Below are 60,948 nucleotides of genomic sequence, written 5' to 3' on the forward strand. Positions count from 1 at the left end.
TTTCCAAATATTTTCTCCCATTGAGTTGGCTGCCTCTTCACCTTTTTGACAAAGTCTTTTGAGGCACAAAATCATTTGATTTTGAGGCATTTCCATTCATCAATCTCTTCTTTCATTGCTTGTGCTTTCGGTGAAAGTTGTGGATGCTACTTCCTATTACTGGGTCTTGAAGATACTCCCTTTATTTTCTTCTAGCTGTTTTATGGCGCTTATATTTAGGTCTCTCATCCACTTTGAGCTAATTTTTGTATAGGGTATAAGGTTAGGGTCCTCTTTCATTCTTTTTTTTAAACAGATTTTATTATTATTGTTATTATTATTATTATTTTTTACATGGGCAGGCACCAGGAATCGAACCTGGGTCCTTGGGCATGGCAGGCAAGCACTCTTACCTGCTGAGCCACTGTAACCCACCTCCTCTTTCATTCTTTTGATGATTAATAATCAGTTCTTCTATGCCCATTTATTAAAAGGACTATTTTGTCCCAGTTCAGTGGTTTTGGGGGCTATGTTGAAGATCAGTTGACTATAGATTTGGTGGTCTATTTCCACACTCTCAATTTGATTCCATTGTCAATACTTCTATCTTTATGCCAGGACAATGTTGTTTTGACTACTGTGGCTTTATAATAAGCTTTAAAATCAGGAAATGTTAATCCTACCACTTCGTTCTTTTTTTAAAGGATATTTTTAGCTATTTGATATCTCCTTCCCTTCCAAATGAATCTGATCACTAGATTTCCCAAATCTTCAAAGTAGAATGCTGGAATTTTTATTGGTATTGCATTGAACCTATAGATCAATTTGGGTAGAAATGAAATCTTAACTACATTTAACCTTCCTATACCTGAACAGGAAATGTCATTCTACCTATTTAGATCTTCTTTGATTTCTTTTAGCAATGTCAAGTAGTTTTCTGTGTTCAGGTCCTTTACATTTCTAGTTAAATTTATTCCTTGATACTTGAATATTTTAGTTGCTATCTGAATGGAAATTTTTCTTTAACTGTCTCCTCAGGTAGGTCATTGCTTATGTATAGAAACATTACTGATTTTTGCACATTCATCTTACAGCCCAGCACTTGTTGAATTTATTACCTCAAGAAGCCGTGTCATAGATTTCCCAGGATTTTCCAAGTATAGTAGTAGTTATACTGCAAATAATGAAAGTTATTTCTTAATAACTTTCTTCTTTTCCAATCTGGATGCCTTTTATTGTTTTTTCCTCTCTGATTGCTCTATCTACAACCTCTAGTACAATGCTGAATAACAGTGGTGACAGAGGGCATCTTTGTCTCATTCCTAATCTTAGGGGGAAGGCTTACAGTCTCTCACCAGGGAGTACAATGCTGGCTATGGGATTCTCATATATACCCTTTAGCATATTGAGGAAGTTTCTTTTGATTCCTACCTTTGGAAATGCTTTTATCAGAAAAGGATGTTGATTTTTTTCAAGTTCTTTTTCAGCATTAATTGATATGATCATGAGATTTTTCCCTTCCAATTTGATAACGTGCTTTATTTTATTGATGGTTGGTCTTGTGTTGAACCACCCTTGCATTCCTGGTATAATGCTCATGTCAAGCATATAATTCTTTTAATGTGTTATTAGATTAAGTTTGCTAATATTTTGTGGAGAATTTCTGCATTTATATTCATTAGGGAGATTGGCCTGTAGTATCCCTTTTATAGCATGTTTTCCTGGTTTTGGTATTAGAGTGATATAGCTTTATAAAATGAGTCAGGTAGTATTCTTTATTCTCAAATTTTTGGAAGAATTTGAGAAGGATTTCTATTACTTCTTTTTGGAACATTTGGTAAAATTCCCTGTGAAGCCATCTGGTCCTAGGCTTTTCTCTCTAGGAAGATTTTTGAGGACTGATTGAATCTCTTTACTTGTGATTGGTTTGTTGAGATCTTCTATTTCTTCTCAAGTCAGTGTAGCTTATTCACGTGTTTCTAGGAATTTGTCCATTTCATTTCAGTTGTCTAGTTTGTAGATGCATGGTAGTTCATAGTTTCCACTTAGGATTTTTGTTATTTCTTCAGGGTCCATGGTAACAACCCCCCTCTCATTTCTGATTTTGTTTGTTTGCATCTCCTCTCTTTTCTGTTTGTTACCCTAGCTAGGAGTCTATCGAATTTATTGATTTTCTCAAAGAACCAACTGTTGCTTTTTTCGATTCTTTCTATTGTTCTTTTGCTCGCTGATGGATTTAATTCTACTTTAATTTTTGTTATTTCTCTTTTTCTATTTGCTTTTGGGTTACTTTGCTGTTCTTTTTCTAGTTCCTCTAAGTGAACAGTTAAATTCTTGATTTTCCTCCTTCTTGTCTTTTAATATATGCATTTAGGGCAATACATTTCCCTCTCAACACTGCTTATGCCACATCTCATATGTTCTGGTAGCTCATGTTCTCATTTTTGTTCATCTCCAGATAGTTACCAATTTCTCTAGCAATTTCTTCTGTGACGCAGTGGTTAAGAGTGTGTTATTTAATCTCCATGTATTTGTGAAAGTTCTGCTTCATTGGTGCTTATTCATTTCCAGCTTCATTCCATTGTGATCAGAGAAAGTGTTTTGAGTAATTTCAGTCTTTTAAAATTTATAAAGACCTGTTTTGTGCCCCAGGAGATGATTTATCCTGGAAAACATTCCATGAGCACTAGAGAAGAATGCATATTCTGGTGTTTTGGTGTGTAGTGATCTACGTATGTCTGTTACATCTAATTTATTTATTAAATTGTTTAAGTTCTCTGTTTCCTTGGTGATTCTCTGATGGTGGTTGTATCTATAGAAGAGATTAGTGTATAAATGTCTCCCACAATTGTTGTTGCAGTGTCTATTGCTTCCTTCAGTTTTGCCAATGTTTGCCTCATGTACTCTAGAGCTTCTTGATTGCAAGATAAACATTTATATTGTTAATTCTTCTTGGTGAATTGTCGCTTTTATTAATATGCAGCATTCTTCTTTGTCTTTTATAATTCTTTACATTTAAAGACTATCTTGTCTGATATTAGTATAGCCACTCCTGCTTTCTTTAGGTTACTAGCTCACATGGAACATATTTTCCCACCCTTTCACTTTCAATCTCTTTGCATCCTGGAGTCCAAGATGAGTCTCTTGCAACAGCTATAGATGGAGCATATTTCTTAATCCATACTTCCAATGTATATCTTTTTTCTTTTTTGCTTGGGTAAAAACAGGGAATCAAACCCAGGTCTCCAGCATGGCAGGTGAGAATTCTCCCACTGAGCCACCATCGCACTGCCCTATTGTGGTTACCTTTAAATGGTAAGATCAGAGTACCTGCAAATCTCCTATAATTGATTATATTCATGAAAAAGGATTAGTGAATTGATACTACAGAGCACTTGGCCTAGAATTAAATTCAGTCCCACAAGAAAAGATTATCAATAAAAATGTCTCTAAAACAATCTTTTCTTAAACTTGGAAGGAACTTAAAATGCTTGGTACCTGCAAGGACAAAATCCTATACAACACATGGTAAATGCAGCATCAGCATATGTGGAGATAGGCTGAGATGGTCTTAGATCACATCAAGAAGATAGCAGCATTTTAGTTGGGCTTTAAAATGGGTAGGAGGAGTGATAAGAATCTGTCATTGAAAAATAGCATTGAAAAATGAACTGAATAGTTCATGTTGCTTTGGGATATCCTTAGCTACAAAGTCAAGGAACACCACCCATTTTTCCTACTCCTTCACTTTGCCATCTTTCTTCCATCACACAGCAGCTATTCTGCGCTTCTAACCGGTCACTTCTATTTCACTTAACCTTGCCCAAATCAAGCATAGGGCCTTGAGTTATCCAAAAGCAACACCCCCAGTATACTGTTACCCTGTGTCCTCCTAGCTGCTCCCGAGGGCCTGATGGAGGAGCCTCTGCATGCTAGAGAATTAGAGGAGGCCCCAAGTATTCCCAAGGTAAGGCTGCCTTTCTTTATCTGAGATAGAACTGCTGCTTTCTTGGTTTCTTTCTTTTTCAATTCAATTCAGATATGGAAATCTGGCCACGTACACTGGAGATGATATATACAATTTCCTTGGTAGGGACAGTGTTTAACAGGACTCTATTACTAACCAATCTGAGTTTTAAGAGGGAAATTACAAATGATAGCATCAGTTATGTTGTGGGGGAGAATGTCCCTCGGCATCAATATTTTCTCATTGTGACTCTATAATTGCCAACCAAAACATACTTGAGGTACACATCATCCAGGAAAAGCTCATGTCTTTCCATAGTTGTCCCCTCCCCTGCTTCTAGGCTTCTGAGACTTGACCACTCAAACTTAAATATTTTCCTAAAATCAACTACAGGATAAAAAACCTTCTGCAAGTGCCACACAGCAAGTTTCGGTCCACACAGTGGTTTATCTATAAGTGTCCCCAAGAGTAAGCAACAATGGTATGGATTCAGGATCACAACATGCTTAGATAAAATCTGTGTGGTTAGAAAGGTGGGGCTTCCTTGCCTGCTTCAGTCTAGAAAGGTTCCTCCCCAGCCCTCAATTGCAGTTTCCAGATGGAAATGACTATTGGAATGTGGTGAAAGGCAAGAACTAGGGTTGTGCTTCTTAAGTAGTTCGGTTCTGTTTAAGTGGCATGGGCTCCTGTTCATGTGAGCATGTGTATCTATATGTGATTGCATGTGATGTGATCCTCAACGTGTATGTGCTCCAATGTTTGCAAAAACTATGATTTAAATTCTTAATCCTGAGAGCCACAGAGCCAGGGCATCTGTAGAACATTTCTAGTTGTAGCAATTTTTCAAAAACTCATTAGCCTTTTCTGCTAGTCACTTTGGTACAGACAACGTAGAGAAAACACGTTCAACCTCACAAGATGCTTTCCTGGGCATCTGCTTAGCGTCTGTCACTGGGTCTGTTCACTGAACTCACATAACACAGAGCATGTTTATACGAGTCAGAATTTCAGCATGATAAGATTGGAGGGGAGAGTTGTGATGGATCAGCCAAATGGGGAAGTGAGAACTTGAGAGGGGATTCTTTCACCTCCTCTCATTTGCAACTGTTTGCAATGTGTTATTGAAGAACCTGACTCCACAGAGACCAGGGAAAATCTGAGTTGAAAGGTAAAGCATGGTGATTTGGGGTGACCAACAAGGCCTCACCTGGAGAAGGGAGGGATGGGTGTGCCACTCTAACAATTTTTCTGTGGATGTCTGTGCTCTTGAAGTTTGGGTGGCAGATCAGCAGTGAGGAGGTGGACAATCCAGGTAGGTAACAATACCCAAGGAAGGATCCGATGGGTAAAGGTTCTCAGGAGCAGTGATATTACACCTGCTACTTTTCAGACTGAGCAAAGCAGTCAGATACTAAAAGTAAAGGAAATATTTATGAAGGTCTGACTTGTTATTTTCACATTTTGTTTACATAAGAAGTACCAGGACCATGGGCTTTGAGTGTTTTGTGTCTGCAATCATCTTTTCTTGCTGTGCTTTGTATGATTATCTTTCCCACAGGCTCTTCTCTGTTTATGCTTTAACCACTGTCCAAAGTCTTCTTGATTTGGAGGAGAGTATTCTAGCACTTATAGGGCTGCCATGTGACATTTACAGGGCCTTCTTTGTTAAAAGTATCCTTGGATTCCTTCCACATCTCAGTCCTGCAGGACTGAACCTTGCCTACCCAGCACCCTTAAAGTCAACAGGACGTTTCATTAGTTAAGCACTGAGAAGAGTGAATGGTGTGGGGTGGCCCTGACTGCCACAGATTAAGTTCTCCTGGGCAAAGAGTAAGTTAGACTATTGTAGCTTGCTAGGGCTGCTCTAACAAATACTAATGACTTTTTGGCTTAAACGACAGGAATTTGTTGTCTCTCGGCTTGGGAGGTCAAAAGTCCAAGATCAAAGTGTCAGTAGGACACACTTTCTATGGTGGCAGCTTGCTGATAGTCTGTAACTCAATCTCTGTCTCCAACTTCTTCTGATTCTACTCCTGTGTCCAAACTTCCTCTGCTTATAAGGTCTCACATCATATTGGGTTAAGGGCCACACTCAGGTTGGCCTCACCTTCACTGACAGGACCTTTCACAATCTTATTTATAAATAAGTTCCCATCCATTGGACTGGAGGTTAGGACTTGAACATGTCTTTGCAGGGGACATGATTCAATGCATAAAAGAGACAGAAGTGCTCCAGGGCACTCTCTGAGGCAAGCAGAGTTGCTCTCCTGGCCCAGCTTTCTATCTCAGTGGATCCTTAGGAGACCTGATTAGGAGTTCCCAAGCCCCAATGCCATCAGCCTCCATGAAGCCTTGGCCAGGGTCCAGGTTGCCTCATGACATCTTTCATCAAGCGGAGAATTCTATAGAATTCTATTATGTATTAAAATGTAAATACTCACAAAACATAAAGGAAATTTTAAAGCAGTGCTCACTTGAGATTAAAGGGGACTAGATTACAAATTACTTATATTCCTTCTATTTGTTTTCTAATTTCAAAATTAGTTAAAATAAATATAACTGGCTTTATAATATTTTTTAAAGGGGCATCTTCTGTAACCTTTGTATCTTAGAATATAGTGACATAAGCCAATTTGTGTTCTTTCATTATCAAGCTTAAGTTTTCTTCTAAATTTAAAGGCACAGGCAAAGTTTGGTTGTGGCTTTAGAAAGAAAAACAATTACTAGACAGGAAAAGGGAAGCACTCAAGGGTGCTGTCCTTTTTTTTTTTTTTTTAATCTTTGCCTTTATTCCTGCTGTCCATTTTTAATAAGGAGATGTCATGACTCAACTGTGTTGAAGGTAGGGGTGGAGGGGGCAGGGTCACCACGTCCACCTCTGTTCCTTCACAGTCCCTGCTCCTCACACAGTGCAAGTATGTGGTTTGCTGCCTCTCATCCCAGAATCCTAGAGCCCTCCTCTTTCCTCTGCATCAGTTTCACTCTTCAGGAGAAAGTCACCTTAAGGCAACCTAACCATGAGACACTTAAAAACCACTCTATGCCAAGAGACAACACCCTCAGCACAGGGCAGTAAAGGGGCCTCAATGCCTGTAGTTCTGAATCCTGGGGATGTCAGGAGCCCAAGTTCTGCTCTACAGGGTCCAAGGTGCCTACTAGTTCCCAATACCCACCCCAGTGACCTTCCTCCTCCAGCCATCTCCGTGCCTCCCCACTGATTCCAGAACCTGTTTTCATGTTTCAGATCCTCCCACTGAAAACTGAAAAAAGAGTGAGCTGGAGACCTCTGCCTTAGTGTCAGTGAATCTGGATATCATATGCTTGATGGAGGTCAAAATAAGACATGATTCAAAAGAAACAGAGACACCTCTGCTCATGCCTTCATATCTCACCCCTAACAACCAATTCAATAACAGTTTAGCTTTTTACTTGAATATATTTAGACTGTGTTGCAGAAATATGTTTTATATTTAATGCTGGATTTTATTACAGCAAACAATATTATGTTATACTACTACTACTTTTTCTTAATATTTCCTAAGAAAAGAAACACACATATAGAAAAGCACCCCAAAAGGAAACTCTTTTGTGATTTTCAGTCAATCCCCATTATCTCTGCCCCCAGCCATGACAACTATTTTGTCATACAGTCTAGATTTTCTTGTTTTTGATCTTTCATATAAATAGAATAATAAATATGTTGACTTTTGTATCTGACTTCTTTCACGTTTTCAGGTTCATCCATGTTGCAGGATGTATCATTATTTCATTCCCTTTTATGACCAGTCATGATTCACCGTATGGATATGCAACATTTTGTTTATCCATCCATCAGCTAAAGGATACTTGAACTGTTTCTACTTTTTGGCTATCATGAAAAATACTGTTATGAACCTTCATGTGTACATCTTGGACGAACTAAATTTTCATGCCATCCACAAACTGAGACAGTTTTACTTCTTCCCTTCAAATATGGACACTATTAATTTTTTTTTTCACCTATTAACTATAGCTAGAATCACCAGTGCAGTGCTGCACAGAATGGTGACAACAGTGTATGTCCTTGTATTTTGTCTGTTCTTAGGGATAAAGTTTTCAGTCTTTCTCCATTTTCAATGATCTTAGCTCTTGGATTTTCATTGATTCCTTTTATCAGGTTGAGAATGTGCCCTTCTATTTCTAGTTTGTTGAGTGTTTTATCATGAATGGGTTTGAATTTTCTTACTTGCTTTTTTTTAAAAGTTTATTGAGATGATCATATGCTTTTTAAACCCTATTTTATTAATAAGGTGGTTTCATTGATTGAGTTTCATGTATGCAAATGACCTTGCATTCCTGGGATTAACACAGATGAATAGGATGTATAATCCTTTTGCTTTGGCTGGATTTGGTTTGCTAATATTTTATGTTTACATCTCTAGAAATAATGGACATTGAGCTGTTATTTTCTTTGATGTTTTTGTCTGGTTTTTAGTATTAGCATGAGATGTTGGGAAATGATCTCTCCTTTTCAATGTTTTAGAAGAGTTTGTAAAAGTTTGTTTTAATTATTTTATCAATATTTGTCAATGAATAAGAATCAATCTGGTTTTCTTTGCAGAAACTATAAACTTTGATATGAACAACATATCTGTTGACATAGAATTGTTCATAATATTATCTTGTAATCCTTTTTATGGATGTAGAGTTGGTATTAGTACACTTTGGTTCACTTGAGTTTAGGAATTTGAGTTCTCATTCTTTTTGTCTACATCAGTCTAGCTCAAATTTCATCAAAACTGTTGATCTTTTCAAAGAAAGAACTTTTGGTTATTGATTCTATTGTGCTTCTATTCGTTATTTCATTTATCTTTACTCTCATCTTTAATTCTTTTCATCTGCTTTCCTGGGTTTAGTTTGCTCTCTTTAGTCAGCTTCTCAAAGTATAATTTCAATCTCTGGACTTATGCAGGGCTAGTTTCTAGTGATTGATTTTTTTTCCTTACGGATTGCTCTGTGTTAGGGGATCCTAAAACTAGTATCAATGTAATGATTCTCTGAGTACCCACTGGACTCAGTGTATAGTTCTGTTCTCGGCTATGATTTGTGACGATGAAAGGACACTAAGCAAAATCCACAAAGGTCCATTTGCATCGGTTTAGAAGAACTAGCAACACAACAGAAAAAGATATAGAATGTTAATATAGAGAAAAAAAATAAAAGTAATAATAATAGTAAAAAAAAAAATCCACAAAGGTCAAATGTGCATAGGGCAAAGTCCAGCGGGCACCAGTCCCAAACTTCCAAGAGACCTCCCACATGGAGTCCCACAAGCACACTGGATTCCTCCGGCAAACAGCTGTGACGACCTGCTTCAAATATTGTCTGCTAGGGAAACTTATTAGAGACCGATCGTCCAGTGTTTTCATAGGCAGCTGCTCAAATAGCCACCCGTGGCCTGGCATATACATAAATTCAAAACTCCAGAACAAAAGAGGTGTTCATCATAAACTTTAGTGTTCGCACCAAGACTTTAGGCATGGTGACCCACTCATTTTAGGAAATGACATTCTTATCAGGGAATGGTGGGAACCCTCAAGAAATCCAAGGTAATATGATCATGATGCATATAAGAGACGGAATACTAAGCAGACATTAATAAGAAAGAGATAGATCCTACATATATTGATAATGGAGCCCACACCACGATCTTTTGCTAACTATAAGCAAAACAGAGATTCAGAACAGTGTCTACTCTGCTTCACCTCAATGATAAAATGGATATGACATACTGATTCCAGCTCCATACTTAAGAGAACTGAAAACCTGTTTGTGAAAAAACTTGTCCATGAATGTTCAAGGAGAATTTTCCATACTAGCTAAAGAGAGGAAAAACCCAAATGTTCATCAATAGATGCATACATAAAGTATAATATATCCATATATCCATACTATAGAATGTAATTTGGCAATAAGAATGAATTAAGTACTGATCCATGCTACAACACAGATGGACCTTAAAAACATTGTGCTAAGTGAAAGAAGCCATTCACAAATGACCACATATTATATGATTCCATTTTTATGAAATGTGCAGAACAGGTAAGTTCACAGAGACAAGAAAGACAGTTTATTGCTAGTTGCTTACTGCTGAGGTTATACAGTCACTTTCAGGAGTCACGAAATTGTTAAAAAATTTACTGTGGTGATAGTTGTACAATTCTGTGACTATACTAAATACATCTCAGTAAATGTGTTATTTTAAATGGTTATGAACGTTTTCTATGCTTAGAGTATCTCTGAAAGGATTTAGTTATCATTGTCTAGGGAAGGGAAGTGAAAATATTTGTTGGAAAATAAATTTTCTTAAGTGAATAGCTGTTTTGGTTTGCTAACGTTCCCAGAATGCAATATACCAGAAATGCAATGGCTTTTAAAAAGGGAATTTATCAAGTTGCAAGTTTACAGTTCTAAGGCCATTAAAAATGTCCAAACTGAGGCATCAAGAGAAAGATACCTTGATTCAAGAAAGGCCAAAGGGTCTGGAACATTTCTGTTAGCTGTGAAGGCACATGGCGATGTTTGCTAGCTTTCTCTCCAGGCTTCTTCAAACGGCTTACCTGGGGCTATTTTCCTTCTGCATCTCCAAAGGTCTCCGCTGTGTGTGCCCTGTCAGCTCTTTCCAAAACAGTTTCCTCTTAAAGGATTCCACTAAGTGACCCACAATGAATGGGTGGAGAGACCCTCCAGGAAAACTACCTAATCAAAAGGTCCCACTCACAACTGTGTGGGTTACATCTCCATGGGAACCACTTAAAAAGATCTTTCCTAGTAATATTGCATGAGGATGAAAGAACATGTTTTTTTCTTGAGTATACAGCAGTTTCAAACCAGCACAACAGCCTTTATCAAAGGGTGACTTTGGTAGGTTTTTCCTGGTGTCTTCTGGTGCTTATGGTCTCAGGCAGGACTCACACTTTTGTTTTTGTTCTTGTTTTTCCCTATTCTCCTGTTTTCCACTTTATATTCTACTTCTGCTTTTTACCAAAAGGGTAGATATATAAATGTAAAAAAAATAAAAGACTGGATACATAAATGTTAAAAAATTATATGCATTGTATTTATTTTCCACTCCATTACAAATGCTTAGAGTTCCTCTCTTCAGCAGGAAACCATGCTGTGTCTTTGAGATATTCTAAGCATACAAAAATGGCTAGCTCCTTTTTTGCTAAGGTGGCGATATACTAGATATACTGTGCAGTATCACACTGATAGGCAAAGATTTTTCTCAAAATTTACTCTTAGGAGCCATGTTGCCTGAAGTATATCTTTGTGCCAATGTCTTTGGAAAGTACATATTCCGTGCTTCTTTCTCTGTAACATGAGTATCATCTTTTATTTATAAAAAGTTCATATTTATGAGGTTTATATTGGTATTCCCTTGGTTACCTTTGGACTTAAGCCTTTTTGATGGTCTCATTCCCATTTTCTTAATGTATCATCTGCAACCTGGTTTATTTGTTTTAATTGTTACCCTTGTATGCCCATCTTTTGTCTGTATACCCATTAGTTCATTTATTTCTCGACTTTCTTTCAACTCCCGCACCCCACATCCCATTTATTACGTGTAGTATTTCTACTTATCAAAATGCATAACGTTTTAAACTTAGTCACTCACCCTTTTACTCATTTGTCTGAATCTCAAAGGTACATTAATGAATTTTTAAATGCCTGCTAACAGTCCTTTAGATGTGACTTTTGCAGTCATACTTTGGTTAGATGAAATTCAACTTCTTACAGATTCTTCAAAAAGCATTGATAGAGCAGAAATACCTAAGTTCACCACAGACTGAAAACTTTTTCAACAGCCTTGATACTTGAAGGAAAACTTGACCAGGTTTAAAATTCTTGGGTCAGTCTTTTCTTGAGCTTTTTATTAGTTTGTTTGTTTTAAACTATGCTCTGTTGTTGCCTCACTTTGTATCTTCAGTTTGGAAATTCTTGTCCCCATTACTACTTTTGCTTGTACAAGTTATTGGAACTTTTTGCTTGGGACCCTTGAAGAATTCATCTGTATCAGCAAAATCCAAAAATTTTCTTGGGTATGATCCTGAGGTTAGTTTTCCCAGTTACAGGAAGAGCACTTCCAATGTTCAGTTTTACTAGACAGTTGTTTTAAATATTATCTCTGATCAATATTTTTACTTTTGTTTCTGGGGGATGCTGAGAGTACAATTTTAATTCTTTCTTGGCCTTTCTTCCATTTCACTAGTCTCCCTCAGACCCTTTCACTCTTTTCTTTATGCCATTTCATCTTCTGGGTTGTTGTTTTCTTTCTTCAGGTTCTTTATTAAATTTTTATTTGAGTCCATCCTCCTTTGTGACCCTTGTAATTTATCCAACATTTATAAGCAAATTTTGCTATTGTCTTTTCTTGCCTAAATTCAGTCAACTATCTTTAATTTCAGCCATTTTTTCCATCCGTTTCTACTTTTAATATGTGAATTTTTTATTCTAGTTGATTTTTCCTATTCTCAAATATTTCTTTCAGCATATTGTATTCTGCTTTTAGTATTAACAATGGTTTTTTCCTGATTATTTTCTTGTCTATTATTTATTTTTTCTTTTGTTGTCTATGAGGTTTTATACGTGGGTTTACTATGGTTGATATGCGTGAAATTTCATTTCCTGATTTTTTCAATATTTCTAGGAGGTCCGTTGATTCCACCCTGGTTCTTTCTTTTAATGTTATTTGGGTGCTTTATTAGATTTCTATTTGATGTGCCCACTTCTGTCAGGACAACAAAACCCAGGACTCAAGCCAGATTTTGTGGTTCAGTTGAATGGTTGATAGATTTGGTGCTATGCTATGAATCTTTCAATGTTGTGGGCCACTCCGGTTTGGTACTACACTAAATTCTTCTTTTTGCTTCTTGGCTCCTTTACCTCTCAATTGCCATGGGGTGCTTCTCACTCTTTGTGCGTTTTTTGTCCCCCAGATACTATGCATTTCGAAATTGCTCCTTTAAAGCTTTTTATTTTTCAAAATCATTTTATCAAAAATAATCGACAATTAGCTACACCTATTCAAATTACAATTGGTAATTTTTATGCATTTTATCACCTTGAATTATCACCACAGTCGAGATAATGAATATACTCATTAACCCCAAAAGCTTCCTACTAGTTCTTATTATTCATTGAGCTAAAATTGACAATTTTAACTATTTTAAAATGTGCAATTTAGTGCCATTAACATAGTCACAATGTTGTACAACCATCACAGTGATCTAATTCCAGAACATTTTTCATTACCCCAGAAAGAATCCCCTTACTGATGAAGCAGTCACACTACATTCATCCCTGTCCCCAGCCCCTCGCAATCAGTGTTCTAGTTTCTGAGTCTGCAGATGCAACTATTTTAGGTATTTCCCATAAACAGAATTATACATTATGATGCCTAGTGTGTCTGGTTTTTGTCACTTAACAAAAGGTTTTCAAGGTTCATCCTTATTATAGCCTGTATCAGCCCTTCATTTCTTGTTATGACTTAATAATGTTCCATCATATGAATATACCACATTTTAAATCTATGAGTCAATTGACAGACAGGTGTACTGTTTACAGTTTAAACTCCTGTGAATAATGATGATGTGAACACTAGTGTGCAAGGTTTTGAACAAAGGTTTCCTCTTCTCTTGGATATATTTTTAGGAATGGAAATGCTGTGTCATATGATAATTCTATATTTAACTTTTTAAGGAATGGTCAAAATATTTTCCACAGGGGTTATACTGTTTTTCATTCCCACCAGCAATTTATGATGGGTTCTAATTTGCCACATCCTTGCCAACACTTGCTATATTGTTTATTAAAAACTTATTATTATAGCCCTCCTAGGGGCCATGAAGTAGAATTTCACTGTGATTTTGATATACATTTCCTAATGACTATTTATTTCCAGCATCTTTTCATATGTTATTGGTCACTAGTTTTCTGCAGAAATAAATATTCAAGCACTTGCCCACTTTTAGGTCAATTGTTAGGTTTCAGTTATTGAGTTGCAGGAATTCTTTATGTATTCTGGTTAACAGACCATTACCAGATTTGCAAACATTCTCTGGAGGACGTGATTTCACTTTCTTGACCTTTGATAAAGTTGTTTCTCATTTGATGAAGTACAATTTATCTATTTTTCCTCTTGTTGTTTGTGCTTTTAGGGATATACCAAAGAACTCTTTCCTAATCAAGACCATAAAATTTACACCTGTGTTTCATTCTCAAGTGGTGTAGTTTTAGCGCTTGCATTGTGTATTTGGATTTGTTTTTTGTCTAAGTTTAAGGTAAAGGTCCGTCTTTTATTCTTTTGAATGTGACTGTCCAGTAGTCCCAGCACCACTTGTTGAAAAAATTATTCTTTCCTCCACTGAACAGTCTTGGCACCATTCTCAAAAACCAATTGACCATAGATGCATAGATTTACTTGAGTACACTCAATTCTATTCCATTGACCTATATGACAATCTCATGTCAGCATCTTTTATTATTGCAGTTTTGGAGTAAATTTTCATATTAGGAAGTGCGAGTTTTCTTTTATTTTGTAAGATTGCTCAGTTATCTAAGAGTACTTGCAATTCCATAATAATTGCTGAAAAAGTTGCAGAAATTGTCATGGGAATTTAGATAGGGATTGCAATGTGCGGGTGATTTGGTGCTGTATACGTAACCACCCCCCCCCAAATATTTTTAGACTTAATCCATTCCTGTGGGTGTGAATTTACTGTAAGTCAGTATAATCATTATATAATATATACCTTAAAGTTTAGATTTTTAGGTATATACTTTGAGAGTTCAGTGTCAAAGATGAAAAAGAAATTGTCATATCAGATTTAATCTAATTTTTTAGTTTGTTAGGTACAATATAATTATTATTTCATTTACGATTGGGTTTTTGTGGATGCAGTGCATTTACTTAAGCAATCTTATCAGTGTTTTTCTGTTATGTTCCAGGTCATCACTATTTTCCTAAGAATTAATTTCCTTCCTCCAAGAATATATAAATAGTCATCTATGTATATTTTCACTTTTAAATTTAGCCTGTAATTGACTGGACATTCTGATAAATGGTGTGAAGTGGGAAAATATTTTTTCATATTCTGGCATTTCTTCAAATAACTTTTATTGAATAATGTTAATTTTCTGTAGCTATTTTTGTTAAATAGTAGATGCAGTTTACTTTGTTTGGGGAATGTTTCATTAATCTGTTCACTAAATGCGTACCATAACTACACGTATATCACAAGGAAACTGCTGGAAGATCTGGAAGTTCTCCAAAGACACAGCTGTCACTCAGGTCCTATGTAGATCCAGATAAAAGGCCTCCAGCCACTGCAAGAACTTGGAATAGATTTGGAGAAAACTGGAAGGCTGCAGGAAGACCCCGTATTCTGGGCAAGGAAACTGTTAAAAGTAGGAGCAGAAGCAGTAGAGACATACTACCATCTGTGGAGCTCCTTCTGTGTGCTAATCACTGAGTCAAAAGCTGATGAGGAACAAAAGAACCCTCGTCTCTGTCCCTACAGGGCTCCAAGGCTACAGAGAAAGTCATCACTATGCAGACTACAAAAATCTATCAGTATTTACAAATGGATACATTGCTTTGAAAGAAATGTTCAGGAAGCTTTGATGGCATATATGCCAAGTATCCTGACCTGGGTGTGGAGAGAACACTTTCTTCATACAGCATCATCTAGGGTGGACTTTACCTTTTAAAATCCTCATAATTGTCTGCTAGGGATCCCTTGATATCTGTTTACTTGTCACACAGCTCATGATGGACCAGGCAGGAATCAAACCTCTGTTGACCTAACCTATGGTCCTGTGCCATAGGCAACATCTCTTGCATCACATATTTTGGAATGGCATCCAGCTACTGAGTGTTTTTTTAAACTGGTCCATGCATGTTTGAAAACATGTTCACAATTACTTTGACCTAGCTCCCCTTGAGAGCCCTTTAAGCATGGCTGACACTAGGGATCACCTCTCACTCACAGAATGCCATAGAAGCAAGGGAGTATAGCATCCAAAGTTATACTGAAAAGGCCATGAGCCTCTGCCTGGTTTGCATGGGTCTGGGTCACTCACCTGGGGAGACCTCAATGACCAGTAAGGGTATTCAGTCCCTGAGACTGACTTTCTACCAGGAAGCCCTGGCCAATGGAGAGGTCTCATTTAGGTCCTCCAGGAAGAGTTTCAACCCACAGACAAGTGAGTGACACTGACCCTCATCATTCCAAACCCCAGCCAGGGCACTTTCTCTGCTGAGGCCCCAGATATCTTAAAGTAGAGATGGCCATCCATCCAGATATATTAGTTGAAAATTCCCACAGCAGCAATACTGTGAGTCATTTTTCTAGGGTCTCACATATATATTTACTCATTTATTCTACACTTACCGTGGCCACTTGGGGAGCAGGAAGAAGGAAACTTCTCATCTTCATCTAACTGTTCTCCAAAAATGGGGATCCTGAATTACTTGTCTTTTACATGGTACTCCGCCTATACGAGGGTTATATTTTATGCAAATATTTCCTAATCATTTTTCATTTCAATTTGACATTCATGTGTGAAGCTGATATTCAGCTGTTGTATTTTTCAACAAAGCATATATAAAATTTTTGTCAAGCTGGGGGCCTTTGAGATTCTGTTAGGACATTATAGTATCATCGGTTCTCTTTTACAACCATTCAACCACCTCCCTCAGTTGGGAAAATCATTGGAGAAATTATGGCAACATTTGTAATGATGCCATTTTTATTCCTTATCAATGAGCTGTTTGATTTATTAGGTCTAGAAATTTGAGAGGTATCAGCAATGATGGTTATTTGAAGTATAGTACTTTTTACGATGGGGTGTACCTATTTTATTTGAAACATGGCAGTTCCCTCATTTAATTCTAAATTTTTCACTTTTCCCTTGTATTTGGGGATAGATCATACATGCCTTCATGTAATTAGTTTTCATTGATAACAAAAATTTGCAAGGCTGAGGGTCACTATATGACCCAGGATTCACAATTAATCCTCCATTTACCTTAATTATATGTGTTTATCCAACATGTTCATCCATAACAAGAATGCACTGGTAATAATATAGTGATTTTTAAAATTTTTTGGTGAAAAGCCAGCCTTTCCCATGCACAATGATAGACAATTCACTGTGTAGTGAATTAATACAGACTGAGAAAATGTTAAGCACATACAGTTAGTTAGTTGTAGAATGAGGAAAACTAGGTAATATGCAGAGATGATGAGAGAAGGATATATATAATTGGATAACTATATTCTTAGAGAAAAATCACCTTTTAAACTGATATACCGATGCTGTTTTTATCTAATCCAGAACAAATTTTAAATTATTTCTTCTAGAAATGTTTGCTGACCCAGGGATGGTAGAAATGACAAAAGGGTGGTATTTCAAATAAAAAAATGAAACCTCTACTTCTTCAAAGCATGTCGGTTTTGTTCCTTTTCACCCTGTAATCTCACTACTGATGATACAGAAGAGGGAGTGCAGGTCATTTCTCTCATATAATCTATTTTCAAAAACAGAAAATAATCATAAGTGGATCCAGGGTTCAGTTTTTTGAAACATTTATGCTTAATAACTCTTGTCCATGTAAAAATACGTGTGTCTAGGTAGCAGCAGTTGGGCCTTGCAATGTAGAGAACACATGCGCTCGGAAAATTCTAGGATGGCCTGCAGCAGTTATCCAACGGTGCACATACAGCTCGTGGTACCAACTGCCACTCTGCAGAGAGGTCCACTGTTCGCAGCAGGTAAAGAAGCTCTCAGCGCTGGTCTGTACACATGGGAAATCTATAACTGCTGTTCAAGAGGTATGCTCGTCATGGCCTACTCAATTACTTCAATCCCCCAAAATGGGCAAAGTTAACTTTTCTCAAATTCTTTCTCATCCTCTTTACAGTTTCTCCTCTTCAATTTCAACACAGTTTTAGATATGTGGTATAGTTTTGTTTTACCCCTTATTTTTTACTTTGTTTTTTCTAACAAGCGAGTTCTTTTAAATTAATCTCCATTTAGAAATATTCAGTATTTCTTTGATGTCCCCACTCTTTACTCCTGAGATATTAGCTATTCACTTGGGAGAATATGGTGATGTCTATTTCACTGTTGTTTTGTGCGCATTAAGGACATAGTAAATTATTAATTTCAGAAATCTGGAGTGATTCTGTATTGGCTGAAATGAACAGAGAGGCATTTCACATAATGAAGCGTTCTCACATTTGCTTTTATCATGCCTTCCTGCTACTTTTCATCTTGAAATGTGTATTTAGTTCAGTATTAAATGTGTATATCTAAAAGTCAATTTATGAACTAAAACACACAATTCCTTTCATACTTGGTAGTTACCCAAAATCCCCAATTTACAGTTGTTACTATTTATACTTTTGCCCAACTCATTCCCCTCCCTAGAGAGAAGCAGGGGGTAACAGAGTAATTTTTTTCTCAAATATACAATGAGTGGTCCATCTTTCAATACAAAGCCATAGACAGAAAACTAGATCAAAGAACTTACAGGAACTGATCAATAACCAAGTTCATAGACAGTTAGTTGCACATGCAGAAAAATAGGCAATGTACATAGATGAAAAGGGTAATAAAATTTATGAAGCAGATAGCCCAGAAGCAGTTCAATTCATAATGGTTAACCAAAAATTTCATAAGAGACCCTTTGTCCTGGTCAACTAAAATTCCCTGAGCAGTTCAGGAGCAGCACCACAAGTGTATTGCTGGTTACTTCATATCCTCCCAGCTCCCCCACGGGACCCATTGGAGAAGATTCCTTATTACAAGGCAGATGAGGCAAACCCATCCAACACCATGGTAAGGCTGGTTTCTTTATTTGAAATATATTGCTTTCTTGGTTTCTTTATTTTTCAACCAAGTTCAGATTTGAAAACCTTTCCATGTAGATTATAGAATTTAGGTACTGTTTACTTGGGGCAGGGGGCAGAATACCTGACCAACTGGTAGCTGATTTCAAAAGGGTATGCAATGTTGGCAGTGTCAGAATGGAAAATGTATACTAGAGAGTCTTTCCTGAGGCATCCTTTTATTCTTTGCTTTAAGAATTTGATGATTGCCCATGAAATGGATTTGAAAGAAATCATCTAGGAAAGCTTGTACCTTTTCTACAAGTATCTTCTATCTACCCTTGCTTTTGTGTTCTTTGACTGGATCGTGATTTCACATCTGGTGTTCTAGAATGACTAAGAGAGCAAAAGACTCGTGCAAACAATGCATAGCATAATCGGATCTTCATAGGGTTTATTTTCCTTCAATATAGGTGGTGTCAAGAACAAGAGGAAAAGGTGCATATTCTGGAATCACTCACTGACAGAGAAAAGAAATCTACATGGGTTTGGTGGGGCTTCCTTGCTAGCACTAGTGTGGAGAGCCACACAATTCCCTGATTCCATACGAGAGTTAGAACGGGAAGTGTGGTGAAAGAAAGTGATTTCCAGGTAAAGAACTCTGTCTCTGTTTCTAAAGTCCCTGAAATGAGCTGGGTTCTCTTTGGGTTCTATGGATTAACATGAATTGGAGTTGGGAGCTGCCAACAAGTCATTGTAGTGTGTTTATGAATGTGTGTGTGTGTGTGTGTGTGTGTAAATGCTTGTGTGTATATCCAAGATGTAAAGCCTATTTACATAGAACAATTGCCACAGTCAACGATGTCAAGAATTAATCCCATTTGACCACTTACAGCTTACATGTAATAGCTTATTCAATCCTCATCATAGCCATATGCATTGGGTTCCTTTACTGTACACACAACTCAGATGGAGAAACGGCGGCACAGAGATTAATGTCCACAATCTCATGTACTTCTATGTGGAAGATACAAAACATGTATCCATTCATGTGAGCCCAATTTTGATTCTCTGAGCAATGGACCTGCACTTAAAGCTCAGCCACAATTCCCAGTCCATGCACTTTCCCCACCCCACCCCCCAAAAATTCAACAAATGGTGCTGCGATAACAAGACAGTCACATGGAAAAAGAATGAAATGTGACCCCCACAGTACAACATACCAAAAAAAAAACCAAAAAACAACCATCAGCCACAGGAATATTAGACATTGTGCAATGGAGGTCTTGACACATGAATAATGTGCCTGAAATTTCTTGAGCCTACGAGAGTTCTCAAACACTGCCCATCCTAACCTCAATAGTCACATCATCCAGGGCACCTGTCAATCCACCCTACTACTACTTTCACACCTTCTGGTCAACCATAGACCTGGGAGTTCAAAGTCACCAATTTGGATAAAAGGCAAAATCTGGTAGTGAAATCACTCTTCACTACTTAGCCAATATATGATAAGAATTGAGGAGAAACGGCAATATATTTGATTACATTATTACCATGTGCCTAGAAAAAATATAAAATGACAAATATTATATGATTCCACTTCAATGAAATATCGTAGAATAAGAGAATTCATAGAGACAGTAATGGGATTACAGGTTGCAGGGGGATAGGGAGAAAGGGGAATGGGGCTAATAGGTAGTGGATATAGAATCTCTATTTAAGCTAAAGAAAAAGTTGTGTAAATAAATTGTGGTGACGATAATACAACATTGTAAACATAATTTACAAACTATTTCATGTTGATTTTGATTGTCTTTTGTTACAAAGCCAAGGACCCTATTTCATATTACTTTCTGGGTTCCTCTCCTTGGTGTCTCTTTCTTCCACAAAGGAAGGCTGAGAGCACCACAGTCCTTTGTGCAACCCAAGCAGCCCCATACACTGGAGCCTCTTGTCAAAGACAAGCAAAGTTTCCTAAGTAATGTTATCAGCACTCCCAATGGACTGACGGTTACTCTGTGTCCCCCTAGCTCCCCTAGAGAACTTGGCAGAAGAGGCTCCTAGTGACAAGAAGGATCTGGAGGCCCCGTCTAATGCAGAGGTAAGATCATCAGGTTTTGTCTAAGATAGAAATGTGCCTTTCTCAGACTCATTCATTTTTAATTGACTACGGATCTTAAAATATGATCATGCATAGCATAGATTTTAGCTGATGTTCTTTGGGGGAAGGAAGAGTTGGAAGGGAAATCCTATCAGCTGATCACTGATACAAGAGGGTATTATAAGTGGCCACATCAGGTTATAAATCACATGAGAAAGGACTTTTGCCTCAGCAGCCATTTTTCCTTCTGATTAAGACTTTTGTAACTACCACCAAAATGGACTTCGGAGACACATTCTCCAGGAAAAGCTTGAGCATTTCCCAAAGGTGACTTCTATGCTTTTTCATGGGATCTTTACTTGACACTGTTTCCCAACTGTTTTTATAAAATATCAAGAACTGAGCAATCATGACATAGCATGGCCTGATTCTCACTGTACATTCTTCTCTTCAATTGCAGGTGACCTCAAGATCAAGTGAAAAAAGTAGGTATTCTGGGCTCATCCATCTGCTGTGGGAAGAAATTGAGATAATTTAAATAGGGTACTTCCTACAAGCTTTAGTCTGGAGAAATAAAGCTAGATTCCAGTTCATGGGGGAATGAAAATTGGGGTTACAAAAATTTTTTTCAGTTAAAGAAACCTGTCCTTCTTTCTATGTTTCCTGGCACCACCTGTGTCCATTTTAGATGCTAAAGGTTTGAGTGTTTGAGGGCTTAAGGAAGCCCACGTGTGAGTCTCTGTGGTGTGACAGTGGGTTTGTAGGTGAGTTTGTAGGGGAGACTGTGTGCATTTCTACAGCTGGTATGTCCTGCTTACACTAGACAACTGCCGGTGACAACTTTCTCAAATATATCCTATAACCACTGCACATTTCACGTACATTAGCTTGCTCTAACCTCACCACAGCTACACCTGGGGTTTGCTTACTATACACATGACCAGATGGAGAAACTAAGGTACAGAGATAAACACAAACTCTTGTATTAATAAGGTGAAGAACCTAAATGTGAACCCAGGCTCATAGACACATGTGATGCCCTTACCACTTAGCCATGAGATCATTGTACACCAGGCAAGGGAGTTCCAGCGTCTATGTGCCTGGCATATAGATCCTGTATTAGTTAGGGTTCTCTAGAGAAACAGAACCAACAGGGAACACTTGCAAATATAAAATTTATGAAAGTGTCTCACATGACCGTAGGAACGCAGAGTCCAAAATCCACAGGGCAGGCTGCGAAGCCGATGACTCCAATGGATGGCCTGGACGAACTCCACAGGAGAGGCTCACCAGCCAAAGCAGGAATGCAACCTGTCTCCTCTGAGTCCTCCTTAAAAGGCTTCCCATGATTGGATTTAGCATCACTAATTGCAGAAGACACTCCCCTTTGGCTGATTACAAATGGAATCAGCTGTGGATGTAGCTGACGTGATCATGACCTAATCCTATGAAATGTCCTCATTGCAACAGACAGGCCAGCGCTTGCCCAATCAGATGAACAGGTACCACAACTTGGCCAAGTTGACACCTGTCCCTAACCATGACAGTCCACCCCTTGTCAACTTGGCACATATATATATATATATATATATATCACCTTAGACCATACTTAATTTCCAAATGAAAACAAATAAGCACACACTTTTTTTTTTTAACCTGACAATACTCAACTGTCCTGCATATAACTGGAAACACATTAAATCTCTCCAGAATAGCGTGCAAATCCTTGGGCAACATTCATTCTTAAACTTGATATCTTACAACTTAAATAGTATAACACAAACAAAATAGCATTACAGTCCTCGTTTCTGTAACTGATCACGTAGTCAAAATTCATATTTATCACTACCTTCTTCCACTACCCATTCCATGTTCCCTTTCCCCTCAGCAAGCACTTCAGCTGGCCGTGGTTCTTTGCCTGGTGGGGTGACCCAAACCTTCATTCCTGAAGTCTCAGAGCCATTAGTGGTCCTGCCTGGATTGTGTTGTTGCAGTTTTCCATTGATTTTAATCACAGGGCATGGTAGTACTAATAGACGCCCCAGGGGATCTCCTATATTCCAAGAAAACTCTTCTTTACCTCCATTATGTAGTTGCAGTCCTACTTCCTTCTGATAGTCAGGGTCAATTACCCCAGACAATAACGTAATCCCCTTCTTGGTGTGTTGATCCAGAGGCATAAGTAGCCCAAAGTGGCCAGGTGGCAATCTTAACTTCCAGTTCAGTGGTATCGCTGTTGTTTCTCCTGGAGAAAGCATACCCTGTTTTGGAACTAAAACCTGTAGACCAGCAGAACTCAGGGTAGCAGGGACAGGAAGCAGAAATTTTCCTAGTGGATCACTAGGAGTAATAATGAGTGGCACCACACCCATTTCCACCCCTTGGTTCCTGGACCCATGGATCCTGGCTATGGGAGAAACAGCACCATACAGTGGACGCTGATTCAGAGCATACACAGCTTCCTGGAGAACATTACCCCAGCCTTTCAAGTTTTTGCCACCTAGTTGGCACTGTAATTGAGTTTTCAAAAGGCCATTCCACCGTTCTATCAATCCAGCAGCTTCTGGATGATGGGGAACATGGTAAGACCAGAGAATTCCATGAGCATGTGCCCATTCTCGCACTTCATTTGCTGTGAAGTGTGTTCCTTGATCCGAAGCAATGCTATGTGGAATACCATGACGATGGATAAGGCATTCTGTAAGCCCACAGATGGTAGTTTTGGCAGAAGCATTGCGTGCAGGGAAAGCAAACCCATATCCAGAGTATGTGTCTATTCCAGTTAGAACAAATCGCTGCCCCTTCCATGAAGGGAGTGGTCCAATGTAATCAACCTGCCACCATGTAGCTGGCTGGTCACCTCGGGGAATGGTGCCATATCGGGGGCTGAGTGTGGGTCTCTGCTGCTGGCAGATTGGGCACTCAGCAGTGGCTGTAGCCAGGTCAGCCTTGGTGAGTGGAAGTCCATGTTGCTGAGCCCATGCATAACCTCCATCCCTACCACCATGACCACTTTGTTCATGAGCCCATTGGGCAATAACAGGAGTTGCTGGGGAAACAGGCTGACTGGTATCCATAGAACGGGTCATCTTATCCACTTGATTATTAAAATCTTCCTCTGCTGAAGTCACCCTCTGGTGTGCATTCACATGGGACACAAATATCTTCATGTTTTTAGCCCACTCAGAAAGGTCTATCCACATACTTCTTCCCCAGACCTCTTTGTCACCAATTTTCCAATTATGGTCTTTCCAAGTCCCTGACCATCCAGCCAAACCATTAGCAACAGCCCATGAGTCAGTATACAAACGCACCTCTGGCCAGTTTTCCTTCCAAGCAAAATGAACAACCAGGCACACTGCTCGAAGTTCTGCCCACTGGGAGGATTTCCCTTCACCACTGTCCTTCAAGGACACCCCAGAAAGGGGTTGTAATGCTGCAGCTGTCCACTTTCGGGTGGCACCTGCATATCGTGCTGAACCATCTGTAAACCAGGCCCGAGTTTTCTCTTCCTCAGTCAATTCACTGTAAGGAACTCCCCAAGAGGCCATAGCTCTGGTCTGGGAAAGAGAAGGTAATGTGGCAGCAGGAGTGGAAACCATGGGCATTTGTGCCACTTCTTCATGTAACTTACTTGTGCCTTCAGGACCTGCTCTGGCTCTATCTCGTATATACCATTTCCATTTTACAATAGAGTGCTGCTGTGCACGCCCAACTTTATGGCTTGGTGGGTCAGACAACACCCAACTCATGATAGGCAACTCAGGTCTCATGGTAACTTGGTGGCCCATGGTTAAGCATTCAGTCTCTACTAAGGCCCAGTAGCAGGCCAAAAGCTGTTTCTCAAAAGGAGAGTAGTTATCTGCAGCAGATGTTAAGGCTTTGCTCCAAAATCCTAAGGGTCTGCGTTGTGATTCTCCTATAGGGGCCTGCCAAAGGCTCCAGACAGCATCTCTATTTGCCACTGACACTTCCAGCACCATTGGATCTGCTGGATCATATGGCCCAAGTGGCAGAGCAGCTTGCACAGCAGCCTGGACCTGTTGCAGAGCCTCCTCTTGTTCAGGTCCCCACTCTAAATTAGCAGCTTTTCTGGTCACTCGATAAATGGGCCGGAGTAGCACACCCAAATGAGGAATATGTTGTCGCCAAAATCCAAAAAGACCAACTAGGCGTTGTGCCTCTTTTTTGGTTGTGGGAGGGGCCAGATGCAGCAATTTATCCTTCACCTTAGAAGGGATATCTCAACATGCCCCACACCACTGGACACCTAGAAATTTTACTGAGGTGGAAGGCCCCTGTATTTTTGTTGGATTTATCTCCCATCCTCTGACACGCAAATGCCTTACCAGTAAATCTAGAGTAGTTGCTACTTCTTGCTCACTAGGTCTAATCAACATGATATCATCAATATAATGGACCAGTGTGATGTCTTGTGGGAGGGAGAAACGATCAAGGTCTCTGCGAACAAGATTATGACATAGGGCTGGAGAGTTGATATACCCCTGAGGTAGGACAGTGAAAGTATATTGCTGACCTTGCCAGCTGAAAGCAAACTGTTTCTGGTGGTCCTTACTAATAGCTATTGAGAAAAAAGCATTTGCCAGATCAATAGCTGCATACCAGGTACCAGGGGATGTATTGATTTGCTCAAGCAATGATACTACATCTGGAACAGCAGCTGCAATTGGAGTTACCACCTGGTTGAGTTTACGATAATCCACTGTCATTCTCCAAGACCCATCTGTTTTCTGCACAGGCCAAATAAGAGAGTTGAATGGTGATGTGGTGGGAATCACCACCCCTGCATCTTTCAAGTCCTTAAGAGTGGCAGTAATCTCTGCAATCCCTCCAGGAATACGGTATTGCTTTTGATTTACTATTTTGCTTGGTAGGGGCAGTTCTAGTGGCTTCCACTTGGCCTTTCCCACCATAATAGCCCTCACTGCACGAGTTAGAGAACCAACGTGGGGATTCTGCCAGTTGCTCAGTATGTCTATGCCAATTATACATTCCGGAACTGGGGAAATAACTACAGGATGGGTCCGGGGGCCCACTGGACCCACTGTGAGACGGACCTGAGCTAAAACTCCATTGATCACCTGGCCTCCATAAGCCCCCACTCTGACTGGTGGTCCAGAGTGACGTTTTGGGTCCCCTGGAATTAATGTCACTTCTGAACCAGTGTCTAATAATCCCCGAAATATCTGATCATTTCCTTTTCCCCAATGCACAGTTACCCTGGTAAAAGGCCGTCGGTCTCCTTGGGTAAGACTTAGAGGAAGGTTAACAGTATAAATTTGTGGCAGTGTAACAGGTTTCTTCCCCATAGGGACCTGGCCTCCCCTTCATTCAAGGGGCTCAGGGTCTGTAAACTGTTTCAAGTCTGGAAATTGGTTAAGGGGCCGTGACTCTGTGTTTTTGTAATTCAGGTTAGACTTCTGTTCCCTTGACCTAGAACTCTTTTGTTTATACAGCTCCAACAAGAATTTAGTAGGCTGCCCTTCTATTGTATTTCTAGGCACCCCATGATTTACTAGCCAATGCCACAAATCTCTGCGTGTCATATAATTTTGATGCCTCCTTTGAGTTTGTTGTCTATTATAATACCTGCGTCTACCCTGTCTTTGGTGATTAAGTGCTGCCACCTGGCTTCTGCCAACTCGGGATCCTGTCATCCCCATTGTGTTTAAGGATTCCAGCTCAGTGACAGCAGTTCCTACAGTAACATCTGACCTACAGAGAAGTGCAACCACAGAGCTCTTGAGGGATGATGGTGCTAGTCTCACAAATTTATTTCTCACTGTTCTGGTAAAAGGTGCATCCTCTGGACATTCCTGGGGTGTAAGAGCAGGCTTTGCATGATAAATCCACTCTAACATCCCAATCTCTCTAAGCCTCTGGATCCCCTCATCTACATTATACCAGGGCAGTTCTGGCATTTCAACCTCAGGTAATGTTGGCCACCTTTTGATCCATGTTTCAACCAACCACCCAAACAAGCTGTTAACACCTTTTCTAACTGCTCTAGCTATAACATTGAATGCAGAATCTCTGCTTAGTGGGCCCATATCAATAAATTCAGCCTGATCCAGCCTTATATTCCTCCCACCATTATCCCACACTCTTAAAATCCATTGCCACACATATTCCCCTGATTTCTGTCTATATAAATTGGAAAACTCACACAGTTCTTTTGGAGTATAACGTACCTCCTCATGTGTGATGCTTTGTACCTCACCTTTAGGGGCCTGTTGGGACTTTAGTCTAGTTATAGGTCTAGAAGAAATGAGGGGTAGTGGGGGTGGGTCATGAAAAGAATTAGAAATATCTTCCAAGCCATTTGCTTCAGGGCTTTCATTTGCAGTTTCATCTGGTGAAACAGGATTAATAACTCTAGGGCTAATCCCTTCAGGAGGAGGTTGGGTGGCCAATTTCTCAAGGCAGGCTGGAGGTGGGGCGGCTATGTCCTCAGGGCAGACTATTACAGGGTTATCTAAAGAAGGCTCAGCATGGTCTAGGGTTTCAACCTCACCCCCAACATCGTTATCAATCCATATGTCACCATCCCATTTTTCAGGGTCCCACTCCTTTCCAATCAATGCCCTCACTTTAACGGCAGACAACATGCGAGACTGAGATTTCAGTTTACGTTGTAAAGTTGCTACTCTAACAATAAGATTCTGAGTCTGATTTTCAGAGATCTCAAGTCTACGGCTACAGGAAATAAAATTTTCCTTCAAGATACTCATAGAAACCTCTACATCTTTCAGACGGCACTTAAGCTTCTTGTTTGAAGCCTTAAGCCCATCCCTTTCACCCTTTAATGTAGACAGTGTATCTAACAACAACCAACCAACATCTCTATAACTCTTATTCCTACAAAACTCTGTAAAGGTGTCAAAAACATTATCCCCCAGAGTCTGGCTTCGTACAAGCGAAGCATTAGGAGAATCAAATGATGATATTTTGACTATCTCCTTTGCCAACTCAGTCCATGGATTGGGAGTGTCATTCTGATTATGGGAATCAGAGTCCTTAGTGTCTCTGAGCCCAGTCAGAGTAGAAAACCATTCATAAAAACCCATTTTTAAGATTCTGTTCCTTAAGAACCACCCCACTCTCGGTACCAAGATGTATTAGTTAGGGTTCTCTAGAGAAACAGAACCAACAGGGAACACTTGCAAATATAAAATTTATGAAAGTGTCTCACGTGACCGTAGGAACGCAGAGTCCAAAATCCACAGGGCAGGCTGCGAAGCCGATGACTCCAATGGATGGCCTGGACGAACTCCACAGGAGAGGCTCACCAGCCAAAGCAGGAATGCAACCTGTCTCCTCTGAGTCCTCCTTAAAAGGCTTCCCATGATTGGATTTAGCATCACTAATTGTAGGAACGCAGAGTCCAAAATCCACAGGGCAGGCTGCGAAGCCGATGACGCCAATGGATGGCCTGGACGAACTCCACAGGAGAGGCTCACCAGCCAAAGCAGGAATGCAACCTGTCTCCTCTGAGTCCTCCTTAAAAGGCTTCCCATGATTGGATTTAGCATCACTAATTGCAGAAGACACTCCCCTTTGGCTGATTACAAATGGAATCAGCTGTGGATGTAGCTGACGTGATCATGACCTAATCCTATGAAATGTCCTCATTGCAACAGACAGGCCAGCGCTTGCCCAATCAGATGAACAGGTACCACAACTTGGCCAAGTTGACACCTGTCCCTAACCATGACAGATCCCAAATCTGTTGATCATAGCATACAGGCATTGTGAAGATAACTTACTGCATTTAATAACATAATCACCATGAGATCCTCAAATCCTGTGAGTGAGACATATTAAAGTTATTGATAAATAAGAACTCAATGTAAGACCTGGTTCTTCACTTGGTGTCCAACACCCTTGTTGAAACTCTCCTAGAACCCTGGGTTAGATGGCACCAGCACTCAACCTATGCTTCCCTCCATGATGACTGTCCCACTGTTGAGGGTCAATGATAGACAACGAATAATTCAATGAATACATACACATGGTATAGAAATGGAAGTCTGAATGAAAACAATATGATTAATAAGGGTAAGATTTAGATATTTTCAAATCTTCTATAATTGATATTTCTTTACAGCAAACTATTAATGAATGAGTGCAAAAAATGTACTGCCTAAAATTATATCCAGTCCACCAACCAGGTTGCTTCTAATCAAGTGGAAATTCCTACAGAATATATGGTAAATGTTGTGTCAGTAAATGTGGACCCCTGGAGGTTGAATTGGTCTAGAAGATGTCAAGAAAATACTGACAATTTTGGTGAGACAGTGAAAAATCAGGAGGTGTTATGGAACTTTTTCATGGAATCACAGTGTGTATCTAAGTAGCATTTGTAGATTGACTATGGCCAGTTGCTTTAGATGGCCATTAACTACAAATCTAAGACACTGATTCTTGTTTCTTTCTTACTACTCTGCTTGCCATCCTCCTTTTGTCATGGGAGATGGCAACTCAACAACTGACACCCAGCTTGTTAAACTACCAACCCTACATACTACTGTCTTGTCCAAGAATATTCCCTGCACAATTATGAATAACACATCAATGTGCTGAGTTACTTTGTGTCCTCCTAGCTCTCCAGGAACAGCTGATGGTGGCAGCTGGACAAGAACATGAGGAGATCCCACATAATGACAAGGTGAGGTAGCTATTCCTTGTCTAAAGTAGAAAGGTTCCTTTTTTGTTTTTTTCTTTTTCAGTGGATTTCAGGCAAAGATGTCTTCCCATGTACGTTAGAAACAATGCATAAAATTTCCTTGGAGGACTTCCGGAGAAGATGGCGGCTTAGTAAGATGCACGGATCTTAGTTCCTCCTCCAGAACAGCTACCAGGGGAGTAGAAACGATATAGAACAGCTCCCAGAGCCACGACAGAGATCAAAAAGACAGTGTATCCCATCCTGGAACAGCTGACTGGCTGGGAGAACCCGCTCCGGTGAGATCGCCGAGGGGCGCGGGCTTCCCCGGGCAGGGCGGCAAGCGGCCGGAGTCCCTCCCTTCCTCCTTCCCAGGCCAACTGGCAGAATTGGGCAGGCAGTCCCCTCAAGCCGCGGGGGCTGGTGCTCCCCCCACGCGCGGCCCCCCGGACCAACTGAGAGAATTGGATCGGAGATCCCCAGGCTGCGGAGAACGGTGACTGGGGTCCCCTCCAAACACGTGACTCCCCGGTCCAGCTGGGAGCGGTGCACTCTCCCGGGCTGCGCCGGCTGGTGCCCTCCCGCCACGCTTGGCGCCCCGGGCCAACTAGGAAATTCGGACGGGTGCTCTCCCGGGCTGCGGCGGCCGGCGACCCTCCCCGCATTTGGATCCCCGGGCCGGCTGGCACTCTTCCAAGCCGCTTTGGCTGGCAAACCTCCCCCACGGCGAGAGTTTTCCAAAGTTAAAGGACCCACAGCACCTTTTTCTGGTGGGACCAACAGACAAACGTGTGCCATGAGCTCCACCTACTGGGCAGGATAAGAAAAACAGAACCCAGAGATTTCACAGAAAAATCTTCCAAACTGTTGGGTCCAACACCCAGGGAAATCTGACTAAATGCCCAGACACCAGCAGAAGATAACGGATCACGCTCAGAAAATTGAAAATATGGCCCAGTCAAAGGAACAAACCAATAGTTCAAATGAGATACAGGAGCTGAGACAACTAATGCTGAATATATGAACAGAAATGGAAAACCTCTTCAAAAATGAAATCGATAAATTGAGGGAGGACATGAAGAAGACATGGGCTGAACAGAAGAAACAGAAAAACTGAAAAAACAAATCACAGAACTTATGGAAGTGAAGGATAAAGTAAAAAAGATGGAGAAAACAATGGATACCTACAATGATAGATTCAAAGAGACAGAAGATAGAATTAGTGATTTGGAGGATGGAACATCTGAATTCCAAAAGCAAACAGAAACTATCGGGAAAAGAATGGAAAAATTTGAACAGGGTATCAGGGAACTGAAGGACAATATGAAGCGCACAAATATACGTGTTGTGGGTGTCCCAGAAGGAGAAGAGAAGGGAAAAGGAGGAGAAAAACTAATGGAAGAAATTATCACTGAAAATTTCCCAACTCTTATGAAAGACCTAAAATTACAGATCCAAGAAGTGCAGTGCACCCCAAAGAGATTAGACCCAAATAGGCGTTCTCCAAGACACTTACTAGTTAGAATGTCAGAGGTCAAAGAGAAAGAGAGGATCTTGAAAGCAGCAAGGGAAAAAGAATCCATCACATACAAGGGAAACCCAATAAGACTATGTGTAGATTTCTCAGCAGAAACCATGGAAGCTAGAAGACAGTGGGATGATATATTTAAATTACTAAAAGAGAAAAACTGCCAACCAAGACTCCTATATTCAGCAAAGTTGTCCTTCAAAAATGAGGGAGAAATTAAAACATTCTCAGACAAAAAGTCACTGAGAGAATTTGTGACCAAGAGACCAGCTCTGCAAGAAATACTAAAGGGAGCACTAGAGTCAGAACCGAAAAGACAGAAGAGAGAGGTATGGAGAAGAGTGTAGAAAGAAGGAAAGTCAGATATGATATATATAATACAAAAGGCAAAATGGTAGAGGAAAATATTATCCAAACAGTAATAACACTAAATGTTAATGGACTGAATTCCCCAATCAAAAGACATAGACTGGCAGAATGGATTAAAAAACAGGATCCTTCTATATGCTGTCTACAGGAAACACATCTTAGACCCAAAGATAAACATAGGTTGAAAGTGAAAGGTTGGGAAAAGATATTTCATGCAAATAACAACCAGAAAAGAGCAGGAGTAGCTATACTAATATCCAACAAATTAGACTTCAAATGTAAAACAGTTAAAAGAGACAAAGAAGGACACTATCTACTAATAAAAGGAACAATTAAACAAGAAGACATAACAATCATAAATATTTACGCACTGAACCAGAATGCCCCAAAATACGTGAGGAATACACTGCAAACACTGAAAAGGGAAATAGACACATATACCATAATAGTTGGAGACTTCAATTCACCACTCTCATCAATGGACAGAACATCTAGACAGAGGATCAATAAAGAAATAGAGAATCTGAATATTACTATGAATGAGCTAGACTTTACAGACATTTATAGGACATTACATCCCACAACAGCAGGATACACCTTTTTCTCAAGTGCTCATGGATCATTCTCAAAGATAGACCATATGCTGGGTCACAAAGCAAGTCTTAACAAATTTAAAAAGATTGAAATCATACGCAACACTTTCTTGGATCATAAAGGAATGAGGTTGGAAATCAATAATAGGCGGAATGCCAGAAAATTCACAAATACGTGGAGGCTCAACAACACACTCTTAAACAACGAGAGGGTCAAAGAAGAAATTGCAAGAGAAATCAGTAAATACCTCGAGGCAAATGAAAATGAAAACACAACATATCAAAACTTATGGGACGCAGCAAAGGCAGTGCTAAGAGGGAAATTTATTGCCCTAAATGCCTATATCAGAAAAGAAGAAAAGGCAAAAATGCAGGAATTAACTGTCCACTTGGAAGAACTGGAGAAAGAACAGCAAACTAATCCCAAAGCAAGCAAAAGGAAAGAAATAACAAAGATCAGAGCAGAAATAAATGAAATTGAAAACATGAAAACAATAGAGAAAATCAATAAGACCAGAAGTTGGTTCTATGAGAAAATCAATAAGATTGATGGGCCCTTATCAAGATTGACTAAAAGAAGAAGAGAGAGGATGCAAATAAATAAGATCAGAAATGGAAGAGGAGACATAACTACTGACCTCACAGAAATAAAGGACGTAATAACAGGATACTATGAACAACTTTACGCTAATAAATACAACAATTTAGATGAAATGGACGGGTTCCTGGAAAGACATGAACAACCAACTTTGACTCAAGAAGACATAGATGACCTCAACAAACCAATCACAAGTAAAGAAATTGAATTAGTCATTCAAAAGCTTCCTAAAAAGAAAAGTCCAGGACCAGACGGCTTCACATGTGAATTCTATCAAACATTACAGAAAGAATTAGTACCAACTCTCCTCAAACTCTTCAAAAAAATCAAAGTGGAGGGAAAACTACCTAATTCATTCTATGAAGCCAACATCACCTCATACCAAAACCAGGCAAAGATATTACAAAAAAAGAAAACTACAGACCAATCTAATCTCTCTAATGAATATAGATGCAAAATGGTACGTATGTAGAATTGCTGACATGGGGACAAATCTGGAGAAAAGACAGCTAAGGCATTGTTAGCATGTCTGCCTAGAGAGCCATCCTGGTTCCAGCTCCTGGCGGGAATGAGGATTGGCAGTGTCATTAACGAAAAGAATTTTCCAGGGAATGATTATGGGCATGTTCTACATACCTGAAAGCAGCAGTGTTCTCTCTAGGTGGCATGAATTTGTGAGTCTGTGGGTTAGGGGACATGTATGTGGGTTAAGGGCCATGTATATGTACTGAGTCTATGTGGTGAGAGTATGAATGTGGTAGGGGGAGAGAATGTGGTAGGGGGAGTTAGTGTGTTTGTGTTTCCCCAAGAGATCCATTCAACTTAGACTGGACAACTGCCATTACAAACATTCTCAAAAATAATCCCATGACCCCTGACACATTGTATATATTAACTCATAAAATCCTCAACGAACTTCCGGAGAAGATGGCGGCTTAGTAAGACGCGCGGGTCTTAGTTCCTCCTCCAGAAAAGCAACTAAAGAAACAGAAACAATACGAAACAGCTCCCGGAGTCACGACAGAGACCAAAAAAGACAGCATACCCCATTCTGGAACGGCTGAACGGGTAGGGAGAATCCACTGCTGTGAGATACCCGAGGGGTGCACGTTTTCCCGGCTGGGGTGGCTGGCGTCTGGGGTCCCCTCCACGCACATGGCTCCCCGGTCTGACTGGGAACATTGGATAGCAGGGCCCTCCCATCACGCTTGGCGTCTCGGGCCAGCTGGGCAATTTGGACCGGCACTCCCCCAAGCCACGGCCAGCGACCCCCGCCTCCACGCGCGGTTTCCCTGGCCGACTGCCCCGCAGACAAACGACCGCCACGAGCGCCACCTACTGGGCAGGAAAAGAAAAACAGAGCCCAGAGATTCCACAGAAAAACCTTTCAACCAGCTGGGTCCCACACCCAGGGAGATCTGATCAAATGCCCAGACACCAGCAGTAAATAATGGATGACGCTCGGAAAATTGAAGATATGGCCCAATCAAAGGAACAAACCAATAGTTCAAATGAGATACAGGAGCTGAGACAACTAATGCTGAATATACGAACAGAAATGGAAAAACTCTTCAAAAACCAAATCAATAAATTGAGGGAGGACATGAAGAAGATATGGGCTGAACAAAAAGAAGAAATAGAAAATCTGAAAAAACAAATCACAGAACTTGTGGGAGTGAAGGACAAAGAAGAAAAAATGGAAAAAACAATGGATACCTACAATGGTAGATCTAAAGAGACAGAAGCTACAATTAGTGAACTGGAGGATGGAACAACTGAATTCCAAAAAGAAACAGAAACTATAGGGAAAAGAATGGAAAAACTTGAGCAGGGAATCAGGGAACTGAATGACAATATGAAGCGCACAAATATACGTGTTGTGGGTGTCCCAGAAGGAGAAGAGAAGGGAAAAGGAGGAGAAAAACTAATGGAAGAAATTATCACTGAAAATTTCCCAACTCTTATGAAAGACCTAAATATACAGATCCAAGAAGTGCAGCGCACCCCAAAGAGAATAGACCCAAATAGGCGTTCTCCAAGACATTTACTAGTTAGAATGTCAGAGGTCAAAGAGAAAGAGAGGATCTTGAAAGCAGCAAGAGAAAAACAATCTGTCACATACAAGAGAAACCCAATAAGACTATGTGTAGATTTCTCAGCAGAAACCATGGAAGCTAGAAGACAGTGGGATGATATATTTAAATCACTAAAAGAGAAAAACTGCCAACCAAGACTCCTATATCCAGCAAAATTGTCCTTCAAAAATGAAGGAGAAATTAAAACATTTATAGACAAAAAGTCACTGAGAGAATTTGTGACCAAGAGACCAGCTCTGCAAAAAATACTAAAGGGAGCACTAGAGTCAGATACGAAAAGACAGAAGAGAGAGGTATGGAGTAAAGTGTAGAAAGAAGGAAAATCAGATATGATATATATAATACAAAAGCCAAAATGGTAGAGGAAAATATTATCCAAACAGTAATAACACTAAAAGTTAATGGACTGAATTTCCCAATCAAAAGACATAGAATGGCAGAATGGATTACGACCCAGCAATACCATTGCTGGGAATATACTCAAAGGACTTAAGGGCAAAGACACAAACGGACATTTGCACACCAGTGTTTATAGCAGCATTATCTACAACTTCAAAGAGATGGAAACAGCCAAAATGCCCATCAACAGACGAGTGGCTAAACAAACTGTGGCGTATACCTACGATGGAATATTATGCAGCTTTAAGACAGACTAAACTTATGAAGCATGTAATAACATAGATGGACCTAGAGAACATTATGCTGAGTGAGTCTAGCCAAAAACTAAAGGACAAATACTGTATGGTCCCACTGATGTGAACCGACATTCGAGAATCAGCTTGGACTATATCATTGGTAACAGAGACCAGCAGGAGTTAGAAACAGGGTAAGATAATGGGTAATTGGAGCTGAAGGGATACAGACTGTGCAACAGGACTAGATACAAAAACTCAAAAATGGACAGCACAATAATACCTAAGTGTAATGTAACTAGGTTGGAACACTGAATGAAGCTGCACCTGAAATATGGTTTTTTGTTTGTTTGTTTGTGTGTTTGTATCTTTTGTTTTTGTTTTTTTTTTTCCTTTTTATATATATATATATTATTAGTATTATTATTTTAATTCTCTTCTCTATATTAACATTCTATATCTTTTTCTGCTGTTTTGCTAGTTCTTTTCCTAAATCGATGCAAATGTACTAAGAAATGATGATCATACATCTATGTGATGATACTAAGAATTACTGAGTGCATGTGTAGAATGGAATGATTTCTAAATGTTGTGTTAATTTCTTTTCTTTTTTTGATTAATAAAAAAATTTAAAAAAAAAAATCCTCAACGAAGTCATTCCTGGGATTATATTTACTCTCCCCACACTTTACATGGAGATTCTGAGGTTCACGGGTAGTGACCCAAGATCCCAAATCCCAAATGGAAGATCCAAATGTCAACCAAGGCATGTGGCCCCTGTGCTTGCATAAGTTGCACTTATCTCACTCACAGCTATGTGTCATCAGCTCCATGCAAGGGAATTTTGTCATCTATGTACATGCCAGAAAGTGCCCTACTTTAAAGGGATCCTGAACAGCGTTCTTCTATATTTGGTAGACTAAGGGGGTCACATAACACCGATTAGCATTAGGTGCATTAGTGTGAAAAGCACATAGGTTCTGAGAGTGGTGAGGGATCAGTAGATCAAGTTGGTCAACATCTGCCAGTGTTGGGTCAAGACAAGAATCAGGAAGATATTTTCATCTGTTTGATAACTCCATGGCCTCATGCCCTACAGATGACCAAACCTGTGAGCCACACAGTAGATGGACAGTAACCAATAAGATCTCAAATTCCCACTAAGTTGTTAGCTTAATATTCATCACACCCATGCATCTCTCTTATAAAGCTGGCATAGAGCATCACTGCTCAACTCGTTTCTCTGCCCTAAGAACCATCCCATTGTGGGCTGGTTACTGTAAGCACAGAGAGTCACATCACTCAATGAATACATATACATGATAATGAAAGGGAAGACAAAGGAAATATATTATATGGTGAACATGTTTATTTTTAATAGGTAGTGCTTCAGTATTATGAAAACATCTATAATTATGATCTTTATGACAAATCTTAATGACTTGATACAAAATAATTTTCCTAGAATTAAAACCAGTCTACCAGTAAAATGTTGCTTACAATAAAGAGAAAAATACTATACAGAAGCGCTTCAGATTCATGAAGTTTGCAGTGACCTTAGAAATATCATTAGGACACTGACAATTAGCCTAGCTTCAGCACTAATGGGAGGAGGGATAGGACTCTGTCACTGAATCACAGAATGTATTTTAGTACCATTTGTACACTGAATATTTCACATTGCATTAGGATGTTTTTAGGTACAAAGCCAAAGCTTCTTACTTTTCATGTTTTGCTTCTGTCCTTCACCATTCTTTTGCACCAAGGAGGATGGCTGAGCAAGAGATCATTCCATGCTTATTGTTCATTTGCCTCCTTATTCTCCTGTCCCTTCCCAAGTCGTATGCAACTCTCCAAATAACCCATGACACTTAATCTGTGTCCTCCTCACAGCACCTGAGGGCCCGTTGGAGAAGTCTCTTAGTGACAGGTCAGTCGAGGAGGCTTCATCTAATTCCAAGGTAAGGTCCCCTTTCTATGAGATAAAATTGTTTATTTCCTTTATTTTTCAATTGAGTTCAGACAACTAAATTAAAAATCTGACCATGAGGTGCACAGGTGGTTCAGTAGTAGAATGCTTGCCTTCCATGCAGGAGACCCAGGTTAGATTCCCAGACCATGCACCCCCACCTCCCCCCCAAAAAATATCTGACCATGTAATTACAGATGATATATATGATATCTCTGGTCAGAGGAATGTTCAGTGGGAGCCTACTACAGATTCAAGAGGGCAGCAGTGAAAATTCAACTGTATGACATGGGCCTTTTCCTCAGCAGCAAGTTTTCGCCCTTGGATTAAGAATTTTTAAATTCTCAACCAAAATAGATGCATCATCCAGGAAAAGCTTCTGCCTTCCTACAAGTGTCCGTTACAATTAATTGTACAAGTAATTGTAAAAGACAGTTGTGGGATCTTTGATTCAACCACTCTTTCCAATCTGCTCTCCTGAAGACACCAAGAAAGCAAAAGATCTGCAAAACCCTACACAGGATGATCTGATTCTCAGACCGCTTTTTTTTTTTCCTCTAAATGCAGGTGGACTCAGAAGCAAGCAAAAATGGTACGTATTTTGGAATCACTCACTTGTTGGTTAATAAACCAGGGCTTTTATGCTTGCCTTAGGCTGGAGAGGCAACCAAGTTTCAACATGGTTTTTGGCCTGGTGAAAATATCCTGGTTTCAGCTTTTACACCTGACTCAGAACCTCAGAGCTAAACCTGTATCTCACCTCAGTAAAAGCTCTCCCCATGTGATTGGGGAGTATAAACATGGGCAGCCAATATGGCCCATGAGTGCACACTGAAGGGATAGAAAAGGAAAACTGGAAGGAAAAATATTGCATGATTTATAGTGGTGACTTTTAAATGGTAGGAGTGCAGTATCTGCAAATCTTCTATAATTGATTATATTCATGAAAAAAGGATTAGGGAATAGATACTACAGAGCCAGCTTGGCCTAGAATTAAATCCAGTCCCACAACAAAAGATTATCAATAAAAATGTCTTTAAAACAATCTTTTCTTAAATTTGGAAGGAAAATAAAATCTAATTCAGAAAAAATTTTAAACTATTGCTTCTAAAATGCTTGGTACCTGCAAGGACAAAATCCTATACAACACATGATAAATGCAGTGTCAGCATATGTGGAGACATGGAGGCTGAGATGGTCTTAGAGCACACAAGAAGACAGCGGCATTTTGGTTGGGCTTCAGAATGGGTAGGAGGAGTGATAAGAATCTGTCACTGAAAAATGGCATGTATTTCTGTAGCATTTATAGACTGACTCTTTCATACGTAGCTTTGGGATGTCTTTAGTGACAAAGCCAAGAATCGCCAGCCATTTTCATCTGCTCCTCCACTTGGTCACCTTACTTCCATCCCACAGTAGCTCATTCTATGCTTCTAACCGCTCACCTTCACATTACTATGACTTGTCCAAATCAAGCCAAGTGCCCCTAGTTACCCAGGAGCAGCACCCCAATATACTGTCACTCTGTGTCCTCCTAGCTGCTCCTGAGGGCCTATGAGAGGAGCTTCAGCATGCCAGAACAGTAGAGGAAGTCCCATATACCTCCAAGGTAAGGTTACCTCTCTTTGTCTGAGATAGAACTGCTGCTTTCTTGGTTTCCTTCTTTTTCAATCCAATTCAGATATGGAAATCTGACCATGTACACTGCAGATGATACATACAATTCCTTGGTAGGGACAGTGTCTAATAGGACTCTATTGCTAACTTGTCTGACATTCAAGAGCGAAATTACAAATGGCAGCAGCAGTTATATTATACAGTAGGGGAGCTGTTCCTGAATAGCAATATTTTCTCATTGGATTAAAAATTCTATAATTGCCACCCAAAATGGACTTGAGAGATACATCATCCAGGAAAAGCTCATGTCTCTTCCACAGTTATCCACTCATCTGCTGTTGGGTTTCTCTGACTTGACCACTCATTCTCTTTTGGCTTCCTAAAATCAACAAAATGACAAAAGCCTTCTGCAAGTTCTACAGAGCAAGTTCTTATCCTCATAGTGTTTTCTTTACTGTAACTACAGGTGGCCCCAAGAGTAAGCACCAATGGTATGTATTCAGGATCACAACTTGCTGAGGTAAAATCTATATGGTAAAGGTGGGACCTCCTTGCTGGCTTTAGTGGAGGGAGGTGCCTCCCCAACCGTAAGTAGTAGTTTCCAGGTAGAAATGAGGATTGGGATGTGGTGAAGAAAACGAGTATCCCAGGTAAGAACTAGGGTCATGCTTCCTAAGTAGTTGGGTTCTGTTAAGGTGAGATGGGTTTCTGTACATGTTAGTGGTGTGTGTCTATATGGGATTGTATGTGATGTGATTCTCAATATGCAGTTGCAGATGAGAGAAGTGAAGGAAAAAAATTTGTGATTTAAATTCTTGTTACTGTGCACCACAGAGCCAGGGCATCTGCAGAACATTCTACTTATAGCAATTTTTCAAAGGCCAATAGCCTTTTTTGCTAGTTGCTATGCTACAAACAATGTAGCCAGAACATTTTCAACTTCACAAAACACTCTCCTGGGCAGTGCCTGGCACTGGGTATTTCTCTGAACTCATTCAACACAGAGCCTATCCACAATATTCAGACTTTCAGACTGAAAAGATTGAAGGAGAGTGTTGTGATGGATGACCAAATAGGGAAGAGAGAACTTGAGAAGGGATTCCTTCACCTCCTCTCATTTGCAACTGCCTGCAATGTCTTCTTGAAGGTCTCAGGCTCCACAAAGCCCAGAGAAGGTCTGATATCAAAGGGACAAAGCATGGTGATTTTGGAGAGCCAGCCAGGCCTCAAGTGGATAAGAGAGGGACGGGTGTGCCACTCTTTCTAACAATTTTTCTGCAGATGTTTGTGTTCCTAAAGTTTGGCTGGCAGATCAGTGGTATGACTCCACCAGCAGTGAGGAGGACAACAATGCAGGTAGGTAACAATACTTAGGGAAGGATCCAATGAGAAAGGGGTCTCAGAAAACAGTTATATTACACTTGCAACTTTGCAAACTGAGCAAACAGGTGAGAAATGAGAAAGCAAAGGAAATATTTATAGAGGTCTGATTTATTATTTTCATATTTTAATTACATAATAGAGGTATTAGGAACATGGCTTTGAGTGTTTGGTGTTTGCAATCATCTTTTCTTGCTTTGCTTATGAAGATTATCTATCCCACAGCTTGGTTCTTTTCATGCCTCAACCACCGCCAAACTTCAAAGCCTGGGTTTTCTAGTTACTGCTCATGTCCCCATGTAGTGCAAAGGTATGGCCAGAAGCATATACTTGAACAAACTTCTAGTATCCACTTACCACCCAAATACAAATCCTAGGATTAGGAATCAAATCACAACTTTCTTCCATTTAACAGAAGTTTGTGTCTAGTTGATCTCTCAATACCATCCAACACCTGGCAGTGTTTCCAAAGAACATGTGTGAAGGGACTGCTGGCTTGCTTCACACAACGGCTCACACGGTCACACAGTCCTGGCCTCCTGGAATTGACCAGGTCCATGACAGAGCCTCTGGAGAGCAGGGCCAGAGTGCCACTGCTCCTCTCAGAGGCCACAGCTCCAGCCGGACAGCTCTGCCCTGTCCCCGTACTCTAGTCATGTTCCTTCCTGTTATCTTACATTTAGTCCTGTCTACATGCTCTTCCCTCCAAGTCCTCCCAAGGTTTGATAAAACATTGGAAGTTTCCACTGACTTAAGTTGTCACACCTCCAATACAACACTTACTGTCTGACTTGCAGATTAAGGGAATCTGGGCAAGTTACTTTATCTCTAATCTCATATTCATCCTCTCTAATGGGCTAGTAAATCTGTGGGGACATTGTGGGGATGAAGTGTCTCCCACAATCCTACAGCCATACCAGGCACAGGACAATCACTTTATTTGTGGGGTTGGTGGTCACTCCCTTCCCCAGGATGGGATTCAACTCCAGGCCTCTGACAGTTGCTCCCTGTGTAATAATGGATTTGGATAATAGATCAACTGATTAACTGGAGAGGGTGGCAGTATACTCTTGACTGGTCAACTAATGATCTTATACTGGGGAGCAATGTTACTGGTGGAGGCTGAAAAAGAGAAAGGAAATGGGCAGCAATTAGAAGAGAAAGAAGAAGCAAGGTGTACCGAGGGAGAGAAAGAGGGAAGAAAGGCTGGGTCCTGCCCAGAAAGGTACAGGAACAGTGTCTGCCATCTTAGAGGAAACAGGGGGCATAAGCATTTCTCCCTGCCCACAGTTACAGTACTTGAGGTCTGGAAAAGGGACCTTGGAGATCCTAGACCCACCCCCTTATGGAAGATGTGAAGCAATCGAGACCCTGGGAGAGGACTAGAGTGATAAGGATAGAATGGTGTCCCGGGATCAGATCACACTCTGACTTGGACAACAAGGGCTTGAGTTCTCCCCTCAACTCTAACTTTCCTCTTTCCTTTCATAAGGTCACCCCATCACGGTTACTGCCCTCATCCATTCTGAACCATTCTTCATGGATTCAGAAGATTCTGATATAGAGAATGATAATTTACATGTAATGTATTTCCATTTTCTGCCTCTTCTTAAATATTTGTCTCTTATCTGTAAGCTTCTCTTTGTACTGCTTCCCTAGTCCATCTTTCCTTCTTTATATCATTGTCACCTTGAAGGTCATGGTCTCATCAAGGAATGTGAGGTGATGGATATGAAAATGCTTATAAAACCTTCTCTGCACTCCTCATTTACTTTTCTAGCATTGCCCTGATTCCCAAATCTACTGTGCACCATGAATGTTCTTGTGTGACAATGAATAGATCAGGTCGGAAGCTAGACTGGACATCAGATACACTGGGCCACACCTTGCAGAGAAGACACCATTGTAGTTGGCTCTGGGCTGGGCTCTCCTTGCATAGGTGTGTTTCCACACACGTGGCTCTGAGCACACATGTTTATTTTCTTCCCTGCAGCAGTCCTCACTCTTTGAGGAGGAGGAGTCTCAATTCTTAAATTCTCGTCTATTGGAAAGAAATCAGGATGTGAAAGAAGAAAAAAGAGGAAGAGAAATGTAAGTATGGAGTGGACACGATGAAGAGGGAAAGGGAAGTAAGTTGACATGCACCTCATAGCTTCCTGACTTTCTTTTCGGCACTTCAGGAAAATCAGCACTACCGAGGCACTCACTGGCATGGCCACCATTGAACATGAACACGGAGGCGGAGACAAGAACTGGACGATCAGAGCAAGTACAGGCAAGTGAAGGAGGTTCTGAGAACCTCTCTCCAGGAATCAGAAATCATTCCATATAAGCCCCTAAGATTGCTTAACCATGCCTTCCAATGGCTCCTAAATTTGGAGGAGCGTGCTCTAGTGCTTGTATGGCTGCAAGGTACCATCTACATGGCCCTCTTTGTGAAGAGCAGTCCTTGGATTTCTTCCACATCTCAGTCCTGCAGGACTGAACACTACTCACCTAAATACCCTTAATGTCAACAGGGAGATGAGATTCATCAGTTAAGTACTGAGAGGAGTGAATGGTGTGGGGTGGCCCTGACTGCCTCAGATTAAGTTCTCCTATGCAAAGTATAAGTTAGACTGTCTTAACTTGCCAGGGCTGCTCTAATAAATAACATGGACTTTTTGGTTTAAACAACAGGAATTTATTGTCTCTCGGTTTGGGAAGTTAAAGTTCAAAATCAAGGCGCCGACAGAAGCACACTTTGTTAACTCAATCTCTGCCTCCATCATCAGAGATTGAATTATCTGCTTCTACCCCTGTGTTCAACTTCCTCTTCTTGTAAGGTCTCACATCATATTGGATTAAGGTCCACACTGATTCAGGTTGGCCTCACCTTCACTAATAGGACCTCTGAAAACCCTATTTGTAAATAAGTTCCCATCCATAGGACTGGAGGTTAGGACTTGAACATGTCTTTGTGGGGGACATGATCCAATGCATAAAAAAGACAGAGGCGCTCCAGGGCACTGTCTGAGGCAAGCAGAGTTGCTCTCCTGGCCCAGCTTTCTATTTCCTTGAGCCCTTCGGTAGCCTGATTAGGAGTTCCCAAGCCCTGGGTGCCATTGGCCTTTAAGGAGCCCTGGCAGGGCCCAGGTTACATCATAATACCTTTCACCAAGTGGAGGATCTACAGAATTATTCTATGTATAGAAAATGCAAACAATCATGTAACCTAAAGGAAATCTTAAGGCAGTGCTTACCTGAGATTACTTAAAGGGGGTAGGGATTACAAGTTATTGATGTTCCATTTGTTTCCTAATTTCAAAATTTGTTAAGATAAATAAAACTGGTTTTATTATATTTTTAAAAGGGGCATCTTTTGTAACCCTATTATCTTGGAATATAGTAATGTAAGAAAACTTATGTTGTTATTATCAAGTTTATTTTTCTTTTAAATTTAAAGGCACAGGCAAAGTTTGGTAGTGGCTTTAGAAAGGAAAACAACTATTAGACAGGAAAAAGGATGTGCTCCAGGAAGCTGTCCATTTTTAATAAGGAGATGTCATGACTCAACTGTGTTGAAGGCAGGGGTGGAAGGGGCAGGGTCACCACGTCCACCTCTGGTCCTTCACAACCCCTGCTCCTCACACAGTGCAAGTATGTGGTATTCTGCCTTCCATCTCAGAATCCTAGAGCCCTACTCTTTCCTCTGCATCAGTTTCACTCTTGAGGGAAAGTTACCTTACTACAGCCCAGCCAAGCCACATTTATAGCCAGCCACTCTCTGCCAATAGACAACACCCTCAGCACAGCAGCAAGGGGCCTTGGTGCCTGTGGGTCTGAATCCCGGGGACGGCAGGGGCCCCAGTTCACCTACAGAGTCCGAGGTGCCTACTAGGTCCTGATACCCACCCCAGCGATCCCCCTCCTCCATCCATCTCTGTGCCTCCCCACTGATTCCAGAACCTCTGTGTGTGCTGCAGATCCTCCCACTGAAAACTGCAAAGATGGCGAGCTCGAGACTTCCACCTGAGCCTGAGCATATGGTTGTTGGAGGCTGAAATAAGACATGATCTGAAAGAAACAGAGCCACCTCATGCTCAACCCATGCTACCCCTAATAAACCAATTTAATAACAGTTAAGCTTTTTAATTATATACATTTAGTTTGTTTTAGAAATGAGTTTTATATATAATGCTGGATTTTATTATAGTAAACAATATGTTATACTACTACTAATTTTTCTTAATATTTCCCAAGAAAAGAAACACATATATAAAAAAGCACCATGAACAAGGTTAGAGCTTAATGAACGATTATAAGGCTGTCTCCTTGGGCTATCACCAAGATCACTCCCTCACTCCTAGAACCATCATTTCCTTTTAATTGAGCACATGGATGCAAATGCAGTCCTTACCATCTGTTCTTAAGCCAATACCTTTCCAGACATTTTGTTTACTAACAACTGTTCACTCATCTGGAAGAGACATTGAGAACAATGTTAAACAAGGCCTAAGAGGATAACCTGAATTTCAATACCTGTTTTACTTACAAGTCAGTTTTATTGGGTATAAAACTCATGATGCAGTTTATTTACCTAAATATTTTACACCACTTTCTTCTGGTGCGAAGCACTATTCTCAAAAACACTGATGAGATTCTACTGTTACTTCCATTAGCCCACTTAATTTTATAGGAACATGCCATGCCACTAGTCATTCTGAGTCAAGGATCAAAGTGCACTTCAAATATGCAACTTAAAACATTTTTTATTTGCAAAAAAAAATTGAATTATATTTTGTAATAGTTTTTTCATATCTCTGTTTTCGGTTTCTTTTTTAGGCACTCCAGTGAGTCATATATTGGATGTTCATGCCTATTTTCAACTGTTGGCATTTCTTCCTAATCTTTTACAATATACGTTTCATTTGAATTTTTTTTTTGTATGGAGATTGAACCTAGGTCTCCTGAATCACAGGCAAGAATTCTGCCATTGGACCACTGTCTCACCACCCACAGTATATGTTTAAAATATCTTTAATATTGTCCCCTTGTTCATTTCTGTTGACGGCATTATCTTGTCGCTTTGTTCTTTCTAGTTTACATTTCATTTATGAAGTTATTTTTCCTTTTCTTTTTCTTATTCTTTCCTGAGCTCAGTTCCAAAATTTTTAAAGTTTTCTTATCTGGTTTATGACAGCTTTTCATATCTGGTGTTATTTTCTTAATGCCTTTTACCTATTTTTGAAAAAGTTCATTACAATATATAAAATAAAGCAAGGTTATGAGCTTTTCTTTATTTGTAGATGTTACACAATACTTATTCTTTGTTCCCTATATTACTTTTGTATGGGAATTGGCATAAATATTTTTCCTATTGGTCATTTTATATGATTTTTTTCTTTATATTGTAGACATTAGTACGATTCAGATTCTTTCTTGGCCTTTTGGCTAAGATCAAGTGTAGAATGATTTAGAATAGCCTTCCCAGACTCACAGAGCTATTCCTCTCTCCTGTTATTTCTGGGCGATGCTAAAATCTGTGGCGGCTTGCCTCTTGGTATTCCTTGCTTCTGTATTTCATCCACTCTTAAGTATGGTCTTCACTCTCATTACCTCCATTCCGGCTGTCCTTCTTTATTTTGTTACTTCTTTGACTCTTGACTCTTGACCCTTGTTTAAAGGCTTGTCTTGGAAGGGAACAAATACCACCATCTTGTCAAAATCTAGTCAATACCTTTAAATGTGTACATATTTTCAGAATCAATTAACTTTAAAAGGTATTTCCAGTTACTTGTCTCAAAATTCATTTTTTTAATGATCATGGTGATGAATATACTACTATGTGATGATATTGCAAGCTGTTGATTGTACACCATATATGGAATGTTTGTATGTTACAAATGTTCATGTTTGTATGTTGTTTCGGCTTGTCAAAAAAAATTCATTTTTTAAACATTTTTTACTGTGCAATATAACATATATAAAAAAGGCATTACATTTCAAAGTACACTATAACAACTAGTTATAGAACAGGTTTCAGAGTTTGGTCTGGTTACAGTCCCATAATTTTAGATTTTTCCCTCTAGCTGCCTCAAGACACTGGAGACTGAAAGAAATATCAATATAATGATTCAGCAGTCATACTCACTAGTTAAACCCTATCTTCTCTGTTATAGCTTCTTCTTCTCCTTTGATCCTTCTCGCAATCTTCCGGTGTATTTGGGCTATGCCCATTCTAACTTTTTCATATTGGAAATGGATGTTAGTAATATGGGATGGTGGGATGGAACTAGTTGATGTTCTTGGAAAGGCTGGCCCCTCTGGGTTTTAGGACTTATCTAGCCTGGGAACCCTCCTGGAGGTTGCAGGTTTCTGGAAAGTAATCTTAGTGCATGAAACTTTTGTAGTCAAAATATATTTTGTTTCTGAACTTAAGTTTATGAGTATTTTATTCTTACAATTACGAAATTTTAGTTTCCTATTATATTCTAGTGCTGCATTTTCACTTGCTTTTATCATTTCTATTTGAGGGATTTGATTTCAGAGTTATTTTCTTTTTATTTAGTTTTTAGGAATTAGGTTTTAGTGATGCCAATTTATTTTCCTTTGCTTTTGGTGCCTGGTCACAGGGGTTTGGAGTCATTTTAACTGAACCTACAATTTTACCACCAAATGGATTTTCTACTATTAGGCATATACACCAAAATCCTCCAAAGTAACTTGTTTATATTGCATGATCCAAAGGATCATCACTAACTTTTGTTCACACACCATTTCAAAGGATATATTTAGAAATCACCTCCAAAAAGAATGTACTGCTTTAAATGTTTATTGATTCCTTAATATTTATGTATACATAATATCCTGCCAGCTATATTATACCATGATTCTATTACTGAGCATCTTGAAAATATGTACATTAGTAAGAATTATGTGGCTTGAAACCATTAAAAATTTTGGTCTCCTACAAATGGGCTAACATGCTCAGATTTCAGAAATGTACTCCAGGTTTCTGGTACCCTGGAATTGGTCTGCTGCTCACTTGAACGGACTGTTATTTGTGGACATCAGTGAACCCTATACACAGCTATAATACCTTCTTGTGGTATCTCTCTTTAACAAAGATGAGAGCTATGTCACAAAACACCCCTTCATGCATTTGACCTCCTGAGCTCTGTACAGCACTGACTGGTCCAAGAATCTTCCAGGCAAGTTTGGCTGAATTTATGACTGAGAGAGTAACATGGCAGATGGGCACTGGGGAAGGCCTGGGCATCCCAGTTCTGCCTCTGTTCCACATGCTACTGTGAGCAGATTCTTTGGGTCTCTGTGCCTAAACAGAGCTCACTGGTAAAATCATTGGCTTAAATCAATTTATGGGCTAATGAAAATTAAGCTAAACTCTTGTTCTATAATTTCTTTCTAAGTGGCACATGGCCTTGATTGCCACAGAAAATTAAGAACCAGAGACAAAGACATCAAATTCTTGGCTGTTTTGAGGAGGACTATATTAGAGATCTGATGTGGGAGGTGAGTAGAAACAAGGAAATAGGTTGGGTGGGGTATCCCTGGGTAAAATTTCACCTGCCTGTCACTACTCAGGTGTTGTCCTTGGTGTGATATATTGACTCCCCTTCCATGTCAGACAGTTGGTCACAAGGGGCTCCCCACTTGGGTAGGGGAGAGGGCTACGGAGAGCAATCTACAGCATCTCAAGGCCTGTGGGCAAGGGGCTAAGCACGGGGGAAGACAGATCCTCATGTAATTTCTAAAGACCCTGTTTGTCTAGTTTCGCCCTGTCCATTTACAGTGAAGCGTCAGTGGCCAAGCTGACCTCCTGTTGGAAATCACCTCTCACTCAAGGCATAATGGGAATATGAATGCAAAGGTTGACAGGTTGTGGCCTTGTTCGCACCTCCATTTTTAAAAGAAGCTAATAAGCTGCCAGGATCTTCCTTTAATGGGGTCTAAGGGCAGCAGACAAGAGGAGCCTCTTCATCTGAAGGCACGTAAAGGGAACCATTGTTTGCCATGCAATGCAAAGATGCCTTGGATCCGAAGAGGCATATTCAGAGGTAGCCAAGGACTCTAACCTTGGCGCCTTCCCATACCCCGCATCCTGCTCCACACCCATCCCACAAATACAGAGCTTTAGACTACTGAAGGAAATCAACTTCCAAAGTAACACAAATGAGATATTTATAAGCTGCAAAGACAACAGAGATCACTAACTATATGAAGATGCAGACAGATAAGCCCAGCCTAATGAATAAAATAAAACACTGGAGGAGACATAGACTCTGGAACAGGTAATCAAAGATGTTCATATAACTCTACTAAATAAAATAAATGGGATGGCTAATGACAAAGGGATCAAGAAGACACTACAAGAGTGTAAAGAAGAATTTGAAAGAATAAATAGGAAAATAGTAGATATCACAGAGATTAAAGATGCTGTAGTCCAAATAAAAAATATACTCGAGACACACAACAGCAGATTTGAAGAGACAGAAGAAAGAATAAGCAAACTAGAGGACAGGACAACTGATTTCAAACACTCAAAACAGCAAATGACAAAAAAGATGGAAAAAATTGAATTGCGTCTCAGGGAAATGATGGACAAAGCAAAGCGCACAAATATAAGAATGACTGGTATCCCAGAAGGAGAAGAGAAGAGTAAAGGGCTAGGAAGATTAATTGAAGATATAATGGGGAAAAACTTCCCAACCCTTATAAAGGACATGAATATGCAAATCAAAGAACTCAACAAACTCCAAACAGAATAAATCCAAATAGGCTTTCCCCAAGACACATACCAATCAGTCTGTCAAATCTCGAAGAGAAGCAGAAAATCCTGAAAGCAGCAAGAGAAAAACAATCTATTACGTACAAGGGAAACCACATAAGACTGAATGCAGACTACTCTACTGGCACCATGGAGGCAAGAAGGCAGTGGCGTGATATATTAAGATCCTGAAAGAGAAAGACTTCCAGCCAAGAATTCTGCACCTAGCCAAATCGTCCTTCAAAAAGGGAGAGATTAAAATTTCCACAGACAAACAAATCCTGAAAGAATATATCAGTAACAGACCAGCTGTACAAGAAATACAAAAGAGAGCTATGTCGGCTGAAGAAAAAAGACAGGAGAGCGAGGTCAGGAGCAGAGCACAGAGAAAACTAGAATACTAGTAAGAGTAACTTAAAAGGTAAAAAGAGACAGAGGGAAAACAATATGTAGACCTGACAAATAAAACCCAAACAATAAAATGATGGATTCAAGAAATGCCTTTACATTAATAATTTTGAATGTTAATGGATTAAACTTACCAGTTAGAAGATACAGAATGAAAAATGTTTATACTTTCTAGCCTCCTATATTCTGGAGCAGCTAGAAGGAAAAATCTGAGCTGATGATATGGTAGTCCATGATAGACTCTGTTATCTGTCCTTTAACTACTTATTTAGGAGTGCTTTGAAAGCATTGATTTTTTTTTCTTTGCTTTATATGTATGTTATATTACACAATAAAAAAGTTTTAAAAAGTAAGAAAAAAGATACAGCTTGGCAGAATGGATTAAGTAATATAATCCAACTATATGCTATGTACAAGAGACTCATCTTAGACACAAAATAAAGCAGGAGTAGGTATACTAACATTAGACAAAATAGACTTTAGATGTAAAGACATCATAAGAGACAAAGAAGGACACTATATATTGTCTATTCACCAAGAACAAATAAGAATCATAAATATCTATGTTTCAAATCAAGGAGCTCCAAAGTACACGAAACAGTCATTGGCAAAACTGAAGGGAGCGATAGACATTTCAAAAATAACAAAAGCTTCAGTATACCACTCTCCTCTGTAGATAAAATAACCAGAGGATCAACAAGGAAATAAAGAACTTAAACAATCTGATAAATGAATTAGACCAACAGACATATATTACAGCCCAAAACACCAGGATATACTTTCTTCTCTTGTTCTCATGGAACATTCTCCAGTATAGATCGTATCCTAGGGCACAAATGGGTCTTTATAGATTTAAAAACACTGAAATCATTCAGAACACTTTTTCTGATCACAATAGAATGACGCTGGAGATCAATAACCACCAAAGAATGAGAACTTTCACAAATATACGGGGATTAAATAGTACACTTTTAACTATGAGTGGATCAAAGAAGAAATTGCCAGAGAAATCAGTAGCTATCTGGAGACAAATGAAAATGAGAATACCACATATTCGAACTTACGGGATGTGAAAAAGGCTGTGCTGAGAGGGAAATTTATTCTTTTGCATGCCTATATTAAAAAATAAGAGTGAACAAAAATCGAGGACATAACTGCTCACCTGGGGAACTTGAAAAAGAACAGCCAACTAACCCCAAAGCAAACAGAAGAAGAGAACTAACAAGGGTTAAAGCACAGTTAAGTGAATGGGAGAACAAAAGAACAACAGAAAGAATCAATAAAACCAAAAGTTGGTTCTTTGAGAAAATAAATAAAATCAATGGGCCACTAGCAAGGCTGAAAAAGAACAAAAAGAGAGATGGCAAATAAACAAAATCATAAATGAGAAGAGGGGTCATTACCACAAACCCTGAAGAAATAAAAAAATTATAGGAGGACATGATGAGCAAGTATATGCCAACAAACTAGACAGTTTAGATGATACAGACAAATTCCTGGGAAAACACAAACAAGCTATACTGACTCAAGAAGAAACAGAAGATCTCAACAAACCAATCACAAGTAAAGAGATTCAATGAGTTATCAAAAATCTTCCTACAAAGAAAAGCCCAGGGCCAGATGGCTTCACGGGGGAATTTTACCAAACATTCCAAAAAGAATGAGCATCAACCCTGCTCAAACTTTCCCAAAAAATGAGGAAAAAGGAACACTACCTAACTCATTCTATGAAGTTTAATATCACCTTAATACCAAAATTGGGTAAAGATGCTACAAGAAAGGAAAATTACATCGCTTCTCAGCCTTTTGGCTAAGATCAAGTGTAGTATCTGTTCTTATCAGTTTAATATCTGATACGTCCTCTGTCCAAGGACAACATACTAAATGGATTTTTGGAGCTGGGAGATGGAATAGGGGCTTGCTCCGTCCACTCCACGCATCGACCTGGTATTGCAGTACTTCCAGGAACGGTGCACCCCCCTCAGGGGAATAATAAATGTATAAAAAATTAAAAAAAAAAAGAAAGGAAAATTACAGACCAATCTCCCTAATGAACATAGACGCAAAAATTCTCAACAAAATATCAGCAAATCAAATTCAACTGCACACTGAAAGAATTATACACCACTACCAAAGGGGATTTATACCAGGAGATTCAACACAAGAAAATCAGTTAATGTAATATGGCACATTAAATTCAAAGGGAAAAAGTCATATAATCATCTCAATTGACGCTGAAAAAGCATTAAAAAAATTCAACATTCTTTTCTGATAAAAACACTTTAAAGTGCTCGCTTCGGCAGCACATGTACTAGAATTGGAAAGATACAGAGAAGATTAGGACGGCCCCAGCGCAAGGATGACACACAAACTCGTGAAGCGTTCCATATTAAAAAAAAAAAAAAAAAAAAACTTCAAAAGGTAGGAATTAAAGGTAATTTCCTCAATATGATAAAGGGCATATATGAAAAATCCATAGCTAGGATCATACTAAATAGAGAGAGACTGAACACTTTCACCCTCAGATTGGGAACAAGTCAAGGTTGCCCTCTGTCACCACCATTATTCAATGTTGTACTAGAAGTTCTAGCTAGAGCAATCAGGTAGGACAAAGGAATAAAAGGCATCCAAATTGGAAAGGAAGAAATAAAACTTTCATTATTTGCAGATGGCTTGATACTATACTTGAAAAATCCTGAGAAATTTACAACAAAGTTACTTGAGCTAACAAATTCAGTAAGGTGGCAGGATATAAAATTAATGTACAGAAATCAGCAATGTTTCTATATACAAGGAATGACCTGAGGAGTCAGTTAAGGAAAAAAATTCCATTCAAAATAGCAACCAGGCGGCAAGATGGCACCTTGGCAAGGTGTGGAATTTAGTTCATACTCCAGAGCAGCTAGTAAACAACCAGGAACAGTACAGAACAACTGCTGGGGTGCAGCAGTGACCAGAACTCAGCTTACACCTGACTGCACAAGCTGGACCAGCTAAGACCCCACACAGAACTGCAAGTCCCTCAAGCTGCGGAGGCTGATACTCCTGCCCAGTTGGCATGGCAGGCTGGTTCCTAGAAGAAAGGAAACAGACTTTACTAGCAGCAAGGACTTACCTCAACCAAGCTCCAAGCATAGAATTAATTAACAAATTCTGACTACTGAAACTAGGCCCTCAGCACAGATAAACCTGGAATAAGTGCTAAAGTACACCCCTGGCAGACAAGGGGTGGGTCTGACAGGAAAAAAAAATGAAGCTTTTAGACCAAAGGACAAAAATAGGATAAAAGTGAAAGGCTTGGAAAAGATATTTCATGCAAACAACATTCAGAAAAGAGAAGGAATAACCTCACCAACATTTGACAAAATAGACTCCAAATGTAAAACAATTAAAACAGACAAAGAATGACAGTATATATTAACAAAAGAAACACTTCAACAGGAAGACATAAATATCATAAGTATTTATGTACTGAGCCAGAATGCTGCAAAACACATGAGGCAAATGCTGACAACACTGAAGAGAGAAATAGACACCTCTACCATAATAGTTGGAAAACTTCAATGCCCCACTCTCATCAATGGCTAGAACATCTGGACAGAGGATCAGTAAAAAAACAGATAATGTGAATAATACAATAAATGAAGTAGACTTAACAGACATTACACCCCAAAACAGCAAGATACACATTTTCTTCAAGTGCTTATGGATCATTCTCAAGGATAGACCATATGCTGGGTCACAAAGTAAGTCTCAATAAATTTCGGAAGACTGAAATCATACAAAGCACTTTCTCAGATCATAATGGAATGAAGGTAGAAGTCAATAACAGGGAGAAACAGGAAAATTCACAAATATATAAAGGCTAAGCAACACACTCTTAAACAACCAGTTTAATGAAAAGGAAGAAATTACAAGAGAAATCAGTAAATATCTCGAGGCAAATGAAAATGAAAACACAACATATAAAAATTTGTGGGATGCAGCAAAAGCAGTGCTAAGAGGGAAATTTATTGCCTATATCAAAAAAGAAGAAAAAGCAAAAATCAAGGAATTAATTGTTCTCTTGGAAAACCAAGAGAAAGAACAGCAAACTAAACTCAAAACAAACAAAAGGAAAGAAATAACAAAGAGTAGAACAGAAATAAATGAAATCGAGAACATGAAAACGATTGAGAAAATCAACAAAACCAGAAGTTGTTTCTTTGAGAAAATCAATAAAATCGAATTATCCTTAGCTAGGCTGACAAAAAGAAAAATAGAGAGGATGCAAATAAATAAAATCAGAAATGGAAGAGGAGACATAACCACTGACCCTGCAGAAATAAAGGAGGTAATGAGAGGATACTATGAGCAGCTATACGCTAATAAACTAGACAATGTAGATGAAATGGACAACTTCCTAGAAAGCTATGAACAACCAACATTGACTCGAAAAGAAATAGATAACCTCAACAAACAAGTCACAAGTTAAGAGATGGAATCCGTCATCAGAAAGCTCCACAGAAAGAAAAGTCCAGGACTAGATGGTTTCACATGTGAATTCCACGAAGTATTCAAGAAAGAATTACTACCAATCTTGCTCAAACTCTTCAAAAAAAATTAAAGAGGAGGGAAAGCTACCTAACTCATTCTATTAAGGCACCATCACCCTCATACCAAAGCCAAACAAATATACTACAAGAACAGAAAATTGCAGACCAATCTCTCTAATGAATATAGATGCAAAACTCCTCAACAAAATACTTGGAAATCAAATCCAGCAGCACACTAAACAAATTATACACCATGACCAAGTGGGATTTATTCCAGGTATGCAAGGGTGGTTCAACATAAGAAAATCAATTAATGCAATATACCATATCAAAAAATCAAAGCAGAAAAACCACATGATCATTTCAATTGATGCAGAAAAGGCTTATAACAAAACTCAGCATCCTACCTTGATGAAAACACTTCCAAGGATAAGAACAGAAGGGAACTTGAAGGGAATATAAGAAAAACCTTCAGCCAACAACATCCTCAATGGGGAAAAACTGAAAACATTCCCCCTAAGATTAAGAAGAAGACAAGGTTGCCCACTGTCACCACTGTTATTCAACACTGTGCTGGAAGTTCCAGTCACAACAATTAGACAAGAAAAAAGAAATAAAAGACATTCCAATTGGAAAGGAAGAAGTAAAAACTCTCACTGTTTTCAGATGATATGATAGAATTTGTCAAAAATCCCCAAATAGCCACAGTAAAGTTACTAAAGTTAATAAATGAGTACAGCAAAGTGACAGTATACAAGATCAACATCCAAAAATCAGTAGTATTCTATACACTGGTAATGAGTGATCTGAGGAGGCAATCTAGAAAAAAATTGCATTTACAGTAGCAACCAAAAGAATCAAATATTTAGGAATAAATTTAACTAAGGATACAAAAGACATACATAGAAAACTACAAGAAATTGCTAAATCATGGAAGACCTAAATAAATGGAAGGGCATACCATGTTTATGGACTGGAAGACTAAATATAGTTAAGACGTCAATTCTACCCAAATTATTTTATAGATTCAATGCAATATCAATAAAAATTCCAAAATCTTACTTTGACTTTGCAGGAATAGGAAAACAATAACCAAATTTATTTAGAAGAGCAGGGTTGCCCTGAATAGCTAAAAATATCTCAAGAAAGAAACGTGAAGTTGGAGGTCTCACACTACCTCACTTTAAAGCATATTATGAAGCTACAGTGGTCAAAACCGCATGGTACTGGCATAAAGATAGATACACTGACCAATGGAATTGAATAAAGTGTTCAGAAATAGACTGTCTCATCTAAAGACAACTGATCTTTGATAAGGCAGTCAAGTCAACTGAACTGGGACAGGGCATCCTCTTCAATAAATGGTGCTTGGAGAACTGGATATCCATAAGCAAAAGAATGAAGGAGGATCCATATCTCACACCCTATTCAAAAATTAACTCAAAATGGATCAAAGACCTGTGGTTCAGTGACAGAATGCTTGCCTTCCATGCAGGAGACCCAGGTTCAATTCCAAGACCATGCACCACCACCCCCCAAAAAATGAATCAAAGGCCTAAATAATGGAGCTGAGAAAATAAAACCTTTAGAAGAAAATGTAGGGAAATATTTTATAAAAGTTGTAATACGAGACAGTTTCTTAGATCTTATACCAAAAACACAAGCACTGAAGAAAGAAATAGATAAATGGGAACTCCTCAAAATTAAACATTTTGGGCTATCAAAGAACTTTGTCAAGAAAGTAAAAACGCAGTCTATGCCATGGGAGACAATACTTGGAAACCACATATCAGATAAGGATTTAGTATCCAGAATACACAAAAAAGATTTTTTCACTCAGCAACAAAAAAGACAAACAATCCAAACTAAAAATGGGCAAAAGACATACACAGACACTTCTCAGAAGAGTAAATGCAAATGGCTAAAAGGCACATGAACATACTCAACTTCACTGGTTACTAGGGAACTGCAAATCAAAATCACGAGATATCATCTGACACCCATTATTAAAAAAAAAAACAACCAGAAAATGACAAGTGCTGGAGAGGATGTGGCTATAGAGGCATATTTATCCACTGTTGGTGGGAATGTAAATGGTACAACCACTCTGGAAGGCAGTTTGGTGGTTCCTCAGGAAGCTAAGTATAGAACTGCCATATGATCCAGCAATCCCATTGCTAGGTACACCAATGTTTACGGTAGCATTATTTACAATTGCCAAGAGATGGAAACAGCCCAAATGTCCATTAATGGATGAGTGGCTAAACAAGCTGTGGAATACACATACGATGGAATATTATGCAGCTGCAAGACAGAAAAAAGTCATGAAACATGTAACAACATGGATGGACCTTAAGGACACTATGCTGAGTGAAATTAGCCAGAAACAAAAGGACAAATACTGTATACTCTCACTAACATAAACTAACATTAATGAGTAAACTTGGAGAACTGAAGTTAAGAACACAGGTTATCAGGAGACAGAAATAGGGTAGCTAATGAAGATGAACTCAAATGTAAGTAACAGATAGAAGTGAAGGCAATTCACTAGTGAGTCTGTAAGTAATACTACCATATTGAAGGTGAACATTATTGAAAGGGGTTGTACAGACCCATGTGTTCCACTTACTAACACTACAAATACAAAGTTCTTGCATGAACTATTTCAAAGGTATGAATCTTGCACAAAGAGTGTGTAAGTTCGGGTATAGAGGAAAACTGCTATTACATGCTATAGCATATGTTTAACAGGAAAATATCAACAGTACCACAGCAACACCAGGGGTAAATAATGCGGAGCGGGACAAGAGTTAAGGGGAGGTTTAGGTTTTCTATTTGGTGAGGGTGTGTTTATTAGTTACCTTTCTCTTGAGAACAACAGTGAAATTATCTAAAATTGAGAATGTTGATGGACTGTTGGACATTATACATGATGCCTAATGAAGGGAGGTGGCAGAAGCCTGCATTGACTGAGAGGTAGATTTACGAACAATGGTGTATGCATATAATAGAGTGTTGTGCTGCTACAAAAAAGGAACAAAGTTGTGAGGCATGCAACACTGTGAATGACCCTATGGGACATTCGTTGAGACAAAAAAAGCCAGAAACAAAAGGGCAATTATTGTATGGTCTCATTTAGAAGATGCTTATAAGAAAACAGGGGCCTTAGATTGCAAGCTCTCATAACAGTCAGTTTAGTCCAGAGTGGTAATAATTATCTTTAGATTTTGAGAGGCTGTTTTATATATGTATAACCTGGTATTTAGAGATAAGAATGAAGTCAACCAGGTTGGGATTAAGGTAATTCAGAATACACAGTAAGGAAGACATTGCCTGTATTTTAGAACCTCATCTACTCTTTCAGACCAAAGGAAGAAAGGTTTATTTTTTTCTAGAACCTAATTGTCTGTTGCACATAATCTAACTTAAACTGTCTGGATAGATCATTTAAACAATTCAAACACAGGGAGCCCAGAATAAGAATGAGGGCCTTTAATCATGTATAGCTTAATGTAATGCCTGGATATACCACAGAGCATATTAAGCAAATAATGAAAAAGTATTAACAAAGTCCCTTGAGGGGTAGGAGAAAAAATAGGGAACTATTAAACTTTACCATCGAGGAAATCTCTGAACTGAGTCAAACATTAGTGACACCCAAATCAATTAGGTCAAGCTCTTGACCTTAAGGCTTGCTCTTGTGAAGCTTATACATGCAGTGGAGAAGCTTAGCCTACCCATAGGTATACCTGAGAGTTACTTCCGGAGGACCTCTTTTGTTGTTCAGATGTGGCCTCACTCTCTCTAAGCCCAATTCTGCAAGTGAAATCACTGTCCTCAGCGCTACGTGGGATATGACATCTAGGGGTCAAAGTCTCCCTGGCAGCATGGGAGATGACTCCTAGGGATGAGTCCGACCATGACACCATGGGATCAACAATGTCATCCTGACCAAAAACGGGAAAAGAAGTGTAACAAGTAAGGTATCAGTGGCTGAGAGAGTTCAAATAGATTCAAGAGGCTACTCTGGAGGTCACTCTTAAGCAAGCTTCAGTTAGACATTGCTACATATCACAACTTGCCAAACCCCAACCAAAACCATTCCAGTCAATCCTAAAAAACACCTAGGGTAATCTATGATTCTACAAAGGTTACATGTACTAGGGTAACTTTCCAGAAACCGACAACCTCCAGATGGGACCCTGGACCAGAAAAATCCTGAAACCTAGAGGGGCCAGCCTCTCCAAAACATCAACTAATTCCATCCCCCATCCCATATTATCAACTGCCCTCCAACATGAAAAAGTTAGAATGGGCATGGCCCAAATACCTCTAGGGAGTGGGAGAAAGATCAAAGGTAATGGTGGAGTTATACAGAGAAAGTAGGATTTGACAAATAAGTATGATTGTTGAATCATTAAACTGATATTTCTTTAAGTCTCCAGTATCTTAGAGCAGCTAGAAGTAAAAACCTAAAATTGTGGAATTGTAACCCATACCTGTTCTACTTATTAAAACATACTTGGAAATGTATTCCTTTTTTGTATATATATTTCACAATTTAAAAAGTTAAAAAAACTGTTAATGGATCAAACTCCCTAATCAAAACACATAGACGGCAAAATGGATTAAAAAACAGGACCTATCTATACGTTATCCACAAGAGACTCCCTTTAGACTCAAGGATAAAAACAGACTGAAAGTGAAAGGTTGGAAAAAGATATTTCACAAAAACAACAACCACAAAAGAGCAGGTAGCTATACTAATATCCAACAAATTAGACTTCAAATGTAAAACAATTAAAAGAGACAAAGAAGGACACTATGTATTAGTAAAAAGATTGGTCAGTTGGAAGTGAATTCATTGTAAGCTCCCATGTGGCCATTAGTCTGGAATGTCCTGGGTTCTAAGCCAGTGAGGGGACCATGTGGACTAGGGGTCACAAGGCGTGGTCACCTGAGCCCCATGAGGGCTCACATGAGGCAAAGGACAGTGGGACCATGCTGGGGGAGTACGGCCAGATGGCCACATGTTTCAAAGTACCCTGGTCTTTCAAATGTACTTCATTTGGGGCAAAATTGCATTGTATTTTGGGTCAGGAATTGAAAAGAAAGTATCAGTTTTCCAGGGCTGTTTTGACAAATACCACACACTGGCTTTCCTAAGCAGCAGGAATTTGTTTGGGTTTTTTTTTCATGGTTTTGGAGGCTAGGAGTCTGAAATCAAGGTGTCAGCAAGTCCATGCTTTCTCCAAAGTCTTTAGCAATTCTCCACTATACACAGAAATTTCTCTCCTTCCCTCCCTCCCCCAGCCGCCCCCCCTGGTTTCTCCTACTTCCATATCCTAATTCCTTTGTTTAAAAGGACTTCAGACATATTGGATTAAGACCCATCATCATTCAGTTGGGCCACATTCACTAATAACAGCATATCCAAAGGTCTTATTTTCAAATGGATTTACACCTAGAGGAGGACTGGGAATTAGAACTTGGATTTATCTTCTGGGGTGGTGGGGGCCATGATTCAATCAAGAACATGGAGTGAGAAGAGCTCTTGGTCTAGAGGTATAGGGTAATAATAATTATTATTATTGAGGTCTCAAACATTTGGGGCACCAGCCACATTTCCTGCCTCAGATCCAACAGACATCAATATTCTGACTCTGGGAATTCATCTAAGTTCTCTAAACTTCAGTGTTCTTAACAATTTTTACAAGAGATATTCCCTATGATCTGTAAAGCATAACAACCACGTAAAGGGTAAACATCAGTATCCATTCCCTCTCCTATCCTGAAGCCACCCAAGTACTCTCTCTGGAGGCACCCACTACGTTTTCTGCTTATTCATCCAGGCATTTAATAATTGAACTTATTGAGCCTATATGAAGTGCCAGTCATTTTTTTAAGGGTTTACTTGTATTTACTCACTTTTAGCCTCATAACACATTACAAAGCAGGCCCTATTAACATTTACACACCACAGAACAGGAAACTAAGGCCCAGGGGGTGGCAAAGGTACCTTTCCAGGTACATGTGGCTTTTAAATGGGATACTGTCAGTCACTGCGTGGCACAGCCTTCCTATATCATCTCATCTATCTCATCTATATCCAATGCAATTAGTTTGTTCAGTGTTTCAAATTTACACCAAACTACAAGATCCATGTTCTTAATCCAAATTATGATTCAGGCAGCTTCTGAATAAGGAGTCCAAAAGTTTGACACTGGGTCCTCTAAATTGTGGTGGTGAATGTATAATTGTGTGGTTATACTGGGAATCACTGACTGTTTATTTAGGATGGATTGTATGGTGTGTGAATAAAACTGTTTAAAAATAAACTGAAAGATACAGGTGCTAGAGATAATGTGGAGAGAGGGATAATACTTATTCACTGTTGGTAGAGAAGTAGAATGGTGCAGTCCATCTGGAGGGCAGTATGATGTTTTCACAGGAGGATAAGAGTAGAACTGTCATATAATCCTGCCATCTTGTTTTTAGGTATATATTTGGAAGAACTGAAAGCAGGGACACGAATATTTGCACACTGGTGTTTACAGTTTTCATGATCCACAATGGAAGGAAATGGCCTAAGGGTATCTCAACCAATAAGCTGAAGGGTGAAATGTGCTATACATACAATGGAATATAGAGCAGCTACAGGAGGATTGAAGTTGTGACATGCAACTAGATGAATGAACCTTGAGGAAAATCGAGTGAAATAAGTCAGAAACTAAAAGACAAACATTATAATGCCTCAGTAGTCTAATATGGACTAACTATAATGGGCAAACTCTGAGAACTGAAGCCAAGAGCACTGGTTATCAGAGGAAGCCTTACTGCA

At 39.4% G+C, this 60,948-nt stretch overlaps 1 protein-coding gene, 2 non-coding genes and 1 pseudogene across 4 annotated transcripts; all 4 read left to right on the plus strand.

The window, feature by feature from the left end:
* Nucleotides 1–17,676: 17,676 nt before the first annotated feature.
* LOC143684028 (uncharacterized) lies at nucleotides 17,677–44,514 on the plus strand. 2 transcript variants are annotated; one of them, XM_077160669.1, is made up of 12 exons: nucleotides 17,677–17,823; nucleotides 20,856–20,926; nucleotides 21,387–21,411; nucleotides 29,551–29,615; nucleotides 37,322–37,389; nucleotides 37,965–37,989; nucleotides 39,481–39,505; nucleotides 40,296–40,370; nucleotides 41,887–41,975; nucleotides 42,388–42,485; nucleotides 42,575–42,669; nucleotides 44,360–44,514. In XM_077160669.1, the coding sequence occupies exons 1-12, from the start codon at nucleotides 17,679–17,681 to the stop codon at nucleotides 44,407–44,409; spliced, it is 831 nt and encodes a 276-aa protein (XP_077016784.1). In that variant the 5' UTR covers nucleotides 17,677–17,678; the 3' UTR covers nucleotides 44,410–44,514. The 2 variants fall into 2 exon arrangements, with proteins under 2 accessions (XP_077016784.1, XP_077016785.1); XM_077160670.1 differs by lacking the exons at nucleotides 37,322–37,389; nucleotides 37,965–37,989.
* A 1,293-nt stretch (nucleotides 44,515–45,807) lies between these two features.
* LOC143685487 (U2 spliceosomal RNA) lies at nucleotides 45,808–45,984 on the plus strand (annotated as a pseudogene).
* Nucleotides 45,985–51,362: 5,378 nt separating this feature from the next.
* Nucleotides 51,363–51,553, plus strand: LOC143685460 (U2 spliceosomal RNA). Its single transcript, XR_013176684.1, has one exon. It is a non-coding gene; the product is annotated as a U2 spliceosomal RNA (small nuclear RNA).
* Nucleotides 51,554–51,859: 306 nt separating this feature from the next.
* On the plus strand, nucleotides 51,860–51,966 carry LOC143685339 (U6 spliceosomal RNA). Its single transcript, XR_013176585.1, has one exon. It is a non-coding gene; the product is annotated as a U6 spliceosomal RNA (small nuclear RNA).
* The last annotated feature ends 8,982 nt before the right edge of the window (nucleotides 51,967–60,948 follow it).

The sequence above is a fragment of the Tamandua tetradactyla genome, chromosome 5, assembly GCF_023851605.1.
Source record: "Tamandua tetradactyla isolate mTamTet1 chromosome 5, mTamTet1.pri, whole genome shotgun sequence".
Taxonomy (NCBI): Eukaryota; Metazoa; Chordata; class Mammalia; order Pilosa; family Myrmecophagidae; genus Tamandua; species Tamandua tetradactyla.

What these genes read in the sequence shown, in the direction of transcription:
- LOC143684028 (XM_077160669.1), top strand. Translation starts at nt 17,679, where the DNA reads ATGGCCTGCAGCAGTTATCCAACGGTGCACATACAGCTCGTGGTACCA. An exon ending in CCCAAGAGTAAGCACCAATG is followed by an intron (nt 39,506 to 40,295) that starts GTATGTATTCAG and finishes ATTTTTCTGCAG; the next exon opens with ATGTTTGTGTTCCTAAAGTT. An exon ending in GACGATCAGAGCAAGTACAG is followed by an intron (nt 42,670 to 44,359) that starts GCAAGTGAAGGA and finishes TGTGTGCTGCAG; the next exon opens with ATCCTCCCACTGAAAACTGC.